The following is a 72,089-nucleotide window of genomic DNA, read 5'->3' on the forward strand; positions in this document are numbered from 1 at the left end:
TCAAAATCGAAGGACATGACCCAAAGACAACAAACAATGATCATGTCATGTTTAAAAATCCACTTCCATCACAAGATCAAATGGGTCCTTCCACTTCAGGGCGAAACACAAATACCACCAATTATATGCAAGCCGCATATAATTACACTGTGAATCACCTATATGTTGCAAGTGAATAGATTGCAACTATTACCATAAAAAAATCCTAGCTCCACTTGCAATGTTGTTACATGTCGGAACAAGATTACCATAAAAGCAGCTCCACAAGGCACCCCATCTATCCCGAAGCAGTATAACCTTGTGGAACAGTTAGACAAAACACCCACACTGATATCTATCTTAGAGCTATTGCGCCTATCTCCATCCCATAAAACAATTTTGGATTAAGCTCTCCAAGAGGCATCAGTCCCTACAAACCTAAATACAGATTAGTTCCAAGCCATGGTTGGAAACCTAAGGTCATCACCTTGTCTCACTTTCTCTGAAAGTGACAACTCATCCTTCCAGCAACCTCACAATGCCTCACTCCATATCGAAGGGTTTATCAACCAACATAGGATCAAGTGAGTCTTGATCGATAATGGAGCAGGCCTAAATGTCTGTACGCTACAATTACTCACAGCTTTGGGATATGCAATTGAATTAGTGGATCCCCGCAAGAAGATCACAATCAAAGCCTATGATGATGCAGAGCGTTCATCCAAAGGAGCTATGGTGCTACCAATCCGAGTGGGCCCTGTGGTGAAAAACATCATCTGTCAAGTTCTGGACCTTCCTCTGCCATACAATTTATTATTAGGAAGACCTTGGATACACGCCATGCAAGTCGTTCCATCCACCTACCATCAGTGTATCAAGTTCCCGCATAGTGGTGTAGAAATTACAATCCTGGGCAATGCAAACCCCTTTGCATATTGTCATACTATAAGTCATCAACCAAAGATTACCATTCCCAACAATAGAGAAGCCATCTCATCCACATCATATGTAAGTCCAACCTCTCTTTCCAATTCAAACACCACTATACCCAAGCAAGACAAGCTCAAGATGAAAATAGTAGAGGAAGGTCCCAAGGAATACAATCTCAGCCAACTCTTTTGTGTTGGACAAATACCCAATTCTCTTAGAGCACACGACAAACCTCAATGGTTACTTCAAATGCCACTGGACAGGCCATCATGTACTTTGACACCATTCATCCTTGGAAAGAGTCAAGAAGAAGAGACTAGAGATGAGGACTTAGCAGAATGGATCTATAAAGATTCCATCACCACCGATATTCTGCAAGCTAAGCTTCCCACAGATCAGTATGGCAAAGGCCTTCTCATTATGCAAAGAGTGGGTTATGATGGTCAGAGTGCTTTGGGACCTTGCAAACAAGGATGACATGAACCGCTGCAGCCAGAATTAAAGCCCAAAGATAACACAGGACTATGCTTTCAAAAGGAGATCTTTCCTAAACTCAGATTCAAAGGGAAACCCAGCAAACCACTATATCAACCTATTATAAAGAGGTCACCTTTGGTTATATCAGCAACACCACGCACCACACCAACTACTCCATTAAGGCTAAAAATCCCAGCAAAACCATCTACAACACCCTTCATCCCACCAATCAAACCAACGATCCCATCAGCAGCAGCAATAACATCAATAGCACCATTAGCAACAACAACTGTATCAAAAACCACAACAGTATCTATAACACCAGTAGTTCCAGTAGAAGCAACAGAGTCAATACTACCAATACTCCCCATATCAAATTCATTGATCCCCATAATCCTTCCTGCAACACCAATCATTTCATCTACAAAACCAATCACCCCTGCATTGTTTACCTCAAAGAACATCCCAGTATGGTATAGTAATCGGATACTGGAAAGCAACTCAGAGACTGACTCACATGAATGGGAATTTGATTCCTTCAGATGAGGAAGACACATCACTACCTCCACCCCGCAAAGACATCCCTATTTATGAAGAAGCACATCTAAAGACCTCTTGGGTTCCTGAGCTGGAAACATCTTCCACAGAACCTATGTCACATCCTACGCTTGATTCTGATAGGGAGAGTACCATCAACGACCTTCACCATAACATCTTAACCCTCACTGACACATCTAATGAACTTAACCTAATCTATGAGGTAATACCCATTATCCATCCTGAACTTATCGAATGGAACCAACCTAATCCCCCATGTCTTGACCATTTCCAAAACGATGAGGCGATCATTGACTTTTTGGAACTACGAGATAACATACCAAGCGGGGATCACAAAGCTAGATTCACTATTGAACTTAATATCACAACATACTTTGGGGTGGATGCCAAATCTTTCAGCTACAAAAATATAACAATAAAACATGGATCTTCCAGTGAAAACCACACTATGGCACTGTTTGATCTCACAAAAGTAAAAAGAAAGAGCGTATCCAATGGTGAAAACCTCTTTGGGGCGTCGGAGGATGAAAGGTTTGACATTCTCCCTAGTACACAACAAGAATGATCAATAATTTTCATTGAAGAGACAAAAGAATACAACGTAGGGACTCTTGAAACTCCTCACCACATACATCTGGCCTCTCTTTTAACTCTAGAGGAACAACCTAAGTTTGTAGAGTTCTTCCAGAAGTGTCAGATCAACTTCGCATGGTCATATGTAGACATGCCTAGTCTTGATCCTGATTTAGTCATGCATCACCTCACTGTCGCAGAAGGAGCCAAACCTGTCAAGCAGAAGCTTTGCAAGATGCATCCTCAGATTGCAGTGCTAGTCAAAGCAGAACTTAAGAAACTCCTAGATGTTGGTTTTATTCAACCAATTGATTATGCGGATTGGATATCCAATATTGTGCCTATCGGCAAACCAAATGGGGGCATCCGTATCTGCACTGACTTCAAAGACCTGAACAAAGCATGTCCTAAAGATGACTTCCCCCTACCAAACATCAACATAATAGTGGACCTAACAGCAGGACATGTCATGCTTTCAGTCATGGATGGTTTTTCTGGGTACAATCAGATAAAGATCGCACCAAAGGATCAACATAAGACGGTCTTCACATGTCCATGGGGAACATACTGCTGGAATGTAATGCCTTTTGGTCTAAAGAATGCAGGATCGACCTATCAACGAGCAATAACCACCATCTTCCATGACATGATGCATACTATAATGGAAGATTATGTTGATGACTTATTGGCAAAATCACTAACAAGAGAGGGTCATCTAGAAATATTAGAGAAAATCTTTGACATACTGGAACAATATCATGTTCGACTCAACCCAAAGAAATGTGTCTTTGGAGTAACCTTAGGGAAACTTCTAGGATACATTGTCTCAATAAAAGGCATTGAGGTCGACCCAGCAAAGGTCAAAGCAATCATGGACATGTCACCATCAAAGAACATCAGTCAGCTAAGGACATTACAAGGATGGCTACAATCCATCCAAAGATTCATTACATAACTGGCAAACAAGTGTCACCCATTTACACACCTGTTACACAAGAACATTCACTTTCAATGGGATACCAGATGCCAGCAAACATTCCAGATGCTTAAAGACTATCTCATGAATACACCATTGTTGATCCCACCAGATCTGAGTAAGCCTCTACTACTCTATATATCAACAACAAATACAACATTGGGTGTACTATTGGCACAACACAATGCAGAAGGGAAAGAGTGTGTTGTTTACTACATCTCTCGCACACTGGTTGGCTATGAACTTAATTACACACCTATTGAGCGAGCTTGCCTAGCAGTAATCTTGGCAGCCACTAAACTGAGGCACTATTTGTTGACACTTAAAGTACAACTAATTGCAAAGATTGATCCACTCAAATACTTACTCACTAAAGCAGCATTGATAGGCCGCTTGGCCAAATGGGTGATGATTCTAAGTAAATTTGACATCAAGTATGTGGATCGTAAGGTTATTAAGGGTCAAGTTATTGCAGATTAGTTGGCCGATGCTCCCCTCATAGGAGATCATCCTCTCATTTCCAATTTTCCAGATGAAGAGATATTCATAATCACAGCAACACAACCATGGAAACTATACTTTGATGGTTCATACACTAGGCATGGCTCGGGGGCAGGCATTTTGTTTATCACACCTCAAGGTGATAGCATCCCAAAGTCTTATAGGCTCACATTTCCATGTACAAACAACATAGCTAAATATGAGGCCTTGATCATAGGACTCAGGCTAGCCATACAATGGAAGTTACAAGAACTACAAGTATATGGTGACTCCCAACTGGTCATTCGACAAGCAACAGATGAATATCAGACCAAGGATGACAAACTCATGCAATACAAGCAAATGGTGGACAAATAAAAAACATCATTCACTACTATCACCTTTGATCAGATACCCAGAGATTAGAATCGAGTTGCTGATGCTATGGCTATCATTGCATCTCTCCTAGATCTTCCACAAAATTCAACACACTACGAGTTCTTGGTCGAACAACTTTGGATTCCAGCTTATGATATCCCCGAATCTAAGATGATATGTCGCCTTATCAGTTCTGAATCCCCATGGTACGGTGAGTTTTACACCTACCTCCGCAATCACACTCTTCCTCCTGACCAATCGAATAATCAACGTAAAACCTTCATTCGCCAAACCGCTCAATATATCATTATTGTTGAAACCCTATATCAACGCAGTCTTGATGGTACTCTCCTTCGATGTCTGGAACATGATGAGATAACAAAGGCCTTGGAAGAGGTACATGAAGGAATTTGTGGAACTCACGCAAGCGGTCCTTCCCTATCAAAGAAGATCATACACACTAGATACTATTGGTCGTCTATGGAAAAAGACTCCTATTACTTTTTCAGAAAATGCAAAAAATGCCAAGTTCATGGAGACCTGATACATGCACCAGCACAGGAATTGCATCCAATCACAACACCATGGGATTTTTGTCAATGGGGACGTGACCTTGTGGGTAAAATCTACCCATCTTCATCCAACGGCCACAAATTCATTATTACTGCCACCGAGTACTTCACAAAGTGGATCAAAGCTGTTCTACTTACCCAAGTCACCGACAAGAAGATCACCTCATTCATCCTTAATTACATCATCTACTGGTATGGTGTACCCATGTCCATCATCACAGATAACGGGCTTCCTTTCAAAAATCAGGATGTCCATGAGCTATGTGAGAAGTTTCACATCCAACACCGCTTTTTCACTCCCTATTACCCACAAGGCAATGGTCAGGCTGAAGAATCAAACAAGAACATATTAAGAATCCTCAAGAAGACAATCAATGATGTCAGTCATGATTGGCATGTTCAATTGAATCCAGCGCTATGGGCATATCGAACTAGCATTCGAACCCCTACAGGCGCAACTCCCTACTAAATAGTCTATGGTGTTGAAGCTATCTTACCTATTGAGGTTGAGATACCATCTCTATGGGTTTCCTTGCATAATTTTATAGATGATGAAGCATACAGAGTAGCACATCTTCAGGACTTAGAGCTACTTGATGAGAAACGACAAGCTGCATACAACCACCTCAAAGCCTATCAACAACGCATGAGCAGGAGCTATAATCACTGAGTTAGACCTCATACATTTGAGGTAGGTGATCTTGTTCTTCGAGAGAATCCTCATAACCAACCAAACAGAGAACATCAAGGAAAGTTTGAATCAAACTGGTTGGGTTCATATGTTATAACTACTGTATTTGGGTCTGGGGCATATCAATTGGCTACTTCAAAAGGAGAACCACTAGCAGATCCGATCAACAACATGCACCTCAAATGGTTTTATACATGAGCTGCACAGAACATCAGGCTCCCATGCATATCGAGAAAAATACCAAAAACATTCAGATAAGTGTCTTGAAGAAAATACAAAAACATCAAAATAGTAAAGAAAAATCATGCATCCAAACGGTGAACAACCACTCTGGTGGCACCTTGGGTAAGTGCGATGGTAAAAACCTGGCAAACATGCACCACTCATAAAGGCTATGGCTCCATTATCTTTCAAACCTGTTGTGATCACATTCATTTCATCCACTTATCCATCCATCCAAACCATGGCTTGTTATTGATCTGCAATCCAAGATAGTACTTTATGGATCTCGCATCCCGCTTTTTCACAGTCATGTCTAAAACTGGGGGCAATGCCCTTAATCTAGTTGATGGAAAAGGATTCTACATTATTTTGTGATTCATTGAAATTCTTCATTCAAACTATCTCACAAAATCCAAAAACATTCAGAAAATTGTCTTCCAAAAAACTCCAAAAACATTCAAAACAATCATCAAAATACCCAAAACATTGACAAACTATCTCACAAAATCCAAAAACATCAAAAAACATCAAACAAACAAAAACATGGCAACGCTGTGTACATACATTTTTCAAAGCAGATACCAAACAAACATTGTGAAATACTCAAACAATGACCACTTATCTGATCAACTAAACAATCAACATCTACACACAAACTGTCTTAACAAGGATGCATCCTTCCTTACCAAAACAAAGACAAGATGACATTTTCTTTGACAAGAAAATTTTGTTTAAGTTATCAAGTACTTGGTTGGTTTGTAGGTTATTTATTCATTTATATCAGGTTCCTACACTACTCTGGGATATCCACAGGTGATTAGAGTAGCCGAGATGGTTCCTACAACATTGTTTGTATGTCTTCTATGAATTATTTTGATGAAGTACTGGGGCATGTCCTAATGGTGTCTGCGTGGGAAGTTCACTAAGTTACGTGATCATATGAGAAATATAGTCATGGATCACTACGGCTTGCTGACTACAACGTATACCTCGACCATATGAGCATGAACCATTATCGAGCTTATATATGATGTTTGCTTGTAGGTACCATGCTCCATCTTTGGATCCTACTACCTCATCCAAACTCGATAATAGTTTATCTCTTACTACAATATGGACTTGTCTTGAGATATGATCGACAAAAGATCAAGGAGGACGCTCCAAGTCATGTATGAAAGGAGATAATTCTTGTCTGTTCCGCAAGCAATACTCAGGTCAACTTGATCCATTATATCAAGTTGCTTGTATTAACTTGCTATATCAAAATTCATGTAAGGAATACTCAGCTCATCTTGAATCATTATGTCAAGTTGTTTGTATTTTCTTACAACATTTTAAATCTCAATGATGAAAATAAAGCACTATGGATCGTCATTTCATCTCATCTATTTATATTGCATTCCATTGCATATTGCCCATCCATTTACTCATTCATTATTCATTTGCATGGTTTTGTATGTAAGGCTGAACAAAGTTAATATGAGCAGTTATGTGAAAATTGAGTTGGTCTTGGATACAATCACAATAGAGTACTCTGATACATCATTAGTGCATAATGCAAAATTTTTACAACCTTTCATTCATCTATCATGATCATCACTTCATCATTACATTTAGTTGCATTTGCATAGAGTGCATTTCATATCATTTAGTTGCATTTAACTATGTATAGTTCATTATCATTTATTGGTATTAGTCTTATTATATAATTTAATCATTGCATAATCATGACATTTTAGATTCATTTATACATTCCTCATCATTGCATTTACCATCATTATTATCCATTACTATGCATTCATTTAGTATCAGTTACCAATCATCATTTATCATCATTTAAACACATGTGTACCATACATTTGTTTAGATTTATCTAGTTGCATACATTTACTTATCTATCCATTAGTTAAGTGCATTCATTTAGTATATTCTTATACTCATTCATTGCATTTTTATTTAAGGATTCATTACAATGCGTTAAGGTGCAGTTATTCGTTACCCATTAGTTGCATTATCATTTCACTTCATCATATTTTTTGCCATTTAGAATCATAATAAAACCATTAGTTTCCACATAAGTTCATATATTATCCATATGCATTTATTTAGAAATCATCATTTAAACATTTGTTTTTTACACTTGTTTATCCATATTGCACTCATCTAACAGACATCTAGATGCATTTACATATATAAAATCATTCATTTTAGCACATTATATCGTAAACATCATTACATATCATTATCTCATTATCTCATCAAAACATAAAATCCAAAGTACCATCATAATCATCATTTCATTATGCACATATAATCATCATCACATTTACATACATAAATCATTCATGCATATCAACCTACATCCACATGTTAGCATCACATCATAAAATATGCATATAGACATCATATAAAAATAAATCATCATAAAACATACATATAGGAATCATCTCATAAACACATACATATAGCAAGTACAACTATCCATCTAAGCATAAAATCATAAAATCATCATCCTGCATAAGCATCCACACATGTCATCAAAATGCATATCATCACAAAATATGGGATCTCCTCATATATCATATCATATCGCCAAAAATATACATGTATCAGAGTACAATGATGCCCAAAATATCGGCTACCAAGAGCCATCCAAGACATGGTCCAAAATGACAATGTAAAATCATGCATGCAAAATGCTCTCTCAGATGCCACTTTGACCGGATGCTACACCACCATCACCGCATGCTCCCCCACTAGCCCCCGCACCACCTGATCTATCTCTCCGTGGAGGACCCATCACACCACCATTGCTCTGCATCCTCTGAGACCGCTTTGATCTTGCCTGCCGCATCTAGGAATAACTCAATGCTTGTTGACTAGCTAGTACCACCTACTCATATAACCCCCGCCAATACTCTATCTCTACCTGTGCTCATCGAATCTCCCTCATCACCTCCCCGTAGGACCCTGTGCTCCTACTCCAACCCAGACTCTCTCCTGTAGCTCTGCTAATATCTTCACTACATCATCCCTCTCCCACAACACTACAGTCAGCTCTAACTCTCGTGCAAAAAACTGCACGTCTCTCGCTGCTACCTCTGCCTCCAAATCCTCTACGTGAGTTTGCAAATATCCTATCATATGATCCCATAGATCCCCACCAGTAGCTCCCTCCCCTATATCCATAGGTGCCTCTCCAGTGGCTCCCTCCCCTGTCTCCATAGGTGTTTGTCCCTCACCTGCATCCCTACCACCTAATCTCATACCTCCCTATATCAAAGGTCCCTACGATAGTTACAATGGTTGGCCACCTCTCCCTCTTCACTATAAGCGTCCACCACCCCCACCTCCACCTCCGAATCCACCCCCTCCTCCTCCTCCTCCATCACCACCTCCTCCATCCCCACCACCACCATCTCCTCTCCCTCGTCCACCTCCGTGACCTCCTCTCCTCCTCCATCTCCGTCCCCTATCCTCCTCAAAATTTGGAATCGACTCTGTCGGATCTAATATCCGAGGAATCGGATGTGCTGCAATATACTGCGTGTACTCCTCTGACACCCCAACATCTACTACCCCCGGCCTCATCTGCCATGGTCTCGCCTATAAGGTGCGGAACTCTGACAATGTTTGATCATATGGTAGCATTGGCCCCCATAGGTACCTCTCTTGGACTACCTGTGCATACTCTCCTGAACCACTAGGCAATCCCTACCTCCGCCCAAACTATCTCAACACCCTACCAGGCAACTGTCTCTCCACATTGTAGGTTGTCCTACCAATGAGGTATCATGTCATGAACACATACGACAATGCCTTGGCATCATCCTCCCATGGCTCACACTCAATATACAGCCTCCAGATCACTGTATCCAAGTCATCCAGTGCCCGTCGCCACCACTCTAACTTCCCCACGTGGGGTTGACTCATCATACCACCATACATGTATACATATGGTTGATCCACTACTTGGATCTCAGACTGACTGGTCGGGTAACAAATAAGTTCTCCCATGCCCAAATATGCAGCAGCGTGATACCCACTCCCAATGAGCCCCTCCCTCGGTATTCTACCTCATGTAGATCCCAATATAAGTGCGATAGCACACAGGGTCCCCATGCAAACCGAGTCCCCTATGTAATCATCTGCTCGATCACCTGACCCCAACCAACGACAAGTCCATGCGATCGTCGATCTGGACACAATAGTCCCCCAACAATCCCTGATAACACTACTGGTAATGGCTCATATAAGGCTGCTATGTCCTCCCAGGCTATCAACCCATCATCAATGAAGACATCCTCCTCAAAAAATCTTTGCACTGCTAATGTCCCCCACGCTCGGTCATAACTCACCAGCTCTCCTCAAATAGGAATGTGCAGGATGCACCATACATCCTCCAGTGTCACTGTCATCTCTCCCTGCACCAAGTGAAATGTACATGTCTCACTATGCCATCGCTCGACCAATGTTGTGATCAACCTGTGATTCATCTTAATCACGCGCATATACATAACATTGTACAAGCCTGTCGCTACAATACAATCCACCTATACCTCTATCAAACGATTTCGCAACACCTATGTCGAGGGATGTCTCTCGCACATCTGTAAGACGCGTAGATCCTCCTACACACGTGCGTCAACCATCATCATCATTTGTTTTGTTTCAAACTTTCTTAAGTTTAAACCTAAACTATCAACAAATACTTTGATCAATTATCTTCGGGTCTCAACAGGTAAGCAATCATGGCACACCTAGACTTTATCAGACATTTATCCTAATGACCTAAGTCTCATCAGGGTTGCTATGGTTCAAAACAACTCTCACCTCACATCTCCATCCATCCATCATTGGCATCGGGAGATCCTTTTTCAAACACACTGGGGCATTTATCTTCCTACACATCAGTGCTATTTTGAATACAACAACGCTAATACTATCACAAAAGTGCTAAATCAACTATGCAATAGTGTTAAACCAACAATAGCCCTACATTGACTATACCATAGCGCTACTTCACAATAATAGCGCTTAATCAACTACTCAATAGCGCTACAAAAACAAACACTCTAAAACAACTATACCATAGCGCAACTTTTGCCAAAAGTGCTAAAACCACTATGCAATAGCGCTATAGCGGCACAATAGCACTAATTTAATTAACAACAATGCCAAAACACAGTTTTAGTGCTATTGTATTGACTCAACTTGGACTAAGCAAAAAATATATAAAAAATGCACAAAAATAAAAAATTCAAATTCACATACTGCTGGTTCATAGTCATCTGGCCGCTGGAATCATCAGACTCTCTCTAACCGGTGTTCTGCTATGGGAACTAGCATCCTAACTGTTATTTGCTCTTCCAAAAGGTCACTAGTAGAGCTAAAATTTCACTATGGATGTGAATGCAAATAAGCTTGTTTTCACCCCTTCCTCCCCATATATACCCTTCGTCGTAACCCTAATTTTCCCCCGTTGACCGCCATGGTCCCCGTGAACTTCCCGAGCCTCCCATTAGAGCAGGGAGATAGCAGTATCTTATCGTACGTAATATGAGTTGCTTTGAAAGTATTAATTAATTAATTATTTTACGAGTGGTATGGATCAAGAACCCGATCCCGTTTCTCATAGTCGAGTGCTTGGGTCAACCCCAGCTGATGGAATGATAGCCGAGCTATCTCCTCCCACCCACCAACTAGAATTCCCTTCATTTTATCTCCGATTTCTTCTATTTTTTCCCCAACGTTGCTAAAATCTTATCTTCTACCACCCTGCCAATTTTCATTCTTTTTCAAGAGATTGCCCGATTTTTCGAAATTTTTCGGCCCATCTCTCAAGGGGGCATACCACCCATTAAATTAATATTTTATGGGGCATTTATTCACACCTATTTTTCTTTCTTTGAAACAACGCGATAAACCGCACCGTCTCAAAGAGGGGCAAATGTAGTCACACAAATCTATTCATTTTAATTAAATGAATATTTTCTATTTATTTGATTAAAAACACACTAACCATCAGTTAATTAAATTAATATTTAATTAAATCATCTTCAAACATTCTCCTATTAATTAAATAAATTATTCAAATTATTTTAATTAATTCATTAAACCAAATTCACAATTAATTAAATGAATAAATTCTATTTATTCAAATTAATCCTCTTTCCTCTTTTAAATAAATTAAATAAAACATTTATTTAAAATCATAAATCCCCCCACTTGCATTTTCCTACAAATGCAAGTTGCAACCAAAAATTGAAATAAATTAATTTTATTTTAAGTAAAATCCCATTTTCCCTCACCCACCAAATCCACTTGCACTCCTAAACCCCCTTCTAGATTCTTCTAAACCCTTCCTAATTAGCCTAATCCATCCCCTAATTATTGTCACATTCCTAAGCAACTTGGAGTCACTTCTCAAAGACTTAAAAAGTCTTTGAAAAACATTAAATGCTTTTTGTGTTCAACAAATTAACCTCCAAAGTCTTCCAAACCACTTATGGCTCTTACATGACCATTTATGGTTAACCCCTAACTCAACCCTCATATGACTCATGTGTCTCCTCGAGCATTTATTGCTTTGACCATGGTTATCCTTTTTACCTTGGCACAAGAGTTTATCCATTGGATAAAAGCTTTATTCTTTGAATAAAGAATTTATTCACTCAACCCAACCTTGACCTTAACTCCCAAGTTAACCTTCAGGTCATGTCAAACATTTAATGCTTATTCCCTCTCCTCTCAACCTATCTCATATTGACACTTGTCATCCTAGGATTGGATTGAAAGCCATCACATGGATTGAATATCATTCAATCCCGACCCTTGTTGAGATTACTCAATCTCAACCATCCATTGCTCCATTTTTCTTATAAATAGAGCCCATTTCTTCATAATCCAAATCCTGAAAACTTGTATGTATCTAAGTTATAGAGAATTTTAGAGAGCATTTAGCATATCTTACTCATATTCACTCTTTTGGTTAAAATTAACAAATAGCATTTAGATAACTCATCCTTATTTGGTTATTAAGCTTGCATTTGCATACTTTTCATAATCATCTACAATCTTGAACCTCCATAAGCACCCATAGTGCAAAAAGCTGCTGAGAGCTACACTAATTTGGAGCTTGGAGAGGAGAGGAACAAGGGAGAAGGAGCTAAGAGCATGGTAGAAGGCATTTGGAGATGTCTTTTTGCATTTATATTCATATTTAAATGTTTTACTTTGTTTTTAGTGTCTCTTTTGTTATCCCTGCTTAGACTAGTTTTTGGTTGATTAACACTAATGTTTGCCTTTGTTTCTTTGCTTTTGTGTGTTATATGACCACATGTTATAGTCTAACCTTGCACCATTTTGTAGAGCATCATTTGTCAATGGCCATTTCGACCTCGCTTTCATCCACATTTCTTATGAGATCATTTCTTACAAATGGAATGTGAACATATTTTCCAAGTTTTTGTTTCCTTATTTTGAAGTTTATATAACCTTCGGGGTCAAACCTTTTCCTTGGTGCACCTAATTTCAAATCATAATGGGCTAATTTATCCCATGTGATTTCTTGTCCTTCTTTTCCAGTGATAGTAAACTGGATATAACTGGATATGAAATGATACAATAACTAGGTAGAATGCTAGAAAAATGACAAGATTCAACATAAATAGAAATATAATAAACAAAAAATCAACTCAAAAGCACAAATATGGAAATGAGAAACAAAGAGGAACTTGCCATTGAAATTTGGAGTTGAAAGTATTAGTCAAGTATGCTAGGCACCCTACATTTGAAGGTGTTCTAGTCAACTAAACTTTTGGATTATGGATTAGGATGTCCTATAGATCAATCCCTCTAAAATTCAACCAAAAAGTGTTTATAGGAGTTGAGGAAAAATCAACTCTACAGCTCCCAAGGATCACCTGCATGCAAACCTGTCACAGAAGGAGAGAAGCAAAAAAGCTATGGAGGCCATAATTCAAAGATCCAAAAAAGAGGAGTCATATTGATTGTGCAAAAAGAATGCAATTCCACAATTACAATTGATATGAAATTGCAAAGAGAGAATCCTTATAAAAGGATACTCGAAACCCTAAAGGTGAAAGCCCTAAAGAATTATAAGATTCCTAAGTTTAGCTTAAGCGTAGAGTATAATAGACTAATAATTAAATAAATAATTATTAGCTAATGAAAGATAACTCTAACACCCCCTTTAAGATGAACTTAGGGAGTAGCTAAAAAACAACTAAGGACTAAAAAAACATGTAAACAAAAATGCATGAAAGTAACAATGCGTTCCGACAACTAGGCTTGATGAGGTACCCAAGTACAAAAGAGTCTCTGTAAGGCGAAGAAATAGAGAAAAAAAAACTCTACTCCAAAAAGAGATGAAGACTAGTGAAGGTCTAAAGAAGCCTCCAATAAGAGAATGTCCTAGAAAATAGGAACAAAGGAAGATCATGAAGAACACCACTGAAGCATGAAGAAGTTGCAAACATTGTCGAAGAATAACTGCTGATTTGAAGAACCTCCAGTGAAATAGAACATGACCAGGTAGAGAAGACTGTAATCTACACGAGTGCCCTCAAATGACACTACTCGAATAAGATGGCAAACAAAGGAAAACAACTGAAGAAATTTCCAATCGAACCAAGGAAGCATTAGAACCAACAAGAGAAACCCCCCCATAATGAGGACAAGAGTGAGGGACAAGTTTACTGAAAAGGATGGCCAACAAGAACTACATGATGAAGAACCCAGGAACATCGAAGGTGCGGAGAAAGTACATAGTGTCGTGGAAGGAACACTCACTTGACAAACATCATGAGGTGAATATCATGGAAGGAACACTCATGTGACAAAGGTAGATGGAAAACAAAGGAAAACTGTAACGTCATAAATTGTACGCACTTGCCAAAAGCGGTACAATTTAACACCTAGTTTAGCACCCGCCTTGGCGCAGTTGCATTTTGCATTGCATTTCCCCTTTAGCACTTAATTAATCAAATTAATTAGGTCTAAAGGTTCTATTTCACCATTTTCCACATCACAAAGTTGGGCCCTTTCATTAAAGCGTGCCCCTTTCATTTTATTCCTCCAATACATCACTTAATCAAAAAACCTAATTAGGCCCTATTCTGAGCTTGGGGGCTTGATTTCGGGGGTCAAAACATCTCGAAATCACCTGTAACTTCGGGATTCTCTCTAAAATCATCATATCTGACGGCCCTGAAAATTTGGTGAAAAGTTGTCGGGACCGTGGCGCCCGGAGTGCACACAGTCCCGGACATTTTTCCCAAAATTTTAGGAGCGCGATCCAATCATAAAATAAAGCTTAACCCCAAGAAATTGGCGGGATATTCAATCTCTAGGTCGGCCAAAAGACGAAATTGCGACCTAGGGTTTCATACATAAGAGCTCTCTTTCTTCATTTGAAAGGATCCGATTTTTGTTTTCAGGAACTTCATATGCAGCGAAAGAGCAGATCTTTGAAGACTTCAACATCTTACAACATCCCTCTATCAAGCATTTATCAATTCCATTCATCCATTTAGGGCTTGGAAGACATTGAAGAACAATAGGAGATTACCGACTGAAGATTGGCTTGTACTCCTCCCTTGAGGGTTGGGTATGATTTCATGTTGTTTTCATGTCTTTACATAAGCTTCAATACATCATTTATTCATGCTTTAGATCACTTTGCATCTTGATTTAGAGCATTTACGTTATCATTTACAAGCAATTAGGGTTTACTTTCTAGGTGGCTCTAGTTTGCTTTCTTGCATTTTAGGACCTTGCACACACACTAGGTCTGCACACACAATACATTTTACAAAACAACTTGGCTATTCGTGGAGGTGGAAATCACCGAAGCGGGGGTTTGACTAAGGCAAAACCCTATATAGCTGCCCATACACCCTTTTTCAGATATCATTGCAGGTTTCGGGATTCGGACGACGCCGCGGGATACAGATTCGGAGAGAGAAGGTCGAGACAACACTCTGTATCAAATTGCAGAGCAGAAGACTGGGATAGGGGCGCTGGGCGCCCTGGTCCTGCCAGGACAGGGGCGCTGGGTGCCCTGGTCCCTGGGACAGAGGCGCTGGGCGCCCTGGTCCTCCGGACAGACAACTTTCAGATAGCTTCCCGACAGTGTTTCAGAGTGCAGAACAGCAGTTTTCGGTGCATTTTTCAGGACAGTGGCGCCTGCGCCCCCGTCCCGAACATTTTCAGTCCGATTTTGACTCCGGGTACACATCTGTATTCTTATTTCATCCTTGTATTTACAGTTGTTCATTGTTTAATCTCAATTCTGCAATCTTGTTATTAGTTCATACTTGCATTTTGGGATTAGGGTTTGAACTTGCATTACTTGATCTTACAATTTCAACAAGGGAATAGAAATCCTAATAGATATCCCGTGGCTCTCTCTTTCACCAAAAGAAGTAGCCAATTGTGCGATATCTCTAGGCTCTTTCGTATTCCGTAATGTGTGTCAAAAGGTAGGATTAGGGCATGTTAACCTAGTCTCACTTTTGCCCCCACACACAAACATCAACCCCCCTATGACACTTTATAATGGAGTGCATGTACAATAAGGCACAAGATGTGCAATATCCCAAGTATACAATGCATATTGACACTTTATCTCAGTGCGTTTGCATAAAGAAGATGCTTACAAAAAAATATATACAATGATCATAAGAGATAGAAGGCTGGAAAGATAGAAAGAACAACCAAATACAAGACATCCTACTCAAAGAAAGAGATCCCAGGACTTGAAACATCCAAGATATTCACCAGAGTGTTGAAAAGCAAAAAACTGAATAAAATGTACTTGGAGCAAAATCTGGAAAGAAAAATCATATGAATGGAAATTAAATAGAACAAGATTTCCAATGATATAATTTTTTTTAAAAATAGAGTTCATATGCTCAAGTTATGTCTCCCGAAGTGCAAAAATGAACCTCTGGCTTTGATAGCAAAAAAAAACATCAAAAAAGAAAAATATAAAATTCAAACCTCCATATCTAGATAGAAATTGGAAAGAGATTTCCGACAATATAAGGTTTTTTTAAAAATGACTCTGTTTGCCCAAGTTATGGCAAAAAAACCAATATCCTGTCAAAAAACCCTTCAAGTAAAAAAAGCCCCCCCTACTAGTGCTAGGGAGGTGGTGTTTGGGTGGCAGTCAGGCGACGACCAGGCGGAGCAGGTGACGAGCGGCGACAGCCAGGCGAAGTTCCAGGCAATAGCAACAGGCGGGTTTTCGGGCGGCGGCGAGCGGGTTCTGGGTGGTGGCCTGGCAGTGGACAAGAGACGGGCGATGTGTTGACCACCTGTGGTGGGAGCCGGCAGTTTAAAAACTGTCAGGCGGTGACCGCTTGGGAGATCGGTGGTAACCGCCAACACAGCCTCGATGGTTAATTGACCACTGACGGTCCGCGTTAACCCTATCAGCCTAAGCAAGCCATTAAACTGCCCCCAAAAAAATATTTTTTTCTGATCTGCGTGCCCTGAGGTCGTACGGCCCGGGGCCTAATTTTTTTTTGCCTCACGAACACCTAACACCAAAATATATTGAATTCTATATCAAAATTTGTGGAATCGGCCTCCTGAATCCAACTGTGAGGTCCTTTTGGCACCAAAATGTACCAAAAATCAGATACCCCCAGAAAAATCAACTACACAAACCCCCGAATATACAGATCTGAAGAATAAGACTCAAAATCTCTCATGAAGAGAATAGGGGCATGTAGATCTGGAGCTCTGATACCATATAAGAGTTGAGGAAAAATCAACTCTACAACTCCCAAGGATCACTTGCATGCAAACCTATCACAGAAGGAGAGAAGCAAAAAAGCTATGGAGGCCAAAATTCAAAGATCCAGAAAAGAGGAGTCATATTGATTGTGCAACAAGAATGCAATTCAATAATTATAATTGTTATGAAATTACAAAGAGAGAATCCTTATATAAGGATACTCGAAACCCTAAAGAATTATAAGATTCCTAAGTTTAGCTTAAACATAGAGTATAATAGACTAATAATTAAATAAATAATTATTAGCTAATAAAAGATAACTCTAACAATGTTAGTCACATGTGCAAATTGACATAGACTAAGGTTTTTCACTTGTTCAAAGTCTGGAACAGTATGTCTTAATCTACTTTATACAACTATAATATTTGGTTTTAGATTTGTAACATGCACATAGGAAAGAGGGGGAAAATATTGTTTTGTATAGGGGCTTGTCTAATTCAAATCCCGATTAGGAATTAACCTCCACTATAACAATGATGATCAGAAGAGATCTTACCTAGTAGGAAAGAGGTTGAAAACCTTAAGGAAATGTTGAATTGAAATGGTTTTACCTCAAGCTTAATAATGATGGTGATGAAATGCTCTTTGGATAAGGCCTTCAAGGGTCGATGCAATAACATGACATGACAAGTAAAGATCAATCATGAAAATGCACTTGCATATAGGTTGATGTAGCTTGCTACTCTAGAATACTCAAATACGAATACATTTACTCAAGGAAGTGCTAGAAATGTGTGGGTATTGTGATGGATGAAAACAAACTAGAGAGGATGCCTTTATATAACGACCACAAGGTATTTCATATTTTAGGCTGACTTCCAACAATCATATTAAAATATCAAGATCAATAACAAATGGCAGGAATTGACACTCCAACATGTTTGATTTTGGGCCACTTTTGGAGTGACTATGGTACTAGGAACCCTAGTACACCCAAAATGAGAGAAGAGAATGATGGATGTAGAGTGCACAGGCCTAGGACATAGGGTTTGGTCATCAAATGGGCATATGCCAATAGTTTGATAGTGCCAAGGCCAAAAATAGGTTGAAAATGAGCTATGAGAGGAAAAACTAACGAAAGGGCTTAGAAAGGAGTGTGAAATTGTAAAGGGTTACAATTTTATGACACTATAATAAAACTTCCATTCAAGATAATTAATATATCTCAAGCATATGAGATTATTCAAAATACCTCAATGGATGAATTACAAAGCATATCCATCTAAAGCCTTTACTACAATATAATGAAATAGTTAGTACTAAGGGCTTCTAATATTGTAATGTAAATTTTCTAATTATCTTCGCACAATCAAATAGATCATTCATTAGAGGTGGTGGGTAAAGATATGAAGGGTAGGAGCATTCATTTGTTATTATGCAGTTATGCACTACACTCCTTGTTTCACACTTCTCACATAAAATAAAAAAATTATAACACTTCCTTGCTTGCCCATAACTCTATCAAATTTTGATTGGGATTATATTATAGTGTAAATAGTATTGATGATCCCTCATTTCCCATATCCCCATTGTAAAGTGACCATTTAAGGGATGAATAGGGTTTGAATAAGTGTGTCATTTAAAGGTAGTAAAGTGTTCCCTTCTTCTTTGTGGATGGGGTTTTCTATTTCAAATAATATTTCAATATATGTGATTTGAATAAGGCACATTGGTTTTCCATTTTAGATCATGTCTTCAAAAATAGAATTTGATCTTCTTGTTCAATAGAATGAGTAGAGTCTTCTAACAACAAGAAGAGGGGAAAATATTGTAAAGCACAAGAAACTCAAAGTCTAAAGGAGGTCCATCTAGGTAAATCAAAATGGTAATATATACTTTTCTTGAAAATATTTAGTAGTTTACATGTTATATAAAATGGTAATAAAAATCCTTATATCATTAAGCCTTTATGCTTCTTTCTTCTTTCTCCTTTATAGCTTTCTATTGCCCTTCATTTTCATTCATTTCACAAAAGCCAAGATTTGAGGCCTATTGATTGTGACTGAGAGATTTATATGTCTACTTACAAATACTTTGATGAATCATTTGAATGCCAATGATATTTTCCATATTTTCCCTTTCAACAACCCCTCTTAATCTTGTTCAAATCTACCTTACATTGCTTCATTAGGATCATTAAATGTACTATTTTTTTTTTTCTTGTAAATGGATCAAATACCTTACCCAAAATAATTGTTTAGAATTTATTTTTATTCTATACAATTTGAGTGCTTTGGTGATTCATAAAATTATTTGATCACAAACTAAAGTAATATAAGAGATCAAAGTATTGCTTTTTATGAGAACCATTTTTTAAGAAGATGTTCATTATCTCAATTAGATATATTCTCAAAACACAATAATATGAATAAATAAAATATATTTCTCTTTAAAATACTATAACTTAAATATGCTAGGACTTTTCAAAAAAGATGTAACATTAACTTTGATGCAATGCTAAAGTTCATTAGGTTTTTGAACTATAACATAAAGCTAAAATATCTTGTTAAAACAATAGTTCCCATTTCGCTTTAGACATGAACACATTTAAACATAAATTTTGAAGGTCCAATATGTAGAATGCAAACTTTATTTTTATCCTTGTAAAAAAAATTACTTTAGTTTGAGTTAAAACATGATAAATCTTTCCTTAATGGTGGAGTTATTTCATTTGCAAAAGATGAATATTGACTCACCATGTTCCCCTTGATACACTTCTTTGGTTACATTTAGATTGTTGCATAATGTATTACGCTTCTATGCTCTAAGATGTCATTTTCTTAATTATTAAGACATATATATAATATAATAGTATTGGTATGTAAGACAAAAAGCTTTGGAAGGTTGTTCAACTTCAAGGTGATCAAATGAAGACTGCCACTAAAGAAATTTTAATTTATGAGTTATGGAACTTATTATATAATTTTCTTTACTATTAGTTGATAAGTTTTCGCCATGAAATGGGCTACCATCAAATATTCTTCATGAAGTTTTTGAAATTTTCAATATAATTTTGAATGAAGAGAATATTTTAACTTTTTGTTTTGACTTTGTGAATTCTTCAAAGTTTTAAGTTTCAAGTGAAACTACCAATTAAAATTGATCCATTTAAATTTGGTGTCTAAACAAGATCAAAATGATCTAGTAAATTTGATATTTAAACATAATCAAATTAGTTATCTTTTTATTCAAAGATCAAATAAATCTGGTCCATAGCTTTATTATTTAAACAAGTTCAAAATGTTCAAGCAAAGATGATATATGAACAAGCTCAAAATGTTCAAGTAAACTTGATATTTTGTCTTTGTTTTAATTACATTATTTTTGTTCTTTATTTCTTATTTTAATTTATTTTACATATATTGTTCTATACACATTATTTTCTTTATACTATATATTTCAAATTTTGTTTATAGTTTCACGTAAATTGTTCTTTGTTTATCTTATGTTTTATTTATTACTTGGTTTTATTGATATGTGTCATATACATTATAATTTTACATCTTTATATTTTATTTTATTTTGTGCTTGTTTTCTTGAGCTTAATCTCGAGCCCTCCCCTAGGCCTTTTCTTTCCTTTCACTCTAGTTTTTGTCCTTTCTCATCCTTCTCATCTCACTCTTGTGGCCCCTTTCCCTTCATCTATTTAGTCATCTTGATTTGCTATTATCCTTGTTATCTCTTCTCTTGTGATCTTACTTTAATGATGGATCATAGAATTTGATCCAAAACATTAATAATAAAAATACACATTGTCAAATCCATAAAATATTAGTTAACAATCAATATGAACTATGAAAATTTCATTATTTAATTGATATTTGAACATTTACTTATACCTTTCATCTCCTTCTACTTTACTATATCTATATTTTCCATCACCTTCTACAATGTTACTAAAGAAATTAATTTTTACAATTATTTAAATAAAATAAATGATTTTTTTCCAAGCTAGTGAATCAAATGAAATTATAAAATCATTTAACTCAATACATGGCTTGAAAGACTATATTACTATTGTTGAAACCTATGTCCAAATTCTATTAATTAAATTTTTTTTTTAAAACTTAATACATGTTAAGAACTTTTATTTATTTTTATAATACCGTACACGGATAACTTTGGCACTTAAAACGGTCACATGGCCTCCAGCTCATGGAGGTTTTCGCTTCCTAAATGCATTTGCAGATATTATAATCCAATTCGGGTATTTGAACAGAAAGAAACAGAATTGTCGGAAAAGTTCTCGATGATGTTGAAGATATTTTAGAGAATTGCTGGCGTAATCAAATGCAGCGGTGTCCTTTACATCCCTGATTGCAATCAAGATAAATCCAATATATGATTGAATATTTGTAAGTTACCTAGATAAATCCACGATAGGCATTACCTAGCATCCAACCGTTAAGATTGTTTAATAAAAGATTGTTTAAGTTCTTTACCTAAATCTTTGATTATACACAACAATCAATAAGGACCCGGACACCCAAAGGGATCTCAAGCCTTTACAAGCCAAGCAATCCTCGATACCCACAAGAATAAAAACCTCTGACAGGCTTCCCCCAAAAACATGGCAGAGCACAAATCCATGGGAAAGGGATTACGAATTGAAAAAGAAAAATCCCAAGTCAAGCAAAATGATGTATGTTTGTTTATAAAATCTGTCTGACAGGCATATTTCCCAACAGACAAGGTGGTTTGCCTTTCTCTGTTCTGTTTTCTCTGCAATGATTTTCTATGTGTAGGACGCAGGCGTTTAGTAGTGTCAATTCCGAGGTTTTACGGAACAATTGATCGATTGCAGACATTTCAGGAGGAGGCGATATCTGTAACGGGTGAAGAAATGACTGGCGTTAAAGCTGAATTGGGTGGTTGGATTCGTCTGAAGATCGTCGATCCACTTGTTGTTATACTCAAAAGGTACAGATTCGGACACCCTTTTGGTTCTATTGAATTTGGGCTTGTTTTCAAATCGGGATAGCAATGCAATGTTTAAAGATTGGGATGGGTTACAATTGGTGATAGAAAAATGTAGCTAATTTGGATGCCCTTTGAGTTTTCTATGGTCTCCAAATCATGGGCAGTTATGCACGATAAGGGTGGATTTCAATTGATGATTGTATAGAGAAAGTTACAAAATTTGGATAGCCTTCATGGTTCTTGTTTGTGTTTTTATTAAAATCAAGGATTTTACTGGGTTGGGTGGATTTCAGTTTTCAATTAGTAATTTTATTAAAAAAGCCTCCAATTTTGGATATACTTTACAGCTCCTGCATTTGTGCATTTATTCAATTTGTGGATTGAAATGTATGATTTTAAAATTGGGAAGTTTTTCAATTGGGGCGATTCCACTGAAAAATGCCAACTTTGGATGTCCTTCGTAGTTTTTGTATTTAGGTGGTTGTATGGATGATTGATTGTAATACAAAGCTTGAGATTATCGTGGATTGTAGTTGGTAATTATTTTGAAGATGCTATCAAGTTCGGATACCATTTATTTCTCTCGTATTTGGATTTTTGTTCAGATCGTGGATTGTAATGCAAGGCTTGGGATTAGGGTAGATTTTGTTGGTGATTGTATGATAAAGTTAACAAAATAAGAAACCTTTGGTGGTGTTTGTATTTGGTTTTTAATTCAAGGCCTTGATGGTAAAGAAGGTTTGGGGATTAGGATGACTTTCAATTGATGATTATGTTGAAAACGACACCTAATTTGGATATATATTGTGGCTTTTGTATTTGGATTTATATAAATCATAAATTGTAATGAAGGGTTTGAGGATTAGGGTGGATTTTGATTAGTGATTGTATTTAAAGGAATTCGAATACCATTTTTGGTTCTTCTATTTTTGAGTATTTATTCAAATCATGGACAGGAAGGCAAGGTTTGAGAGTTATTATGGATTTCCATTGGAAATTATAGTGAAATAGATACCGAATTTGAGTATCCTTTATAGTTTTTGGCTTTGTTCTTCTATTCAAATTATGGATATTAATGCAAGATTTGAGGATTAGGGTGGTTTTCAGTTGCTGATTATATCATTATATTGAAAAGGTGCCGATTTTGCATATCCTTTGTTGTTTTTTGTATTTGGACTTTTTTTTTAAACAATAAATTGAAATGCAATTTTTTGAGGATGAGTGTGGATTCCAAATGGATTTAGGTAGATTTCTGTCTACAGCTCCCTAGTTTCTCATGGGGTTGGTAATTATGTGTGCTGGAGAAGTATCGGCAAACAAATTGAATGCTAACCAAGTTTGGTTTTGTTTGAAACGTGATCATGATTTTTTCAAATTTCAAGGTCTTTCTGGACAGAAAAATATATATTAAGTTTGATACTGATTCATACAAGCCAGCAGAACTATAAGAAGATAAATATGGTTAGACAGGAGAATAGAGATAAGATTAGATGGATTGATTTTTACTAATCTCAAGGCTAAATTGGTCTACAGGATTATCAGTGTACTGACTTTTGCTTAAATTATGGGTCCTATTAGTGTCCAAATTTAAAATAAATTCTCTTTCAATTTGTCTCGATTTAGGACTTCATGTATTAGCTGGTGCCTAAATGTCATAGTACTTTATAACAGGTAAGGGAACTGTGATTCATACTTAATTTAAACTATAATCCTTACAGATCTTTGTTACCAAGGTTTATGTACTAGCTGGTGCCTAATATCATAATACTTTATAACAGGTAAGGGAACTGTGTTTCATACTTAAACTATCCCTTACAGATCTTTGTTACTAAGGTTTTATCAGATTCCTCTGTAGTTCATAAGTTGGTAATTTAGTCGTGCAATGTTATTTTGTTATTGAGGCTATGGGTTCAATTTAAATCAACACAGTTGTGGGTCAGTCCTTTTTGGTTGGTTCTGACCCGATATAAAGAACGACAAGTCCTTTCCTTTGCCAATGCCTATGCTAGATTAGGAATCGGGTGTCTGTTATTTAAGTTTTGTTTTCCTATCATCTATCAACATTGATTTTTACAGTCATCCAAAATTACTTAATTATACTGCACAGATGATCTGATTGTAGTTTTATGTTATACTGGATTGCACTGATGTAAGTGTCATTATGTGGCAGGGGTGTAGAGCCAAAGCAGTTAGCTCTGTCAGCAGCACTTGGCCTTACCTTGGGCATATTTCCCATTTGTGGTAAGTGACACAATCAGATTCAGAGTATTTGTACAATTGAGCGCATTGAAATGTTTTCTTGACAATTCAAGTTTATTTAAATGCAAAGCATACTGTTGAAATTTGTGCACCTTAAGTCAATTAAACCTGCCTATTCTATGAGATTGGTGGAATTTCGTACTACCCCCATAGGCTTCTATTCTAGTGATGTCTGCCCTCTTTAAAATAACATACCAAGCAAAGACATGAGACTGGTTTCATACTCAGTTCCAGCCACCAGGGTTCTCTAGTTGATGTCTGCACCATTCCAGTGGCATGCCTAGAAAAGAGATGAGACTGGGTGCTAGTCCTGGGTGATTTTGGCAGAAAGGATACCGCACTGACCTGGGTCTAAGCTAAAACAAATCCATGTTTTTCCATGCAGCTTCTTCCACTATCAAAGAACATGTTTCAATAAATGGGAGGAACCATTTATTCTGTCCTGTGCATGACGTTTGAAGAGGGTTTGAGCCAAACTTCCAACAATATCACCAAGGAAGACGTTTCTGTCTTTAAAACTCCTAGACAATTTTAACTTGCAGTCTCATTGAATACACTATCCATTTTCCAAAAGAAAGAAGATAAAATCATAAAAAGAGCTGTGGAACCTTCGTAATCTTGAGCACTCTGCAGTCTGCAGGGCACTGAATGCCCTTTCCTTTCATGTATCTGGCCACTTTTAGACAATGTTAATATGTTCAGCCTTAATGAGATTTGGTAACTTTTTAAATTATCATGATTAGTTTGCTATTGCCATCCTAGCCCCTAGGTCTGTTTATCCTTTGAGGGGAGTACACGGGGGCTGATTATCTTACATGGAGATGACAATGCTAGTTTTCAACATGGTGGCAACCAATGAGGTTTTGGAACATGTTTAAATGTGTTTATAAGATGAAAGTTTTGAGCAAAAAACATATTTGACCAGAGGCAGAATTAAAATCTTCATGTCACTGACATTGCTTTTTCAGTGGCCAGGTATCTTAAAAATTCAATGCCCTGCATTTCTTGTTGTAGCTATTATCAAAGAATGAAAAAACCTGAATTTCTTGTGAATTTGGATTACCTGCACATTATTCACGTTTAGTTAGGGATTTAGCATTGAATTTTTCTACTAGTATAATGTAGGCTATATGAAATGTCTATGTCAATCCCATCAGTTTTTTCATTATCCATATATGACTGCTATTGTTTTATAGCAGCTTATGCCATTCATGTTGAATCATTGAAAGAGTAGAGGAATTAAGCTCTGAAGGTCTTATATTGTACCTATATTAAATGATAAACTTCTTTTTCTAAATCAGGAGTAACTGTGCTACTATGCGGGATCGCTGCAACGTTGCTTGGGTCCGCTATTCAGGCACCTACCCTGATGCTTGCCAACCTTATTGCCACGCCCATAGAATTAAGGTGAGGCATATTTTCTTTTGTAGCTAGCTATATTCCCATGCTAACTGGGGCATATATTTCTTCCATTTTTTGTTGTTTACCTTTTCTGGTTAGTGCAAAACTGGATAATATCTGAACTCAAACAATTTACTTGATGACATTAATCTATGGCTTGCCATCTAGTTTGGTCATACCCTTCTTGCGTGTTGGTGAAGTTATTACTGGCGGAGCCCATTTGCCCTTGACTTCAGATGCCCTCAAAAAGCTCATCACTGGTCAGGCTTCCCACGAAGTTCTTCTTGGAGTCATGCATGCGGTAATGTGTTTGTCTGGCTTGTCAAGTTACAGAAGCTTCATCTTAAGTTATAGTGTTGTAACAAGATGCTGACAAACTCTTATGTTTTTATTGGCAGCTGATTGGCTGGCTAGTGACAGCACCCTTCATTCTCATGGTGCTCTATATTCTTTTCATTCCTATCTTTAAATTCTCTGTTCATAAATTCTCTCATCATCCAGCAAGTCCAAAGAAGACGCATCAACCTCACCCAGAGGCCAAGATCAAGGTCAGAAATGTCTAGTTTCAAGTTGTGAGTAAGAAGTAGTAGGAATGAACATATCCTAGCTGATCTGAGTTCTTGGTCAAATGTTGTGCATGGATCATGGTAGTTCTAGTTCTCTTGTACAAAGCTTCTTAACATAAAATAACAAGCTTCCGTCCCTGACAAACTTGATAGCATCTCTCTTGGCTCCAGAAAACCTAATTGATAATTCCATATAAGTGTACTTAACTTACTCAAAACCGTAGCATGTTGTATTGGTATTTATTTGAGAGGAACGATGTTGAAACTTGAGCACTTCTCATAAGTCACCCAATTGAATTGCATTATAGCCATGATTGGTTCTTGGAAAGATTTGGTCCTCCATTTGTGTGTGGATTGTGGAAAACTCATTTATTTACAGGTTGGGTGCTTCTAGGGAACATACATATTTGCATCGAAAGTAGAGGATTATGCTCATTATATGTAATGCAATCTTGTCATCACTGCAAGAATCATGTAAAAGGATTGGGGATATTTCGTATTATATTGAACTTCTACAATGGTTATATGCCTTCAAGCAAATCGCATGCATCCGTTCTTATGTCTCGTCGAAAGTCACATTTTTTCTGTTTTTCTAAAAAGCGTAGATAGATGCAGTGACCTCTCAAGTGCAAGAAATCACATTGAAAAATCATATAACGTCACCTTAAAGAAATATGTATACCTATTTAAAAGCTAAATTGATGTTTTGGATTTCATGGAGGAATACTACGCCTTTAGTTGGCATATCAAGCATTCAAATTAATGGAGAAATATTTTCTGACTATCAGACAGATTATATATGCGGTGGATATAAGCCAATGAGACACCAAATTTGAAATGAAGAAATAATCTCACACAAGTTCTGCTAAGAAACTACAAGCAAGAATAATAGTGAACGATGTTTTTATTTGAAAAGATGCTTAGAAGGGCATTTTCTCCAACTCTACATTGTTAACGAACTTGATTTTTGGGACAGGTAATTGAATGTGCATATATTTGTGGGTAAATGAATTCTCTGATTGGAGTCTCTTAAAATGTTTTTGATTCATAAGGGCACAAATTGACTGTCACTAAAGGCCCGTTGTTTTTACCTCAATTTACCTGTCAAGAGTGTTTTCCCTACATGTTTGCTTGGTCCAACCAGAAGGAGGTGCATTTGTGATCCAAGCTCTACCGGCATGCATTGTTACAACCTTAAATCTGACTTGCTGAAAGGAATTCCCACATGACTTGCAGGAGGGGTAGTACTTGAAAAATAGTTAAAAAAAAAAATGTATAAGAATTACAGTTTTGAATTTTCAAATGAAATTTTGGCAAATTAGTAAAATAGTAAATAGTTCTAGACACCTAAATTTGATCATTAACATTTGATCAAATTAATCATCATAATCCCTTTCCTTTATAGTCATATTATTAATCAAATTATTTAATTAATGCCTATTTCCTCTATAGTCTTAGATGAATTAATTTTATTTATTTATCTCTAGTCCTTAGTCACATTTAATTATATAAACCTCCATATTTATTTAATTAAATGCTTTAGCATTTTCTTCCATACTTAAATTATTATTTAATTCAAAATTCCTCTTTTTTCCCACTTGAAATTAAAAATAATTTTTAATTCTTCCACTCATTCTCTCATCAAATGTCGACTCCTCCTACATCCTCCACTTTCTTGCACTCCACCCATCGTTTCTCCCAACTCCTCATGTCCTCTCATGGCTTCCAAGGTTGTCACTTGTCAACCTCTCATAAAAGGTGAGAATCCTAACCATTCTTCACCCTTCATCCTCATATCTTTCAATCCTAGCCCTCCATTCCATTTTTTCTTACACTTAGTCAAACTCCTCATTCTCTCATTATGCAACAAGCAATATGTGATTTTGGGATTGGAGAGCCCATGCAACTTTGATTGTGCAAACTTCATGTCATTTTGGAGACTTCATGTTACTACCTTCATACCATCAACATTACTATCTTGAGCACTTGGAGCACCATTATCATCACAAAGCTAAAATCGTGAGCACATCCAATATCTCCACAAAGGACAAATTGTTGCATCAAGAAGACTACCTTGGTGTTACTTTTGTTTGCATCTTTTATGTTTATTGTAGTTTTCTTTCAGCGAATCTTGATGTTGTATTGATTTGTGATTTTGAGTGTTTAACATGTTTTAGGCATTCCTTTAAAATCACTTTTCCTTGCATACAATAGTAAATACTAAAATACTTGAATACTACTAAAATTTGAAGTGAACATTCAACATTAACAATTTAACATCAATGAATATGTCAAGTTTGAAACTTATATATATTCAAGATTTCATTAAGATGATTACAATGGGTACAATGATGTCAAAATAACTAAATGTGGTGAAGGGAGACCTCTAATCATCCCCAAATTCCTCATACTAGAACAATTGGACTCTCCATGGTCAAACTTCACCAAACTAATACCAACCAACCTTGCCTTTGTAATTGTAGCATCCTCGTCAATTTGTGTTGGCTCCTCTGGCTCTACATCCCATTGTATTGATGGACTCTCTTTCTACACAAGTGTCTTGTGATCAATGAAATGCATAGCACTATGTACAACCACAAGCTTCTATGATCTCCCAGAGGTATGCTTGTTCCTCTTGAGAGAGGGGATGAAGCTATAAGAAGACCAGTTCATCTCAACAATTCAAGAACTAGAAACTTGAGATAGAAATCAAATGGCTAGAGAGGTAATCGAAGGAATCAGTCCATGACAATTCCACTACAAAATTGGGTCCTTGTGTGCCATAGTTGCCATACCCATCTTGGCTACCTTAGAATAACCCCAAAGAGTGGTAAATTTGGTCCACTTAGTATGAATGATGTTGACCTCTATAAGATCATACATCTTCTCAATTGCCCTAAAGAACCTTGCCTTCACCTCAATATCTTGTACCGATGTAACTCTACCAAGCCTATGCTTGTACCACTTAGGGTTCAATGCATAGAGAACCATGTGCAAGGGAGTGTTGAGCTTCTCCCATCTCTAATAAATGATTGGTTGAATGTGCTCATTGTAGAATGCTAGTGTGGGATCTCTCTCTCACATGACGACCCTCATTTGGTCAAGCATAGAATCGATGTACTCACACACCTCTCTGAGACTAGGTACATATAAGCATCCCCATATCTTATGACCTAGAAAATTGGAGAAATGATGGCAACTAAATATTTTGCATCACCTAAAAAGAATCACTCTTCACTATATCCTTTACCATCCTCCCCTATAATATCCTTGACTCGGCCCACCAATTTCATTTTGCTATTATAACCATTAGTTGCAATGCCTCTTGCAACTCAATCATTTTCTCCAAGATAATGAAATAGGATGCATATCTAGTCTCAATAGGTTTCAAGAACTCCTCTTTAGACAAGCTCTTGAAGAGTGCATCTAAAGTGTAGTGGTTGCAAATAAACATTTGCACATCTCTAGCATCTTTGACCATTGCTTTGACCTACTCAATCTTTTTCATGTCCTTGAATGCATTATTCATGGTATGAACACAACAAGAAGTCCACCAAATATGTCTATAACCTACCTCAACTAATTTCCCTACACACAAAGGTTGCATCTATCACTACTTGGACCACATTTTGTGGCCCAACCTCCTCAATAGCATCCTTGAAGATCTGAAATTGAAAATCTACATCTTTGTGATGCCCTGAACAATCAACTACCTTAAGAAAATATGGGCTCTTTGTACATGTAACCATGATATTAATGAGTGGACAATGTTTAATATCAGTCCACACATTCATGAATATATCGCATCCACTTTTCACCCAACATTATTTTGCCTCAATTAACACATTTATCTTGGAATAGTTCTTATCCAAGATCATGGTCCTCAATTTTGTCTCCCATGGTGGCACATGCAGTGTTCCTCCCCTTACTACCATCGCCATCATCTCTTTATAATAAGGAGATCCAACCACATGAAATGGAATACTATTGGAAAAGAAGAATATTTCAATAGCATCATCTATACCATCCTTCAGTTGTACACTGAATAAATCAGCTATGGGGTTACAAGCATCACTTGTCAATTTGCATTTTCCGCTAGCCTCTCCTACATGGGCCCCTGAAGAAGAAATTGGCAACTCTTCCACTCTCCTCTGCAAAGTATGCATAGAACCATGTGGTTGGTTTTGATGAGCTTGCAACCTGTAAGACAAAGAAGACATAGGTGTAGTTGCATAATCATCAATGGTGCCCCATAGCTTGCATATCTCAACTTTATATTTTGAGTTTGCCGGTCTCCCCCAAAAGCACATGTTTCCACACATTTTCCTTGAATATGAAGGTGGACATTAACTCTAGTAATGCTGCCATAAAATTCAAGTGCACAAAATTTGCATTTCCACAACCTTGTGCTCCAGATGTCCTAGTCGTGCTAAAATTTTTTTGACGTAAATTGTTTCAAAGGATACTTATGATCAAAAGGACCTCTAGCATAATTTATACATGTAGTTGCACTTGCCATGGAATTAGTGGTTTTGGTTTCAGGTTCATTCTCATGGTCACCCCTCTCAGCCTTAGGCACATAGTCAGATTCAATACTTTCATTGTGAACCTCAACTTCATACTCACTCTTACCATGAGAACTCATTGTGACATTGCAATAAACAATATAAATTTAAAACTTATTTTATATTTCTAGAACTTTTAGCACAGTTTTAGAATAGTTTAGCAAATTTGAAAATAAAATTTAAATTTCAATGTTGAATCTTGATGACAATAGATGAACAATGAACAATAAACATTGCAATGAATCTATTATAGAAGTTGTAAACTTCAGGATCACAAACAAAAATAAAGAAGTCGTCCACAAGAGAGTATGCAATAATGAGTTTGTTTGAATATTGTGATATGAGATATGCTACAATGTACAAGAGCCTTGCTTATAAAGGCAATATGATAGGTGAGATTACACAAGATGTTGACATGTGTCATACTCATATACAATGAGACAACTAAAGTGTTGATTAAGGTAACTAAAAGTAGTTGTCATATGATAAGATAGTATCATGTGACAACTAACCAATCTTCTAGAATGCCACCTAGGACATAAGTAAACTTAAGTCATGTAAGTCCCCATCTAGGAACTAGTGAAAATCACTAAGTACAAGACCTTACTAGGTCCAAAATTGTATTCACATCAACACCCCTCCTTAAGTGAAACTTAGGGAGTAAATTGTTTTGAAAATGACACAAGATTAGTCCTAGCTATTAGACCATGTTAGGTATCCATGTACAAATGATCTCATAAATGGAGAAAAGGAGAAAAACTACTTAGGGAAAAAACCCTCCCCAAAAGAGAGAATCCAAAGAAGATCATATACAAGTGATAGAATGAGTGATGTATGGAGGTCTCATCAATACCCCCCAAGCACTATATCTATCATGAAGATACAATGGATATCCCCCCCCCAAAAGAGAGAAAGTGAGAGATTAAGAAGCCCTCTACAATGAATAATCTCCTACAAAAATGGTAAGTGTCTAAAGGAAAAATGTGATCCAATTCTTATAAACAACTTGTCTCCCCTTGAGAAGAAACAAAAACAAGTACAAATGCAAGAATGCTTCCCATTTAGGATAGGAAATGAAAGATGGAAGCATGAGGAATGATGATGGTTTCTTTGAAAATAGCTCATGTGTCTCATTGTCCATGAAAGATTATGATGCTACAATCCAATAAGGTACAAATCCAATCAAAGAAGGTGACAAATTGGAACTCTATGGAAACCGATGTTCAATAAGCTCCAAAGATGAATATGGTTTGACAATAGGAGTGTGATGGCTATCATCAAAGAGGAGAGTTAACCCTCAAATGTGCCATCCAAATTTGAAAAAGAATTAGGGTCCTAATGAAAAGGAATGATGGAAGTCTCAATCAATAATTGCACAAGGAATTAATGAAAGTGAAGGTACATCAACTATCTCTAAAAAAGAATTAGGAACCTTTGAAGCAATCTTGTCCTCAACTTTTGAAGTTTCAAAGTATTTCAAGGAATCAAACTCTCGAATAGTCTCATAATCATAGGGTATACTTTATGAAAAGTGAAGAGACATATTGCAGTCTAAAATAGGATCATCAAGGAATGGATGAGTATCAAAATCTCTATATAACTTTGAAATTTTAATACAAAGAGTATGAGGACACTCAAAATCAACAATGGACTTCAATATATCATCATTTACATACATAGAAATAACTCCTAAGGCACAATTCCTTTTACAATTCCAAGAAAATTTCTTACTAGGTGTGCCAGGTAGAGGAACAAAATTAAACAAATGTGGCAATAATTTAAGCCATCTAAGATGTTTTATGATACCATCTCTCCATTGTTTATAGTTTCCCTTTTTTAGAATTAGCAGAGAAGGAATAAATAAAAACCCTATTACAAAATATTATATTTCTGCAAAATTACAAAAATGGAAACCATCACGTGAATACAAAAAATCGCAAATATGATTAATGTTGCAAATGAGTCCTTTTCAAAAACCTCTCATGGGGTCAAGATGTCTAAGTAATTAGTTGCAATGTCATAGGGTAAAAAAATTGAATAAATACTACCTAGGGTTGAAACTAAAAAAAAATACATGAGCACAATGATAGAGCTCTTCAATACCTTGCCAACACTATAAAAATTGTGAAAATTGAAAATTATGGCAGAAATTTATGAACTTAGAGGTCTAGTGTAGAAAATATAACTTTAGAGAGCAAAAACAATTCTCAAACAAGTTTTTGTTTTAAAAACACCTACACCAATGGAAAATTGGCGAAATCAGCTTTCTAGCAAATCTCGTTTAAAATTTTTGCTTTTGTTTACCGAAGTTATGAGAAAAAGAAAAAAATCTCTCCTTTAGAGCACATAGGGGGTCTAGTATAAGCACATGGGGGTTATACAGGGGTCGGCCTTGGTCGTCCATACGATCGTAGGTGCATCTAGGCAAATAAGAAGATTGTGCCACCTACTTGGGTGAGGTGGCAGATCGTTGGAGCAGAGATGTGTAGTGAGAGGTGGTGGATGCTTGTGGGAGATGAGCACTTAGGAAGAGTGCTTGGTTGGGTGCTAAGCGCCTAAACTAACACACGGGCCCTGCAAATAATAGTAAAGCATTGATTAGAAATAATAAAATGCACTCAAAGACCATGCAAAAAAGGTACTCTAACCCTACACAATAATCAATGCGTTGTGTAGTGAGAGGCGGTGGATACTTGTGGGAGATGAGCACTTAGGAAGAGCGCTTGGTTGGGTGCTAACTGCCTAAACTAACACACCGGCCCTACAAATAATAGTAAAGCATTGATTATAAATAATAAAATGCACTCAAAGACCATGCAAAAAAGGTACTCTAACCCTACACAATAATCAATGCGTTGTGTAGTGAGAGGCGGTGGATGCTTGTGGGAGATGAGCACATAGGAAGAGCGCTTGGTTGGGTGCTAAGTGCCTAAACTAACACACGGGCCCTGCAAATAATAGTAAAGCATTGATTAGAAATAATAAAATGCACTCAAAGACCATGCAAAAAAGGTACTCTAACCCTACACAATAATCAATGCGTTGTGTAGTGAGAGGCAGTGGATGCTTGTGGGAGATGAGCACTTAGGAAGAGCGCTTGGTTCGGTGCTAAGCGCCTAAACTAACACACGGGCCCTGCAAATAATAGTAAAACATTGATTAGAAATAATAAAATGCACTCAAAGACCATGCAAAAAAGGTACTCTAACCCTACACAATAATCAATGCGTTGTGTAGTGAGAGGCAGTGGGTGCTTGTGGGAGATGAGCACTTAGGAAGAGCGCTTGGTTGGGTGCTAAGTGCCTAAAATAACACACGGGCCCTGCAAATAATAGTAAAGCATTGATTAGAAATAATAAAATGCACTCAAAGACCATGCAAAAAAGGTACTCTAACCTTACACAATAATCAATGCGTTGTGTAGTGAGAGGCGGTGAATGCTTGTGGGAGATGAGCACTTAGGAAGAGCGCTTGGTTGGGTGCTAAGTGCTTAAACTAACACAGGGGCCCTGCAAATAATAGTAAAACATTGATTAGAAATAATAAAATGCACTCAAAGACCATGCAAAAAAGGTACTATAACCCTACACAATAATCAATGTGTTGTGTGTGTCAACCAATGGTTTTGATCAACAACCATGCAAGGTTGATGTGCCACCACACCATGAATGAATCTAGTGAAGAGGTAAATTGGAAGGACATTGTGGGCTAATATGATTGAGTTGACCACTTCCAATATACAATGCACAAACCAAAATATATATGTTCACATCGATAATTAATTTCCAACAATAAGTATACAATACTAAGGACAAAGGTCGTGTTGAACAACCTGCAAGTCAATAATGCCGACCAATGATTTGTAGTCATTGACCAATGAATGTCACTTGAATGAATGAATTTTTTTAATAACGTCCACGATGCCAAACAACCTATGGGACCCATAGATGGCTAGCAAAGAAAGCATGCAAAGCCCAAACAAAATACTATGACTGCTAAACCTCCATTTCCTTCTACATCTTGGATCTTCCAATGTGTATCTTGATTAGGAAATCTACAACTCTCGTTATCTTTTCTTTGTCAAATAGGTTGCTCAAGGTGTTCACATTTAGTATCTCAACATAGTTGATCTGAATATCATTGTAGACTGGACACTCCATGATGTAATGCCATTCTATCTCCACCACCCCTTGAGTGCAATATCTACATCTTCTTTCTTCTCATTCCTCTTTAGATTCCATCCATCTTCCTATTTCACATCTAAGGTAATGTGAGCTAGTCCTTATCTGAGCAATTAACATTTTTGCCTTCCATTTTATGTCCATTTCTATGTAGTTCTTTTGTGTATGGTCATGTGTGGGATTAAAATGTTTGATATAGTATTCCTTTTTCCTCCATATTTGACCTACCCACATGTTTTCTTTGAATTTTTCTTGCATATACTTTATTAGTTCTCCATTGTTATTTGGGCAATCTTTTATGATAATATCCCACTTATTCATCCATTACATGTTTTGTTTCATCCATGTGCTCTTCTTTCTATTTAGTTTCTCTCTCACTACCATTTTTTGCCAATGATGCATCTCCATGTTTTCTAACATTCTTAAATAAAATAGCAGTCGAAACATAGTTGATGCCTCAATAGGAAAAGCTACTGCTCCCACTAAGACAATCTCATATGGGATAGATTATTTAACCTTGAGGGTAGTCATAATTAAATGTTTTTGTAATCTATCTATTTGTCTCCATTTCTTAGTTGAAGTGTTGCTGCCCCATACCTCACAACCTTATACTACCATTGAAACAACAAGAAGCCCAAAAAGAGTTTTCTTAGTTTTCCAATCACATAGTTTGACTCTTCTACAACTTGCAAATAATAAACCATGCCAAGAAACAAGTAAGCAAATCAAACCAATATGAAGTTGACCTACATAGAATGTACAAAGTCATCGATCACAGGCTATCAAGGGCCAACCAAGGTAAGGATGCCAACTGGTAATAATAATTGTCTTGCAAAAGTTACAAGTGGGTTGATAGGAAGCAAATTATGCCAGTTATGTAGTCTCTTTGATTTGATATTTTTTACTACAATTTTTTTTAATGAAAAAACATTTGCCAACCATCATAATTGTGCTTAATCATATAATTCAAAATGATTGATACAATAATAAAAAGCACAAAAAATAATATTTTAGTTTTTGACGAAAAAAAAGATGATGTTGTACCTACACTCAATGGATCGTATGGTCTGCTCAAGCAAAAAAAATTGCCCCAAAAAGAATTTTACCCAAAATTAAATTTATAGTCAAAATTCATTTAATCGGCCTTCTGAACACATTGGTCATGGCGATTTAGGCCCAAAGTGCTCTAAAAAATGAGTGACCTCTTAGAACAACAAATCTTCACACTTCTTCAAACCCTTCTTCAAATCTTAGACTCAATGGTGAGCTCAAATCTCCTTCAACATGCACAAAAATTACCTCCAATAAAATGATCTCATTTCACAATATCTTTACCCTTAGATTTGAGAAGGGTTTTGCATGGTCAAATTCAAACAAAATAGAAGTCAATCTTGACTTTCTCAATCATCCTAGACTTAATGGTGAGCTCAATCTCCTTCAACATGCACAAAAGTTACCTACAATAAAATGATCTCATTTCACAATAGCTTTACCCTTATATTTGAGAAGGGTTTTGCATGGTCATGGCTCTAATACCATGTTGAAGTTGTAGAATTCAAAATTATTAGCAATAACAAAAAAGCTTTCTATAAGAGAGTATGCAATAATGAGCTTGCTTAAATATTGAGATATGTTATAATGCAGAAGAGCCTCTCTTACAAAGGCAACATGAGATGTAGGATTACACAAGATGTTGAAATGTGTCATAATCCTATCCAATGAGACAACTAAAGCATTGACTAAGGTAACGAAAAAAATTCGGCATGTGATAATATAAGTGTAGCAAGAAAATTACACAAAACAATGCAAAATCAAGCACATTCACAACAAGGTCATCAAATGAAATAAAATAAATTAGAGAAAATCAAACCAAGTTTACTCCATTCAATGAAGGCCTCGCTGCTCCTTTTTTTTCTAATCAAATGGTATGTGGCTCTCAAACTCCAAATTGCAAATGTGTTGAAAGCAAGGGTGAGAAGATTCATAGATTTGAAGTTAATTTTGACAACATATAATTATTCAAAAATGTCCCCTGATTATGGAAAAGATAGATAAATTTATAGAAGATTGAAGACAAGATTAGAGAATCAAGATGGATGGCATAAAGCAGCTTTTGACTAGGCATATCTCCTTTTTCGAATTTTAAATTGAGATTAAAGAGATATTTTCCAAGAAGATAAAACAAGAAAATCAAAAGTTGACTAGTTACTTCCATTTTCAATTTTTAGGAAGATATCATAATGATTTTTGAAAATCATATAAATCAGATGACGACATACTTTCCATTTTCAAAAATTGGGAGAATATAAGAAAATAATTTATTTAAATTGGATAATGATTTATTTTAAATTTTTAAATCATTTTCTTGATTTATTGCCATTTTTTAATTTGGATGAGGATAATTAGAAATTAAATTAATTAAATAAAAACAAATAAAGATTTGTTTCCATTCTTGATTTTTGGAAGAAGATAATTAGCTAATTAAATAATTTAAAGAAATTATTCAATTATGAGGAAAATGAAATTGAATTTAATTAAATAATAAAGATTATTTAATTAAAGTAGGATTGAACTCAATCAAATAATAAAGATTACTTAATTAATGTTAGGAAATTATTGATTAATAATGAAATGATTTAAATGATTAGGAAAATAGAAAATTTGAATTAGAAGAATGACACAATGTCAACATGTGATGAAAATCAAATGTGACATAGAAGACATGTTAAAAATTAGGTTAGCGACACGAGTGATGACCAATTTTGAGTGTCTACATTTTGCCCCTCTTTGAGACAATGTGATTATGAGCGTTGTTTCAAAGAAAATTGAAAAATAAAGTCATGACCCAGCAAACTAAGGGATGGAGGTAGGATGCCCCCTCGAGAGATTGTTGATGGATGAAAGAAATGAATGATCTCTTGAAAGAAGAGAAGAAATGTTAGAAGGAGAAAATATGATGAAAGAGAAAAATGTTAATAAGAAGGGAAGAATGTTAATGGAGTGTAGAAAGAGGGTTGATTGATATCAAATGAAGAAATTCTTGATTGATCAGGTAGAATAGAGAGCATGAGAATGATTGATTTGATGAATAGATCGAAGGATTGATGGGATAGAAGCAATGTTAGCTACAAGAAATGCAAATAAGAAGTAAAGAATGATTAGTGCGACGAAATATTGCTTTCACAAATGCAAATAGTAGGTGAGAACCTTTATTTTGATATGGCAAAATGGATGCAGCGCACCATGGCAATGAAGGCCAAGTCGATGATGCAATCCCTTTGCGTAAAATAGACACATAGCAGACAGGGAATGGTTCAACCATCCTAAGACATACTTGCCCCAAAATAATATGAAACACCCCACAAATAGAAGACAAAAGAAAAAGACCATGAGCCATCCTAACCACTCTAAATCACTCGGTGACATCATCGAGTAGCATAGGAACATGATCGAAGATAAATTAATGAAAAAAAATGCACAAATCCAAGCAAGTCAAACAAACATTTTGATCTTAATGCCAAATTTGATAATGTTGTGATAAAAGGACGATCATGCTGTCTAGATTCAAGGAATGCAGTACCTCGTCTAAGACAGGACAAAGTCTGGTTTCGAGTATACCACATCATGTATAAGACCCATGATAATATTGACAAGGACAAATAATATTGATGTTGATTGATTGAAATGACAATTTTGATTAGTTTGAATGTCTGGTTTGATTGAAAAGTTCATCTGTTAATGCATGATTTGTTAAGCATAGTGTTGTAACATGTTAACTGTTTGTTGTCTACACAAATGTTTTTACTATGTACAAAAGGGACAGTTTATAGCTGAAATGAAACAAAAGTGATTGTTTTTGGATTTTTAATGTTTTCCAATTTGTAGGGTTTTTGAATATATTTGATTTTTAGGGATTTTTCCAGGACATTTTATGAATGTTTTTGAATTATTTCAAAACATTTTATGATTTTTTTTTGTAATTATTTCAGGACAATATTTTATATTTAGTGATTTTTTGAGGACTTTATTTGATTTTTATGGATTTTGCCTCCAATGTCTAGCAAGGCAAGGAATATGACAGATGGACAAATAAGCTTGATAAAATGATGGTGGATAAAGAGAAGACAAAGGTCATTTATTATGAAGACAAAGTGGATGCAATTTCCAAGGGCTATCATGTGATGGGATAATGGATTGGATATGACAATGTAAAGAAAATAAAATGACACTAGGGACATGTCAAAAGGTTTTTGAAACCAAGTTTTGCATTTTATATCCATATGTTGAATCAAGATCAAGGGATAGAAAAGAGTGTATGGACAGTGATCGGATATGGATAAGATAAGCAAGATCAAAAATGGATAAGGGATATGAATTGAATGTTCTGATAGGTTATGAGATAGTGACAAAAGGGTGTAATAAGCCAAGAAATATGGATGAAAGGTTGTAATAAGATAATGGATAAAGACCAAAAGCTATGATAGACTGAAAGTTGTGAATTGGATATATGGCGTTCAAGAAAATCCTCAGCCTTGTCAAGATCAAAGGTGGAAAAGGGAATATGGACATGAGGGACGGTAGGATAATGGAGGGTGATAAGATATGATAGATGATAGGATGGATGAAAACTGCCCTGAAATATGGTTACACAAGAAGTTCATGAATTACACATGATGCCTATTTGCCAAGTTTTCATCATGGTACTTGCCCAAGGCGTCTATTTGCCAGGTTTTCACCAAAGGATGAATGATTTTTCTTTATTCTTTTTTCTTTTCTTCTTTTTGTCTTTTCTTTTTTTTTTTGGATTTTGACATTTAAGCCGAAAATGGACACATGATAGGGGATGGAAGAATGACTCAAGCATCTTATTGTTTAGATATTAGCCTTGACAAAATGGACCATGACCTTTAAAAGTATGCTCAAAGACGTTGGTAGGATAAGGACATCGAAAATGAGATGAAACTAAGGCAAGGATTTATGCAAAGGATTGGACCAAAGGGATAGAAGGATGGAAAATATGCTTTGGATAATGGATAGGGTATTGGAAGAATTGGGCTTGAGTGGATGAAAATAAAGGCAAGATCAACATTGGCACACACCTTGAGGGGTGATGAACTGATGGAGGAAGAGTGGATTTTGGATATGGAGATTTTGATGAAGGAATAGCTAGGGATTTTGGGAGATAAGGACCCAAAATGGATGAAGGAGGTGATCAAGGAACATATTTGAAAGATTTGGATGGATGAATAGCAATTGTGGATGCCAAGTTGGATTTTTCTTTTTGTGATTCAAGGAGCCACTTAGGAACCCACATTGTTTTGTATTTTTCATGCTTTTGTTGTTCTTTGGAACACATAGATTGCACAAGGGATTTAGGAACCCATATATATTTTGAATTTGATTTATTTTTCTCAATGGGCCTTTGTGGCCTTTTGGACATTTATTTTTCTTTTTGGATCATATTTTTATTTGTTTTGACATGTCGATTAGACTGGACATGTTGATCCTTGAATACACGTGGATTGCTAGACATATGACTTTTATGATTGGCATCCAAATTGCTTGGAGGGGGAAAGGAATGCATGGATGGATAGGAATGATATGGAGGTCTTTTTGATGGATGGAAGGTGCTCGAAGATGTATGCCTGTGTTGACCTTGACTAGGAGACGAAGGAATATAAGGACCTAAGATGGATGGAAGGGATGAAGGGGAAGGGATATGTTTGAATTTTGGAGGGATGTTTGATTTAGAAGGGGTACCAATGTCTTGAGGAATGTCACTAAGGCCATGACAATTAATATTTTCTTTAACATGAAGGGGTTCTTTCTTGTGGTGGTCTACTCCTTTGCCTTTAGAAATATTTTGACCTATAGAAGACTCTTTTCTTTGGGAAGAAGATGCGAGTCCATTATGAGGTGGATATGATATGAGAGAAATAATGAGATCATGAAGTGGATCGGATTAGACCAAAGTGGAAGAACCCATTGTGAATGTTGAGGGTTCATGAACATCTTGCACCGACATGTTAGAATCATGAGGGGGATTAGGATTATGAGGGGGACTAGGATTGTGTAGAATGCGGGGAATAATGGGATCATCAAAATAAATAAGATCTTGGAGTGGATGTGTAGGATTAAGACATGAAGATGGAGGAACAAAGGGATCTTGTGAAGGATTTAAAGTAATGACGGGGTCTTGTGGTGGACATGAATTTGGAAGGATACTTTGATCTTGACAAGGAGGAAGATCATTAGATTCCTCTTTAAAGGTACTAAGCTCTTGGATTTCAATGGGATCATCAGAAAGGATGGAGGGGATATCTTGACCTTTCTCAGGATGTGGAATGTCAATGAGATTTGAAAGGGTGTTGTGTTCTTGGATAGAATGGACATGAATAACGGAATCATCGCGAGTGTCTGGGGAAATGGGATCATGATCAACAATTGGATGGGATGATAAGGTTTCAGGATCTTGATCTTTATTTTCTTTAGGACTCATTTCTTGTGCTCTAAATTATCCTCTTGACATGGGGTTGGACTTTGTATATTCATGGGCGATTTTGGCAAGGGATCAATGCTTTGACATGAGGGAGATGGACTTTGAATGAAACTCTCTAAAAGAGAAGAATCTAATGGCATAAAATCTTGCATTTCCAAATAGTACAAGGGATTTGTATAAAGACATTGATTATCATGTATTTCTATTGCAGGCAACCCTTGGGAGGATGCATTATTTGATGTATCATTTGAAGGAAATGGTGAAAATTTCTCTTATGAAGCTTTAGGAGATGGTATGGGAGGTTCTTGCAAAGCTTAAAAAAGTGTAGGTATAAATTCCATTGGAGAATCAATTAATTGTTTATGCAGGAGTGATCCATTACTAGACATAAGTGCATGCTTTTTATCTTTCTCAGAAAAATCACTTAGGACTCTCTTTAAGAGCTTTGTAATAGAGATACCTATCTTTGGAGAAGCATTTGAATCCTTGCAAGGTTTTGACATGGTTAGGTTTGGATTTTGGACTTCTTTGAAGGTGAATTGGTTTTGGTTTGATGTTACATATTGATTTTGAATTGAGTTTTGGTTGAATTGATTTGACCTGTTTGAAATTTGGTCTGGTGCGAGTTACAACTTTTGTTTTTGAATTGCTGGTTGTAAGTGTTGATATTGATTTGTTGACTGAACTTGGTGTTGATACGTAATAATTGGTTGAACCATTTGTTGATATTGTGTGTTTGGTTGAGCATATTGTTGAATTTGCACCATTGATTTTGTTGGTTGGACATGTTGGACCATTGGTTGTTGTTGGATGATTGGTTGTTGATCCAAAGTTTGATTGAATTGAGTTTGATCAAATGAGGTTTGACTTGGGATTTGGTTGAATGAAACTTGATTCGGAACATGGTTAAAATTTGTGATCTTTGCTTGAAATTGTTTCATCATTTCTATTTGTGTGAGGAGAGTTGGTATATCTGATTGTTCAATGAGAGATTTTACATCAATTGGCTCAAAGTTTGAGTTTGGGCCTTGAAATTTTTGAAGTGTTTTGGACATTTTGGATCTAATATTTTCACTATTTTTCACTTTTTGTTCCAAGATCTCTTTTTATCGAGCTAGTTTCTCCTCTAGTTTTTCGTATTGAGACACACGTTTCACCATAAAATGTTTGATTGATATTGCCTTGTTGTTGGGTTTGATATGATTGTGATTGCATTGGATTAAAATTGGATTGCATTGTGTTAGTCATTGGATCAATCATCGGTTGATATGTCAAACTTTTTTGCATCATTGGAGCTCGGAACCTTGTTTCAATAGACATGTCACTATGCAATGTTTTGGAGATTTTTTTTTGCATTTAAGAATGACGTATGAAGCGAATGCAACATAGGTGATTGAAAATGCAACTAAATGTTTTTGGTCTTTTTGAAGATTGGGACAAACTTTAAAATGCAACCCTTAAGATGTGGCCCTTAAGAAATTGAAATGATGTCAAGACCTTAAGAGGACAAAGGACAAAATGACAATAGGACAAATTGACAATGTCTCACCTATATGCTTGGATACTAAGCTAGGTTTGACAAAATGTTAATGATAAAAGGACAAATGTTGGACAAGGTCAAGACTCCCTAACAATAAGTTAGGGTTTAATCTAAAGTTTTGATTTTGCAAGTTTGACAAACCTAATTTTGAGACTAAATGCAAGAGGACAATGATAATGACAATGACCTAAGGATATGATATGAATATGATATGGTCTCAAGATATAATATGATATGAGAAAATGATATGTGTATACAGTGAAAATGGATAAGAACAATATTGAAAGACTAAATGAATTCAACCACAAAACCCTAGCCTAACAACAACAAAGATCCACCATAACATATGAAGATTACCTAAGACAATGCAAATCAAATGAAATCACAAAGATTATACCATCACATGTCCAATAGGGTTTGAATCTTCATTCTTCCTATCTCCATTGATCTTGCTTGATATATTTGCTCTCAGATTTTATATGTGCACAAGAGCTCAACAAAGAACAGAAATGTGGTTGCAAGTAGGATCGCATATGCAAGTTCAAAAGCGTAGTGCAGTCGATTGATCAGTTAGGATGCATCGGGTTGATAATGAAGGAAGCATCTACTTATATAGAAGACACTATATGAAATGCATGGATAAGATTGAGAGGTGTAATAGATAAATGGTCGACTAAGATTATAGGGTAGGTAGAGAAAATAAGAAAATAATCAGAGGGTAGGTAGTGTATGAATTAATAGATGAATGACATGTGTCATGGGTAGAAAAGGTTAATGAATTAATTAAATAAATAAAGATTTATTTAATTAATAGAAGAAGTGGGATCAATTAAATAAATAAGATGTTTATTTAATTTGGGAAAAGGGTAATTTAAAAAAATAAATATATTTATTTAAATGGGAAATAAGGCTAGAAGAGGATAAATGAATTAATTAAATAAATAAAGATTTATTTAATTAATAGAAGAATTAGGCTAAGATAATTAAATAAATAAAGATATTTTTTTAATTAGACTGGAAAATTTTAGGTGTTTACATTTTGCCCCTCTTTGAGACAATGCAGCTTGTCGCGTTGTTTCAAAGAAGATAGGATGAACTGATGCAAGTTTGCTCCAAGATGGGAATGATATGCCCCCTCGAGAGATTGGATGAAAATGTTTGGAAAGATCACAGACAATCTCTCGATAAGAAAGAAAGGCTAGAATGAACTGACAAGATAGAGTGACAGAGTCACGGGATAAAGAAGACTGAATAGGGCTAAGGCTAGGGCTAGGGCAGTCTATAAAATAGACCACGAGGGGAATACATCCTCATTGTCATCCACACATCCTAGAGATCAGAGTGCAGAGAGAGAATAGAGCAGCAATAGTTAGCAGCGATGGCATTGGTTCACAGATTCAATCGCGTTCGCCGATTTCAGAGGCCAGCAGATGCAGGAGAGCCAGTGAGTACCACAAAACCTCCTTGTACTTTGTCGCAATAAATGTTGTCATTAATACATACTAGGTAGCACAATAAATTCATTTTAGGTATGTCAAACAAGGTCAAAAAATGTTGAGGTGCGTCTATGCTGGTGCCAGACGTGTCTAGGTTAGCTAGGCGCATCTGTGCAAGAAAAGGCATCTATGTCAAATGCGAGCGCGTCTGCGTTGTGCAGGCGCGTTGTGCAGGTGCGTTTGTACTATGTGGGCATGTCTGTGCAGAGAAGGCGCGTTTGTGCAGAGCATAGGAACGTCTGTGTAATATGTAAGCGTGTTTATGTCTTCAAGGTCGAATCGACAGTTCTGTAATGAACATACGTTGTGGATTGGATAAGCTGCTGAGAGGATACACTCAAGAAGGTCCTCTAGGGAAGACTAGAATAGCAGATAGGGCTAGGATTGACAATTCTGTGATAGAACATACGTTGCCAATTAGAAAACTACTCAAGAGGATACACTCAAGCAGAGGCCCTAGGATAGGATAGATCAAGGCACTTTGTGATGAACAGTGAGTACCAAGACATAGTACTTTGTGATGAACAGGGAGTACTAAAAAGAGCAACACTTTGTGATGAACAGGGAGTGCAAAACACGTAGTACTTTGTAATGAATAGTGAGTACCACTAGGATAAAAAGCAGCATTTGGTGATGAACAGGGAATGCCACTAGGATAGAAGCAACACTTTGTGATCAACAGTGAGTGTCACTAGGATAGAGTATCATAAGCGCTTAGGATAAAGAGTAGCATTTTATGATGAACAGGGAATGCCACTTTGACTGACACAGTTGATTTGCTTGACTGTAGGAGTACCTACCTATGCTAGAGTTATAGGAAAGATTCCCATCGACTCAGAGTTTACAACCGGAGCTGACTATTGAGGATAGAGCAACTATTGAGGTTATGGGTTTGCAATTCATTCTGTATGTGCCTGAGTTTCGGGCAAACATGGGATTGCTGACTGCACTTGCTGAGAGATGGCACTCTGAGACATGCACGTTCCATTTGCCAATGGGTGAGATGACAGTCACCTTAGAGGATGTTTACAGGATACTGCAGATACCGATCGATGGGGAGTTGATACCCTACGATCGAGAGGGAGACAGGGATGCCCTGAGGTGAGTGTTTCTGGATCCCAGATTGGAGATGAGGGCAGGACACGTGGCATGGGATACCATGACACAGACGGGATTGGCACTACCAGCAATACTGGTAGGAGTGATTAGTGCGTTCCTGTGTCTGGACAGGGCAACACGAGGGTTGGCTGTGGCCTGGGGGAGCACATTGGAGACACTGGTGACACATCATACTAGATATGTCTGGGGACCGTGCGTGCTGGCACACTTGTACTATGAGCTTCATCAGTTTGTATACCATGGTCCATAGGATTGGGTTGCGGAGTGACATTATTGCAGGTATGGTCTTATGAGAATCTACCAGTGACCCGATCGATTCATTTTAGAGGCAGGCGCCATGGGCGTAGTTTTGTGCATTTATATGATATGATTACATCTCAACCACAGATCGAGAGGTTGGAGTACTGGCACCGGGTCATTGATGAGATTGACACTGTAGTATGGAGACCATACCGAGAGTGCGAGGAGTGGGAGGATGATGCAGTGGAGCTGCCATACACATTCAGGAGCATGTATCTGATTGGGCGGATGCCCTATGTACTGGAGAGGCAGTTGGTGGATAGAGTATGCAGGCAGTTCAGTAGGATTTAGCGGATGCCTTAGGGTTCTGGGATGTATGCTCGGACAGTGAGAGATCAGGCACACTTCGGGCCATTATTATCATATGATCAAGCAGTGATGCAGCTGGTAGAGATGGTGCCCATGCCTTGGGATATGTGGCCAGAGATAGAGGATGCAAGGATGGATGCAGAGTATACTGCATATTGGGTTGAGCATCGATTTCCTCGCCTGACACATCCAGGTGAGCAGATACATGGAGATGGCGGGGGGGATGAGGATGATGATGGAGATGGTGGGGGTAGCAGCAGACAGAGGAGGCGGGGTGCGATAGGAGAGAGGAGAGTGGCTCCGTGGAGAGAGGGTGGGGAGGAGAGACAGGCTCGCGTGGCGAGAGGCAGAGGTGGATTGCCTTTACAGATGCCAAAAGCACAAGGTCCCATACAGGTACAGGGGGGAGAGGAGGATGAGCTATTGGAGTTGAGGGAGATCTGCTAGGGACAGGCAGATGAGATCCAGGATCTCGAGTGGGAGAGGGATGGACTCAGGAGACAGCTGAGGGACACTAAGCGGGAGCAAGATCAGGCTATCCAGCGTTATACAGAGGCTGAGACAACACTGAGGGCAGGGAGGCAGGCGGTAGAGGACATGGGAGTTGGTTATGCTTATGTTTTGCGAGCCGGGGAGGAGATAGGCTACTGGAGAGACCTATACTATGGGGTTGTGCCACCAGAGCAGTGAGCCAAGAGCTTCTGTAGACTATCACGAACAGCGACGACCACTGGAGGGAGGGACAGGAGACAGGCATCTAGCGGTGGGGTTATGGGTCCTCCACCACCACCAGATAGAAGGGACATGAGAGATGATCCTGGGGCAGGTCCTTCCACGGCTCAAAATCCATCGAGGCCACGCGGCTCTGAGGGAGGGATTTCATCATAGCCTTAGAGGCTCCCTATGTATTAGTTTTGTACCATTCTTGTATGATGATGTAGACACATTCTGGTGATTGTAGCCATATGATTTTGACATCATTGTATCATGACACTTATTATTTTGATATATATATGAGATGATTCATCCTTGCGGCAGCTATATGCACGTGTACCTATGTGATGTATGTTTCTATGTGATGCTTATGATATGGATACAAATATGTATATGATGCAATGCAATATTTTTGTTCTTTTATGTTTTTTAATATGTTATGCCAATGGAAATGTGAATATATAAAATGTAGATGAATATGATGAGAATGTAGAATGTGCTAACATGTGTTGTGTGCAGGATGTGATGTAATTGTGATGTCTATATGTATGTATGAAATGCTTAATATGTGGTAATGCAGGTGCAACTACATGAAATGCAAATATTTTGGCGTGTCATTATACTCAGTCATGTGATAGCAGGCAACATGGACTCAAGAAGGATGATGGAAGTCAATCAAGAAAGGGGGATGGAAGATAGAAGATATGAAAGTGAAAGAGCTTCTTGTGCATTATCATCATTGAGCTTTATTATGGCAAGTAGGTTATGACAATCGAGGTATATGTTTGACCCCAGAAGTCATTGTACCTGTTTGCATGGAGATTAGACAGTCACAAACAAGGAATGCCCCAGTTCACACTAGACTCTCAGTGTCCTCATATCCTTGGACAAGTCATAGCATTACTAAGAGACAATCCACAAACAGCAAAAAAAAAAAAGGTGATGATACCCCATCCTTGTTTTTCTAGTCAAAGACATCCTGGAGATAGAATCTCTAGTCAGAGACATCTTGGAAAAGCTAAAAGACATGTCACCAAAAAGATAAAATCAAAAAAAAACCAAGACTCAACACCAACATCCACTGTAGTCCTCAAGTTTAGTGTCTCTTGTCACTTGTATAAGTCTATTTGATTGTGGTCACAATGTTTACTTTCACAAAAGGATAGATAGCATTGAACCATAATGTTGTCTGAGTCTGTTGAAAGATTTGATTTGTTGAAAGTCCATTGTTGTTGTTGTGTCTCATCTGAAACTGACTGAATCCATGAAATTGATACTTTATTGCGGAGAAGACAGAACTTTATTGCGGATTGGCGATGCAAGTGCTGCTTATTACGAATTGTGCGCGAATAGACTGAAGAAAGTTGGAAGAAGTTGTACTCCTTGAAACATGTGATGTTCTTAGTTCCACACCCATCACTGAACTTAGGATTAGCCTTAGCCACAGACAGGAGCTGATTTATTATGGATGGAAAGGGGTGAAAAGGAAGGATTATGATGGATAACCAATCTTGGATAGATCAATAACAAGCCATGATGGGAATGGGTAATTTTGTTATGAATGAATAGGTTGTGAGTGTGTGCAAAGTGAAAGGATGAAATGGAATCCTGAAGGAGGGAGAAGCAATGTCCCTACACATGGCGCCGATGACCCGGTTTTCACCATGGTACTTGCCTAGGGCACCATCGAAGTGGTTTTCACCGTTGGACAAAATGTTTCTTTACTTTTTATTTTATTTTATTTTATTTTGTGTCACAAGGCGCCTGTTTGCCAGGTTTTCACCAAGTAACGATTTTTGTATGTTCATGATTTTTTTTTAAAAAAAAAATTTTAATTTTTTTTTTGTATTTTTTAATTAGGATACTTTGAAGAGCTATGTGTAAAACCTACGAAGGTGCATGTTGTTGATAGAATCCTCCAAAGGTTCACCCTCTGTGGTTGAGAGCTGATATGCACCAGATCCATAGGCCGTTGTGATGATGTAAGGACCAAGCCAATTTGGTTCGAATTTGCCCTTCTCTCTGTCTTACTGATTTTTAGGATTTTCTCTGAGAACTAAGTCACCTACCTCAAATGTGTGAGGCTTCACCTTATGATTATAACTGTATTGTTCCTTGACTAAATGATGTGTAGCTCAAGTGACTGTCTTTCTTGATAAAGGAACTGGGATAGAATTACTAGTGTGGGAACTGCATAGTCCCATATGTGTGTCACTTAAAGAAGTTTGGACATCCTTGACAACAAAGTCCTGCGAGGAAGCTCCTTTAAAGGTCCATGATGTATCGCCAGAAGGGAAAGGATGTGTGGAACAAGTGGATGAGTTATGAAGGCTTATGATTGTGAAAAGAAGTGAAAGTAGGATAGCATGATGGAGACTTAGGATCAACAAGTATGTTTTTTGACTTAAAATTGTAGAACTTTTGCCCCCAGTTATTTTGATATTAGGGGAGATCAACTCTTGTTCTTTTTGCTTTATAGGAGTTTTATCCTTGACCTTGATTTTTGCAGAGTCTAATAGCTTTTGATTTTGATTTGGACTAAAGTACTTTTCTTTATTTTTGACTTTTAGATTTTTCTTTTCAAAGCTTGATTTTTGATCCCCAATGCATAAGGGCTTTTTTAATTCTTGTTGATCCAAGTCTGGAAGTGGAGTGGAAATGGAATGAGCGGATGAAATGGTAAAGCTATGTGAGTTCTCAAGAGGGTTGGCGATACACTCAATAGATTCTTTGTTGGAACCACTCTTAGGACTATTGATACCAAGAGATGCTTGCACCACTAGAGGAGATTTGCATTCAGACTTAGTAGCCACAACACTAGGTTCTTCGTATCTAATTCCTTGGCATTAAAAATTGTTTGTAGGTTGTTCATGTTGACTGAATACCTTAGGAGACAGTGGGAGTTGATCAACATGAAAGATATATTCACCACATCCCAGGTCTCTAGCCTTGAATTTTTCTTTGATCTCTGCTTGTGTAGATGTAGAAGCTTTTAATGATTCTGGATCAACATACACTGAAGATGGAATAGCCTCTCGATTGACTGGGATTATTATTTCTGATCTAGGTTGCATATTGTTGCAATATATGAATGGATCTAGATCAGCTTTGACGGTCACTTAAACTCCATTGTGTGGAAACTTGATACATCGGTGATATGTAGATGGTACTGCGCTCATCTCATGGATCCATGGACGTCATAGCAATATGTTGTATGTGAGATCCAGGTCTAGGACTTGACAAACCACATCCTTTGTGACTGGCCCAACTCTGAGAGGCAAGGTGACTGTACCTTTGGATGAACATTCTTCATCATCATATGCTTTGATGGTAATTTTGTTTGTAGAATTCACGGCTTTATCTAAATATCCCAATTTCTTAATAGTGCTCAATGTACAAATGTTTAGACCTGCTCCTTCATCTATTAGGACTCTCTTTATTCAATGTTTGTGTAGGAAGGCTTCGATGTGTAAAGGTGCATTATGTGGTTGGCTCACGGAGGCATTGTCAGCTTTTGTGAATGTAATGGAGTGTTGAACAGAAAGGTATCCCACCATGGCTTGAAATTGGTCCACATTCAAATCAGTAGGGACATAAGTGTCTCTCAAGATTTTGTCAAGAATGGCTTCATGTGTGGGGGATATGCATAAGAGCTCAAGGATTGAGATAAGCGTGGGTGTCTTCCCTAACTGTTCTACAAGGTCATACTCAGGTTTGGTTGATGAGGAAGCATTGTTTTTAGCTAGAGCACCTTGCAAAGTGAATTTACCTCAATGAGTTGTAACATTACATTCAAAGGTAGGTTCGGAAGAAGATCCAATTCCTTTCAGGATGATCTTGGGTCTCTGGGTAGAAATTTCTGGCGTTTTGTCCTTGATGATAATGGTAGAGACATAATTGTCCATCAAAATGTGATTGATAGTTGAATCATAGTTATAGGATGCTCTAGTATAGTTGGTTTGGTCATCTGCAGCTTTAGCTTTTCCCTTGTCATGTTTTGGGAATGGTTCCTTAAACATTTCATGTTCTTGGTTGGATGAGTGTCCTTCAATCTCAATGTCACCTCTATCAATGAGATCTTGTATGATATTCTTCAGTCGATGACAATTTCCTGTTTTATGACCTTTGCTCTTATGAAATTCACAATATTCATCATCATTCCACCAATTTGGTTTGACCTTTGGCTCATATGGAGGTAAATCTGGAATTGTGATTATCTTGTTTGCCACTAGCTTTTTGAAAGCTGACTCAAGTGGTTCTCCCAATGGAGTGTACTTCCTTCGTGACTTTGAAGTTGTTTGAGTATTCACCCAATTGTTTGTAGAGCTTGATTAAAAAAAAATGATTTTGAGTCGTACCGTATTGGCATCCACAAAACCATCATTGGTTGTGTTCTTGTTTTTATTCCAAAATCTTGGCTTATCTTTTCCTTTAAAGTCATCTTTGTTTTCCTTGAATATCTTAATGACTCCTTGTTCAATTAGGACCTTCTCTGTCACTAAGCCTTTTTCAATGACGTCCTTGAAGGTGGACAAACAAGCTTTTCTTATGTCATAACCAATGTCTTTGTTAACATTCTGGGTGAACATTTCTACCATTTGTTTTTGTGGGATTTCACAAGAGCATCTGCTAGCTAGATTCCTCCATCTTTGTAAAAATGATGAAAAAGATTCTCCACCCTTTTGTTTGGTGTTGCAAAAAGTAGTGACTGATATGTCTGTCTCTATGTTGTATGAGAAATGATGGATAAATGCCTCTACTAAGTCACCCCATGACTTAATTCCAGGTGGAAGTTGGGAGAACCATTCCATAGCTTGATCACCTAAGCTTTGTGGGAATAATCTCATCAAATATGTCTCTTCTGTGCTACCTCAATGCAAGCTATGAAAAATTGTCTTATATGTGCCTTAGGGTCCCCTTTTCCTCTGTAATTATCAAACTTAGGCGTCACAAAGTGTGTAGGAAATGGAGGCATTGGAATGCTTTTGTCAAATGGATAGGGACATATGTCTCTCATTGTGTAAGTTGGCTTCGGTGTATTTATGTCCTCCATTTTCTTTTGTAAGTCCTTGATTTGTTGTTCCAAATTGTTCTTAGGTAGAGATCAACTTCTTGGACCATACCCCATGCCTAAACCATCGGGTGGAGGAGGAGCATGTTGCATATATGGAGGGTATTGATCATACACATGTTCATATGGAGGAGGTCTATAATGATGTTGCGTATATGGACCACTTGGTATAGAGTCATAATGAGGAACGAAATATCTGCTTTGTCCATGTATACCATACTCTACAGGAATGTTATGAGTTTGTTCTAGTGTGTTGCCCCCAAATTTGACACGGGGTTTCCTTGTGTCCAAATTTTGAGCATGCCTTTGAATATCCAATTGCTTTGGTGGTTGATCCTTAGCACTAGTATGTGATTGAGTATATTTTTCTGCATAAGACTTCCATAATGGTCTGCAAAGGTGAGTATCATATGCTTGACCATGTGTGTATGGGACCTCTGGTTTTTAAAACAAAGATGATGGTGATTCAGGCACAAGATGTGGTCCTCTATTGCCTCCACTATTGGGCCTCCTTTCATCCATGTTGAGGTGAGGTTGTTGCAAAGGTCATTTTTTCATTATTTGAGACATGTCAAAATCATGAGGGATCTTGGCTCCACTTTGTGCCATTACTTGTAAGAAGTATTGTCTATCTCTCCTCATTATTTCCTCAACCAATTGATTGAAACGGGGATCCATAATGGTGTCTTCCACTTCTGCTGAATGTACAGAAAATTTATCCATATTGTCATTGTGTGTATCATTGTTGTTTGTAGTGTCCATGTTCTCAACATTTTGAGTGTTTATATAGGCATCCATGTCAGGTAATGTAGTATGATCAGAATTGAAAAAGAAATCATTGTCATACTCATAGGAACTCATATTTGCAAACTCTTGAGCCTCTTTAGCTTCTCTCCTAGATTTTTGGGAATGGGTTTCAGCCATGAACTAGGTATTGACTAAGATTTGTGAGACTAGATGAAAATGGAAAGAGTATGGAAGACCAAGAGTTGGATGGAATGTAAATGAATCTGAGGTGTACTTGCAATGTCCAAAGTGTAAGACCAAGTATGTATGTAGTAGAGTAGGTGTGACTTCCAAAGAGATGATAGTTTCTCTTGATGAGGTAAGTTGACCTTGACTCTAAGTAAGACCAAATGAGACCCAAAGGTGATAGACCTTGATGAGGGACCACTTAGCAAAATGTTGTTGTATGTAATGTGTGGACAAAGTATGATGAGGACAAGCAAGTGACCTTTTGACTCAAGTTTAGAAAAATGTGAATGTAATGCAAGGTGTAAAGCAATGATGGACTTTGTGAGACCCAAAGACAGGTTGAATGCTAGATGAAAACCCAGAGAGATAACCTAGGAAGCTCAATAAGTCTGAAACTGACTGTTCTTGTTTGCTGGACTGTAAAAGTTTTTCAATTCTAAACACAGACGTGCCTGTATACTTCACAGACGCGCTCAAATGACACAGACATGCTTAAATGACACAGACGTGGTTCTGTTAGACACAGACACGTTTCTGAGATGTTGTAAGTGTAATGTTGCTCAAAAGACACAGACGTGTTTTTGCCCTTCACAGACACATTTAAATGACACAGACGTGGTTCTGTCAGACACAGACGCGTTTTTGGAAACTTTGTGCAACTTTTTCAATCTGTGAAGTGACTTTTTGTGACCAAATCTGAATGTTTGACTGTTTTGCGTGATAAGAGGACACAATGTTGATGAGGACTCAATGTTTGCGAGTGTTTAGACCCAAAATGACTCAAAGAAAAGTGTTTTGTTTGATGTAAAATTGTTTTGCATACACTTGAAGACACAAAAGACACAATGTTTTGATGTTTGGTCTTGAATGTTTGAATGTTTAAAATAAGTCAAGCACAATTCTTATGGCTGACCAAGATAATAGTTGTTGATTCCCACATGAGGCTACGCAATTCAGAGCGGATACTTAGATGCTTGACCCCACTGGCTCTGCCCTCGACACTCACTTCTCAGGGCAGCCAAGCATTAGTCCCCACGAAAACTCCCCGTGGCGAACTTTGTATCTCTACTAAGAACCATATGTGTGTGGGCTGCTCCAGAGGTCCGACCTCCTGCCCCAACAACTAGAAGGATTTTGGCTTCTAAAACAAAAAGGTACTAGTAAGGGCATCCGCTCGTGTGGCCATACATGCAGCACTTTCAGCTCTGTAAATATAGAAGGCTCCCAATTGGTAGGGTTTACGCCCTATAACTGATCAAATAAATTTGATCAAACGGGTTTATGGGGAGACATAGTGTCGGTATAAACTAATCAGCACACGTTATCCATAGTTTTCACCATGGATATAGTTGTTTATAGTGGTTCGGAAGAGGTGGGTTTTCCTCGCTGAAGAGGGAAAAACAAATTTGAAAGGTAAACTGATCAAAACATAACGAAATAAACATGCAAAATGCTAAAATATCATTAAAAGACCATTTCACCTTGCTATTTTACCTTCTCCTTCGGATTGAGCTTGATGAAGTGAAGGCGCCCTTTGATAATGCTCCACTTGATGTGCTTCTTTGATTGTTGGATGTGGATGGCTCTCCAATATTATGCACAAATGATAAGGATGAGATGATCAAGTTGCCAAGATGATTTCCTGGGCTCAAAAGGGCAACATAAGCTTATTGGATTTCAAAATGTTTTGAATGAAGGGATAGAACCCTATTTTATAGGAAGAGGAGAGGAAAATGAATGGCTAGGATGAATTCGAGATGAAGGGCTACGATTTACTTGTGAGCTCACACAAGCTCCAAGAGCGGGTGTGGAGACCAAGAAATATGCCCTAAAGGCATTTCGTATCTCCACACTCTACAAGATGCATTGGAGGAATTAAAAATTCTCCAAAAATGAATATTATGGGGATTAGAAGAATAAAAAGGAATTAAAAATTCCTTGGGAGAGGGAAATGCCTAGAGGAATGTGAGATTTCAAAAATCTTACATTCATCTAGAAAAAGAGCATTTAAAGCTAGTGGCTGGATGAAAGGACAAAGAGTTGACTTTGTGGCTAATCATGATGATTAGCCATTAACGACTCATTAGGAGGGGGATTAGAGAAAATTTTAGGTGGGATTTATATTTGTAGGAGAATTTGACTAGGAGAGAGAATGAGTGGAGGGAATAAAAAATTAGAAGAATAATGTTAAGTGAGTTTAGGGAGTTTCTAGAAGAAGTTATTAGGTTAATGATGAATTAAGAAGATGATTTGTAGGAATCATGTAGGTTAACTAATTAATTGAAATTAATTAGCTAAGAAGAAGATTTGTGAGGATTTGATTTTTTTAGAAGAATAAAGAAAGGGATTGATTTATTAAATAAATCATATGCTATAGTGACAATATTAATTATATTTAATTAATATTGAGAAGAATTTTAATTAACATAATTAGTTAATTAATTATGTGAGGAATTAAAAATAATTAAAATAAATATTTTTAAGTGTCTACATTTTGCCCCTCTTTGAAGCGAGGTGTGATGACGCATTGATTCAAAGAATAATCTTGTTTTGATGCTGATATTGGTTTGATAGGATGCCCTAGCTCTTGATTTATAGATTACGGTATGGTGATGCCCCCTCGGGAGATCAATTGAGGTATTTGATCTTTGGAGTTTTGTGAAATTGATATCCTGATAGATATGATTTGATTCGATTGATAAGATCTAGATTCAGTCTGGTTTCAAGAAGAATTCATCCTGTATAAGATAAAGATGATCAAAGTGTCTGGTTTTAGGAAGGATTCATCCTGTATAAGACATGATTGATCACAACGTCTGGTTTCAGAAAGGATTCATCCTATATAAGACATGATAAGAGCATCTGGTTTCAGGAAGGATTCATCCTGTATAAGACATGATCAATCACAACGTCTGGTTTCAGGAAGGATTCATCCTGTATAAGACAAAGATGATCAAAGTGTCTAGTTTCAGGAAGGATTCATCCTATATAAGACATGATTGATCACAACGTCTGGTTTCAGGAAGGATTCATCTTGTATAAGACATGATAAGAGCATCTGGTTTCAAGAAGGATTCATCCTGTATAAGACATGATCGATCACAATGTCTGGTTTCAGGAAGGATTCAACCTGTATAAGACATGATCAATCACAACGAACGTCTGGTTTCAGGAAGGATTCATCTTGTATAAGACATGATCGATCACAACGTCTGGTTTCAGGAAGGATTCATCCTGTATAAGACATGATCAGATCATAATGTCTAGTTTCAGGAAGGATTCATCCTGTATAAGACATGATCAGATCACAACATCTAGTTTCAGGAAGGATTCATCCTGTATAAGACATGATCAGATCACAACGTCTGGTTTTAGGAGGGATACATCCTGTATAAGACATGAATCAGAATCAGAATTGATTATGTGATGGAAAAGAAAAAGGAAAATAGAGGAAGAAAAATTAGGGTGGAAGGGATAAATGAGGAAGATATATGAAGTAGTCGTGAGGTATTTGGAAAGAAGAATAAGAGATGCGAGACCGCGGAGGAAAATGGGGGCAATTGAGAACTCCATGGGATTATTGAGTTTAGGATTTGATGGAATGATGGTGAGATTTTGTGCACAATAAATGTGGAGAGCCAACCTAGTTTGATGTTGCCCTGAGTGACTTGCACCACTAATTATAGAAATCAGGATGCCATGAGAAACCCAGGGCGTGGACTGACTCTACAGACAAACAGGAATTTCTTGCACACAACAATGCAAGTGTTAAGAAACACTAATACAAAGTTGTGGGTTCGTGCAAGGAAACCCTCAAACACACCGATACCTCTTGTACACGAGAAGGTAAGTGTTAATAAACACTAGTACCAGGTCGTCGGTTTATACAAGAAGGATCCAAAACATGCCATACTATGAAATATGCCCCAGTATGCACCTATCATAACATACCTAGATATGGAAGAACCCAGGCAGTCGTAAATAGTGGCAGTCGTAGAGCAAAAGATGCAAGCCTATATGAAAAGATCTAACAAAATCTAACAAGTCTCTTCTTTGCGACCAAATGATATCTCTTGCCAAGAGTAGAACTAGGATGGACTTGGGATTGTTTCTCAAGACTTCTTGAAGCTTATACAGAGGCATAAAAACTCAGTTTCACTGGGACATTTCTTGTTCATGACTTAGGCGAAGACTCATCATCATACGCATGTTTTATTGGGAGGCAGAAAAGAAGGAATGTTGTGCATGGGTGGGCTGGATGGCAGATGATTTGTAGTATCGACATGATAGACAGTGGATCCGGTTATTTACCTTGGCGCCTGCACAGAGGTTTTCACCAAGATACTTGCCCATAGCGCCACGAATTATTTTTCTTTCTTTTTCTGCTTTTTTCTTTTTTTCTTAATTTCTTTTGTATCATAAGGTGCCTGTTTGCCAGGTTTGCACCAAAGTGACAATTATTTCCGGATCTTTTTTTTTTTTTTTTCATTTTTTTTTTTCGACAATTTAAGACTTTCTGAGGACTAAGCATAAAACCTTTTGAGGTGCATGACATTCATCGGATCATCCAAAGGATCGCCATCAAAAGTAGCCAACTGATAAGCTCCTGATCCATATTTCACTGTGATTACATATGGTCCAAGCCAATTAGGCTCAAACTTGCCTTTCTTTTCTCTTTCTTGTAGATTTTTCTGATTCTCCATGAGGACAAGATCACCAATTTGGAATTCTCGGGTTTTGACTTTTTTATGATAACTCATGCGCAGACGGTTTTGATATACCCGGAGATGATTCAAGGCCTTGAGGCACCTTTCATCTAACAATTCTAGCTCTTGTAAGTGGGCAATTCTGTATTCTTCCTCTGGTAGGATGTTTTGCAGTGATACCCTTAGAGAGGGGATCTCGATCTCAAGGGGAAGGGTAGCTTCGGAACCAAATACTAGGGAATAAGGAGTGGCAACTGTGGGGGTGCGTATGGAGGTGCGGTAGGCCCACAATGCAGGATGGATTTGGAGGTGCCAATCACGGCCCGCTTCATCGACTGTCTTTTTGAGGATTTTTATTAGGGTTTTATTAGAAGCCTCAACTTGGCCATTGCCTTGGGGATAATATGGAGTGGAGAAGCAGTGTTGGATGTTGAATTTTTGGCAGAGTTCTTTGACATCCTGGTTTTTAAATTGTTTACCATTATCTGTGATGATAACTTTTGGGATGCCATATTGGCAGATTAGGTAGTTCAGGATGAATTTGGATATTTGCTTGCCGGTGGTAAAAGAAAGAGGGATAGCCTCTACCCACTTGGTGAAGTATTCAGTGGCGGTGATAATGAATTTATGTCCGTTGGAAGATGAAGGGTGGATTTTCCCAATGAGATCAAGCCCCCACTACGAGAAGGGCCATGGTGTAATGAATGGCTGCAATTCTTGTGACGGTGCATGAATCTTGTCGCCATGCTACTGGCAAGGGATGCATTTCTTCACATAGTTGTATGCATCTTTTCCATTTTAGGCCAATAATATCCCATTCTCAAAAAAAAATTAGCCAATGTGAGTCCACTTGAGTGTGCCCCACAGATGCCCTCATGTACTTCGCGTAATGCCCATTCGGCTTCTTGTTTATCTAAACACCTTAGAAGGGAACCATCAAAATGCCTTCTGAATAAGGTGTCTGCAAGGATGGTGTAACGGGCACATCGGCGGATGAAAGTTTTTTGTTGGGTTTTGATGAGACGTGGGGGAATGGTGTTGTCTTTGAGGAAAGCGAAGGTTTCTTGGTACCAAGGGGACTCTGGACCAATGAGAACACACACCATTTTAGATTCTGATAGGTCGTATGCCAGTATAAACAATTGCTCAACCAAGAACTCACACTTCTGACTGTGTGCTAGCATTTGAAGGAGGGAGCCAATGGTGGCCATTGCATATGCAGCCCTGTTGTTTGTTCGTGGGATTTGATCAAACTTGATTGCCGTGAAATGTTGTTTAAGATCTTCAACCATGGTACGGTAAGGAAGGAGTTTATCATCTTTTGTCTGGTATTCATCATTGACTTGTTTTAGAATGAGCTGAGAATCACCATAAACTTGTAACTCCTTTATTTTCTAGTGGATAGCCAAGCGTAAACCTGTGATGAGGGCCTCGTATTCTGCTATGTTGTTGGTACATGCAAAGGCTATCTTGTATGATTTGGGGTGCCATCTCCTTGAGGTGTGACTAATAATATTCCTGCCCCCGATCCATTTTGAATGTAGAAGCCATCAAAATACAATTGCCATGTGGAGGATGTGGTAACAACCATAATGAACTCATTTGGTAATTCTGTGAGAAGAGGGTGACCACTTGGAAGTGGAGCTTCAGCCAACTGATCTGCAATAACTTGTCCCTTGATTGCCTTTCTGTCCACATATTCGATGTCAAACTCACTTAGGAGCATGACCCATTTAGTCGTTCTGCCAGTGAGAGCAGCTTTTGATAGGAGATATTTAAGTGGATCAATTTTAGCAATTAATTTTGTCTTGTTGTTTAGCATATAGTGTCGTAGTTTCTGTGTGCTGAATACTAATGTCAAACATGCTCTTTCAATGGGGGTGTAGTTGAGTTCATATCCTACCAACGTCCGACTGATGTAGTAAATGGCGTGTTCCTTCCCTTGATCATCTATTTGCGCCAGTAATGCCCCCAATGCCACTGTAGTAGCACATATGTACAAAATGAGGGGTTTTCCAGGGGTAGGTGGCATCAAAACTGGAGGTGATGCTAGATATTCTTTTAATTTTTCAAAGGCTTTTTGACAAAGACAATCCCATTTGAATTTTGTGTCTTTACATAACAGGTGTGCAAATGGATGGCACTTGTCGGCTAGCTGTGAAATGAAACGCCTGACAGACTGGAGTTTTCCCTGGAGACTGTGTAGTTGTCTGAGAGTTTTTGGTGGAGGCATTTCCATAATAGCTTTTACCTTTGCGGGATCAACCTCGATGCCTCTGCGGGAAACAACGAATCCTAATAGTTTTCCCGATGTGACTCCAAACACACACTTTTTTGGATTCAACCGTAGTTTGTATTTTTCCAATCTTTCGAAGATCTATTTTAGAATAGGGATGTGCTCTTGTCTTGTCTTTGATTTTCCTAGCAGATCATCCACGTAGTTCTCCATAATTTTGTGCAAGAGGTCATGAAAAATTGTTGTCATTGCTCGTTGATATGTAGCTCCAGCATTTTTAAGGCCAAAAGGCATGACCCGGCAATAGAAAGTACCCCATGGTGTTGTGAATGCGGTTTTATGCTGATCCTCATCTGCTATCCCGATTTCGTTGTATCCAGAAAACCCATCCATTAGCGATAGCATTTCATGTCCTGTTGTAAGATCCACAATCATATCTATGTTTGGGAGCGGGAAATCATCTTTAGGACAAGCTATATTTAGATCTCAGAAATCTATGCAGATGCGGATGCCCCCAGTAGGTTTGCCGACAGGTACAATGTTGGAGACCCATTCGGCGTAGTTTATGGGTTTGATAAATTCTGCGTCTAACAACTTTTGAAGTTCTGCCTTGACCAAGAGAGCAATATGCAGGTGCATTTTGCAGAGTTTTTGTTTTACAGGTTTTGCATCTGGGCGGACGGCGAGATTGTGAAACACCAAGGCAGGATCCAACCCTGGCATATCGAAATAGGACCATACAAAATTGATTTTAACATTTATAAGGAAGTTGATGAAGTCTTGTTTCTCGATTTCGGTGAGGGATTTGGTAATGAGCACATTTTTTGGAATAACTTCGGTGCCCATGTTGATGCTGTCTGTTTCTTCTATCAACAAATTTGATTTGTCCTGTGGAAGGTAACCAATGGTAGGGAGGTCAAATCCCTCATCGTCAAGTGCCTTTTCCAGGTTTTCACTTTCAGATACGCCCTTTGTTTTTATTTCTTATTCATCCAAAGGCGCCTCAGGGAGGTTTTCACCTAGGAAATCATATCTTTTTCTTTTATTATCTTTTTTGTGGATAAGGGCATTGACTTGACTACCAAAGTATCCCTTTTCGTGTAGTTGAATACGCTCAATTCTATTACAGTCTTCCATATTTTGCGTTGTTAGGAGAGCAATGAGAGCATTATCGTCGACGCAGATATCTAAATTGGGTTTGTCTCGTTGGCCCCAGTCAAAGAGTTTAGGATGGACAAGATGTAGCTCATGTGAAGTGGGAGGGGTTACGAGGGTGATGGTATTCATGTAAGCATCGAAGAAGGTATCTTTCTAGTATTCATAAGGCATTTCGTGGAATTCCTCTTCATCAGCGCTTTCAATATCCGAAGAAGGACTAGAAGGGGCACCGACGATAGTAATCTTAGGCACCGGGGTGTACCCCAAGCCTCTGTTGTATTTGTAGGAGATAGGATTTATGGGTGCTTTTCTTCCTTTCTCCTCTGGTCCTAGATCGTGTCCTTTGTAACCCATTTTTTCAACTATGGCAAATGCTTTTGGGTACATTTCTTTGGATATTCTTGTTGGATCATCATCCTCTTCCAGGTACAGCCATGAAGAGATATCTGCTTCGAGGTTCTCATTATCAAGTGGGCCCCATTGCTGGAAGGTGATGTTTTGGCATTGCATGACTGGTTTCGGGTCCTTTTTTAGCTCTTTTGGTTTGCCAAATGACTTAGGAGAGAGAGGGAGGTTGCCTATTAATAAGACGTCCTCCAATTTGTATTCTCCACAGCCATTGTCCAAGATCTTGATTTGATTATTTGGTTGGGATGATGTGGAGGCAACCTTTGATGTGTCAGATGGAGGCGTTGGTGAAGGCCTATTTAGTGGGCAATGATACGGATGCTTCCCCTCTAATAGTTTGCAATATTGAAAAGGTTGGGGATCACCTTTGATAGTGATCACTTTTCCATTATAGGGGAATTTGATGCATTGGTGATAGGTGGAGGGTACGGCCTACAAGGAATGAATCCATGGCCTCCCGAGGAGAATGTTGTAGGGGAGATCAAGATCGAGTACTTGGCAAGGGGTTTCAATTGTAATGGGGCCCACTTGAAGAGGTAAGGTGATCACGCCCTTTGAAATTCTTTCCGCATCATCATATGCCTTTATTGTGATCCTTCCTGATGTGTCTATCAGATCCTCAGAAAGTCCCAATTGTTTTATTAATTTGTATGTACACAGATTAAGCCCGGATCCACTATCTATCAGGATACGTTTGACCTTATGCTTGTGGATGAGAGCTTCGATGTGCAAAGGTTTGTTATGGTCCTCATCTGCGGGAGCATCTTGGGAGTTAAATACAATATGTTGCTGGGCAGCAAGGTTTCCAATGAGGGTTTGAAATTGGGTGGCGTTGATGTTATCAGGAACGCGTGATTGGAGAAGGGCTTGTTCCAAAATTTCTTTATGGACCAGAGAAGTCTTGAGAAGTTCCAAAATGGAGATCTGCGCGGGTGTCTTCCCAAGTTGATCAGGGAGGTCATATCGACGGGTGGAAGACATGGGTGGGGGGTTTTGTGGGGGAGGAACTCCTTGGATGGTGACTCTTCCTCAGTGTGTAGTTGCATTGCAGTCATTCTGGAAATGGGAGGTGGAAGGCGTGGCACCTTGAATGACTATTCTAGCCGGATTTGGTCTGCTTTGGGAATAAGGAGGATTAACTCCTTGGATGGTTATGACATTGACATGATTGTTTGCAGGTTCAATGCAACTTACTAAAAAATAAAACCGGTTATGTGATTAGCGTAGTCATAACCCATTGCATTAGATGATGAGCTTTTCCCTTTATCATGCTTTGGGAAGGGTTCCTGGTACATTTTGAGTTTGTCATTGTTATTACCAGGTTTTGCATTTGCTACCTCAATCTCACCTCTATTAATGAGATCTTGTATGTAGATCTTCAGTTTCATACACTTTCATGTATCATGTCCCTTGATACGATGGTATTCACAATACTCATTTTCATTATACCATCTTGGTTTAGGTTGATTGGGATCAAACGGGTGAGTGATTGGAAAAACCACTATACCTGCTTGGACAAGTTTTTGAAACACCACTTCAATAGGCTCAGCAAGAAGAGTGAAATCTCTTGGAGTCTTGTTATTCAATCGGGGTGGTCGTCCCTAGATTGAGACATTGTTGTGAGTTTTTTGAGATTGATTTGAATTGTTTTGATTGTTGAATTGATGAATATTGGTGGTGGATTTTGGGGGAGCAGCCACGGTTTGGACCCGCTTTGCATCAGTTACACCATCATTGACCACGTTTTTTATTTTTAGCCCAGAATTTTGGCTTGTCGTTATGATAAGAGGAAGAACTTTGCGATGACTTCTGGTAATGTTTCAAGGTTCCTTCCTCCAACAAGACACGTTCGAGGGCAAGGCCCTTATCGGTCAATTTTTGGAAGGATTTGATACATTGAGATATTAAAGGTCTTGAAAGTTCAGGCACCACGTTCTTTTGAAATAATTCAATTTGATGTTGTTTTGGCATGTCCCACTGGAATTTTTTTGATAAGATGTTGCCATCTTTGTAGGAAATTGGCGAAGGTTTCTCCAGGCCTTTGTTTTGTATTACATAGGTCCATCATAGAAACATCATTACCCATGTTGTATGCATAGTGGGCCACAAATTTTTCTGCCAAGTCTGGAAAAGAGACAATAGAACCTCGTGGTAAAGATGAGAACCATGCCAAGGCGTCTCCCATGAGATTCTTGGGAAAGAGTCTGTGAAGATAATGGTCACTATAGGAGACTTCTTGGCATAAGATGTGGAATTCGCGGACATGGTCGCGGGGGTCTCCTTTGCCTTCATACTTGGTGAATTTAGGGATCTCAAATCCCGAGGGATGCGGTGCAACTGATATAGATGGGTCGTAAGGACAAGGGCAAAACTCTTCAAATGAGTAGGCTTTCCTTTTATTAGTCTTTTCTTTCATGTTTTTGATGATATTCTTCATGTCTTGAATTTCCTTGATGAGGTCTTGTTGTGGACTTTGATATTGATGGATTGTATTTGCCCCAAGAATTGGATGAACCAAAGAAGGTGCACCACCACCAATATATTGATATGATGAGGAGGTGGGAACGTGGGATGTGATGACTGATGTCGCTGGGGTTTGTGTGATAGTTGGTTGCGGTTTGCCAACTGTTGTGACTGGATTGAATGCAGTTTGGATAAAATTTGCGACATTGTTGGGAGAAAGGGAAGTTTGTGGAATAGAAATTTGTGGTTGAATAGAAGGAGGTGGTATAAAAGTTTGTTGGAGAATGGATGAGATTGGATTTGATAGTGGTATGGATGGTAAGGAGGAAGAAGGTGGGATGGAGATCGTGGTGGGAGGTGTCGCAGGTGGCATTGATTGGGCTTGGATGATTGATGGGGCTGCAATTGATTGAGTTTGAATAGTAGGTGCAGCACTTTGTGTGGGAGCAAGGTCTCCTTGTGGTTGTTGGACGAGAGCGGATCTATTAAATTCAGGTGGAAGTTGAGCTCCATGTTCAAGAAGAGTTTTCAGAAGTGCAGTAGGATTGTGTTTAATAAACTTTTCTATCATCTCTTGGTTACAAGAATCCGCTAGGAAAGTTTGCACTTCCGAACAAAGTTCATCTTGGTTAACCATGTCAAGATTTTGGCTTTGATCTTGATCGCTTGGTTGCCCACTTTGTGTATGATCTTGCGTGGGATCTTCATATAGGACACCAATGTCTGACATGCCATATTGTTGATCAGCCATCTTTTTCTTTTGGGATCGAGTTGCGACCATACATGATATTTGTGATGAAAAGACTTAGGAAAATTGTGATGAAATGACTTGGAAAATTTGTGATGGAAGGATTTTAGAAACTTGTGATGAAAGGACTTAAGAAATTTGAAGATGAAAGGACTTAAGAAATTTGTGATGAAAGGACTTAAGAAATTTGAGGATGAAAGGATTTAAGAAATTTGTGATGAAAGGACTTAAGAAATTTGAGGATGAAAGGACTTAAGAAATTTGTGATGAAAGGACTTAAGAAATTTGAGGATGAAAAGACTTAAGAAATTTGAGGATGAAAGGACTTAAGAAATTTGTGATGAAAGGACTTAAGAAATTTGAGGATGAAAGGACTTAAGAAATTTGTGGATGAAATCACTTAAGAAATTTGTGATGAAAGGACTTAAGAAATTTGAGGATGAAAGGACTTAAGAAATTTGTGGATTGAATCACTTAAGAAATTTGTGATGAAAGGACTTAAGAAATTTAAGGATGAAAGGACTTAAGAAATTTGAGGATGATTGATGAAGAAGGTATGGTAGTGATGGTTTAGAAGAAAACTTGATGACTAGGTTGTCTTTGGCATGAACATGAAGGATCTATTTAAATGGCAAGTTGTATGAAGGGATATGACCACCCTGATTTGGATGATAGTAGGTGTTTTAAAGGACAAACTTGAATGTTGACGTAGAGGATAAACTCTTAGCTTCTTTCTTAGGCTTATGAAAAATGGGACGGACGAAGTTTTGATGCAATTTTGGACTTGGTGTGGGTAATGACTTGGACAATTTGTTTGTGTCTTGACAAATATTTTTGCAAAGTTTTTGGGGATAGTGATGTGTTTTTAGTCTACTTTTGGCAAGTATGTATCAAACAAAGCAAACACAATGATTAAATGCATATTATCTCAAAGACACTCATGCTCATATACAACATTCTTAAGGCTAGCAAGGACAATAGTCATTGAATCCCAATTGGTTTCCCATCTACGCTTACCCAGAGCGGACACTTAGATGCTTGACCCCACTGGCTCCCCTCCACGACACTCACTTCTCGGGGCAGCCAAGCATCAATTCCCATGAAAACTCCTCATGGCGAACTTTGTGTCTCTACTAAGGGCCGTAAGAATATGGGCCGCTTTAGAGGTCCGACCTCCTGCACCAATGACTAGAGGGTTTTTGGCCACTATGAACAAGGTGTTTAGTAAGTCTTCCTGTTAGGAGCTACCCTTCAAAGTTGCGCAAACGCAATTGAGGCCTATAGCCCAACGAAGCACCAAGAACTTACTAGTCACGCAAGCATGATTGAGATCTCTAGGATCCTACTAAGCACCCAATGTGAGAGTGAACTCTCATATAGCCCCAACCATTAACCCTTTCGTAATCAATGACCTATTTATTATAGTGAGTTGGGAACCCCAGGTCCGGGTGTACTCACTTGGGTCATTCCCCTCTTACCTTCTCAAAGAGCAAGTTGGGAGGGTAGGCCCGCTAGAGGTAAACACACAATCAAACAAGAAAAGGTTGGAGGGTCTGGATTTCTGATCGTCTAGTAAGACGAGAGCATACTTTCCTACCTTTACGCTTTTCTTAAAGACACATAAGACAATGGTTCATTCCATTTTAATTAATATCTAGGTGCCTAATTTAAATAAATGCACAATATTTGGTTGAATTAGCTAGGCAACCTGCAAAACCACATGATTAGTAGTTTGAAAAATGGAGTTTTCAAAAAGCGTCCTGCAAAACAACTTGATTAGTAGTTTGGAAAAATAGTCTTCAACAAGCATCCTGCAAAAATCAACAAAATGACAAAAATATTTATTTTATTTTATTTTTTGGGAATGAATAGAACAACATGAATAAAAACTTTTTTACTAATGACAAATGTGGATTTGAAGAAAGCTTTGATGGGTAAATGGGGTTTGACTAAGTTTTTACCACTTTCCAAGGGATAGGCAAGCGAAAAATGGGGATTTTGGAGGAAAGATGAAGGAATGGGAAAATTTGTCCAAGAGGGACAAAGAAGCAAAAGTTGAAGATGGATAATATGGAAAAAATTTGGAGGTGATTGGATGAAAAGGGAAGAAATTATGGGAAACCCTAAAAATAGAGAAATATGGGATTTTGGGCTTCAAAAAGTGGATTTTTGAGATAAGGCCTCCAAGGAAGAAAATGTGGAAAATGGCAATGCAGAGAATTTGGTGAAATTTGGAGGAAAATGGAGTCAAGATAAAGAAGATATGGCGAAAAAACTAGATTTAACGGGACCCTAAATTTAATAGAACAGAAACCCTAAATTTAACAAAACAGAAACCCTAGATTTAACAGAGCAGACAAAAACCCTAGATTTAACAAAGCTAACAGAAACCCTAGATTTAACAAAGCAAATTGTCACACTAAACAGAATAAAATAAAAATGTCAAAGGTCCGGATTTCTGATTGTCTAGATAGATGAGCATACTCTCCTACTTTCACACTTTCCTATGGACGGATAGATTATATTTAAATAGAGCAGATAACAGGAAATAAATAAATTAAATGCAGACTACAGTTAGCGCCTAAAATTTTCAGACAGATTAACAGAGCGGACAGTAGCACTACATAGATAGAAAAGTGTCAAAGGTCCAAATTTCTGATTGTCTAGATAGACAAGAGCATACTCTCCTATTTTCACACTTTCCTATGGTTAGAGCATACATTTGTGCTAAACAGAATAGAAAAGTGAAAGGTTTGGATTTCTGATTGTCTATATAGACAAGAGCATACTCTCCTACTTTCACACAGATTATACTAAAACAGAGTAGACAACAAATCAAATAACAAATCAGATAACAGAGTTGTCGTGCTGCAACAGAAACAGAAATAGAACAGAATAAGGAGGAGCTGTCGCGCAGAAATGCAAAGCCGCGATTCTGGAACCTACGAAATATATATATATATATATATATATATATATATATATATATATATATATATATATATATATATATATATATATATATATATATATATATATATTTATTTATTTATTTATTTATTTATTTTTTTCTACAGTCGCGCTATTCTGGAACCTACGTCTCACAACTCACAAAAAAACCTAAAAAAAAAATATTAGTTCTCAGAGACGTGAGTCCCACTGGGCGTGCCAAAATGAAGAGGGAAAAACAGGTTTGAAAGGTAAACTAATCAAAACATAACGAAATAAACATGCAGAATGCTAAAATATCATTAAAAGACCATTTCACCTTGCTATTTTACCTTCTCCTTCGAATTGAGCTTGATGAAGTGAAGGCGCCCTTTGATAATGCTCCACTTGATGTGCTCCTTTGATTGCTGGATGTGGATGGCTCTCCAATATTGTGCACAAATGATAAGGATGAATGATAAGGATGAGATGATCATCAAGTTGCCAAGATGATTTCCTGGGCTCAAAAGGGCAGCATAAGCTTACTGGATTTCAAGATGTTTTGAATGAAGGGATGGAACCCTATTTTATAGGAAGAGGAGAGGAAAACAAATGGCCAAGATGAATTCGAGATGAAGGGCTACGATTTACTTGTGAGCTCACACAAGCTCCAAGAGTGGGTGTGGAGACCAAGAAATATGCCCTAAAGGCATTTCGTATCTCCACACTCTACAAGATGCATTGGAGGAATTAAAAATTCTCCAAAAATGAATATTATGAGGATTAGAAGAATAAAAAGGAATTAAAAATTCCTTGGGAGAGGGAAATGCCTAGAAGAATGTGAGATTTTGAAAATCTTACATTCATCTAGAAAAAGAACATTTAAAGCTAGTGGTTGGATGAAAGGACAAAGAGTTGACTTTGTGGCTAATCATGATGATTAGCCATTAACGACTCATTGGGAGGGGGATTAGAGGAAATGTTAGGTGGGATTTATATTTGTAGGAGAATTTGACTAGGAGGGAGAATGAGTGGAGGGAATAAAAAATTAGAAGAATAATGTTAAGTGAGTTTAGGGAGTTTCTAGAAGAATTTATTAGGTTAATGATGAATTAAGAAGATGATTTGTAGGAATCATGTAGGTTAACTAATTAATTGAAATTAATTAGCTAAGAGGAAGATTTGTGAGGATTTGATTTTTTTAGAAGAATAAAGAAAGGGATTGATTTATTAAATAAATCATATGCTATAGTGACAATATTAATTATATTTAATTAATATTGAAAAGAATTTTAATTAACATAATTAATTAATTAATTATGTGAGGAATTAAAAATAATTAAAATAATTATTTTTAAGTGTCTACACTCACTACCATTCGGGTCGTTCTCTCCTCACTAGTAGTCCTAATGACCACACGGGGAGACAGACCCTCTAGAGATCAAACAAAAAGAGCCTATTGCCCAAGACACAAAAGACACCGGTTCAATTTTAGTGCACCAATTGAAGTGTTTGCTAATCTATGAAAATAAGGCACACAATAAAGATCAAAAGAAAATCCTTGCCAAGATCCTGCAACACAAATTTGTTAGTAGTTTGGATTGTTTCAAATGATCACCCCTTTCTGCAAGCACACAAGTTAGGTAAATTTTAGATCCAAAAAACTTTGTGAAATAGGGGCCTTCAACAAAACAATTTTTTGCTTTCAAAACAAGTTGCACCAATTTCATTAGTTAGATATGAAGATGTTAGCTCAATATAAACCAAATCTGAAATCCGAATGACGAAAAACCAAATCAAAGAAACCAAAATGCAACAACTGCACACAGATGCAGTTATCAGAAACACAAACGCTATATAATTTCGCAAACACAGTTAGATTTGACACAGATGCGGTTCCTGACCACAGATGCAGTTCTCGAACACAGACGCGCCTAAAGACTTCACAGACGCGACTAGGGAACACAGGTGTGCTTCCTGGAATCATAAAAAAAAAAAAAAAATTGTCGAAGGCACAGATGCAACATAAAATCAAAATCGCGATCCAAAAGTACGCAGACGCAAAAATATCAAAATGTTGTCAGAAATGTCAGATCTGCAACTTCAAAAACAGAAAATCTGCAACAAAAGATGTTAAATGCAAAAGGGACAAGAGTCCCATCGGGCATGCCAAAATGTATACGATGAAAATGGATAAGAACAATATTGAAAGACTAAATGAATTCAACCACAAAACCCTAGCCTAACAACAACAAAGATCCACCATAACATATGAAGATTACCTAAGACAATGCAAATCAAATGAAATCACAAAGATTATACCATCACATGTCCAATAGGGTTTGAATCTTCATTCTTCCTATCTCCATTGGTCTTGCTTGATATATTTGCTCTCAGATTTTATATGTGCACAAGAGCTCAACAAAGAACGGAAATGTGATTACAAGTAGGATCACATATGCAAGTTCGAAAGCGTAGTGTAGTCGATTGATCAGTCATGATGCATCGGGTTGATAATGAATGAAGCATCTCCTTATATAGGAGACACTATATGAAATGGAGGGATAAGATTGAGAGGTGTAAAAGATAAATGATCGGCTAAGATTAAAGGGTAGGTAGAGAAAATAAGAAAATAATGAGAGGTTAGGTAGTGTATGAATTAATAGATGAATGACATGTGTCATGGGTAGAAAAGGTTAATGAATTAATTAAATAAATAAAGATTTATTTAATTAATAGAAGAAGTGGGATCAATTAAATAAATAAGATATTTATTTAATTTGGGAAAAGGGTAATTTAAATAAATAAATATATTTATTTAAATGAGAAATAAGGCTAGAAGAGGATAAATGAAATAATTAAATAAATAAAAATTTATTTAATTAATAGAAGAATTAGGCTAAGATAATTAAATAAATAAAGATATTTATTTAATTAGACTGGACAATTTTAGGTGTCTACAATATGAACCAAGGATATGAATGGAAATGTTTGACAATGTCAACCTAAGAAAAGACCTAGGGTTTGGACTATGCAATGACAAAGCTAATGTGATAGGGATATGTGAGGACCAAAGACTTGAAATATGAAAAATGCAACCCAAGCCAAGACCTAATTTTGGTATGATAATGATAATGCAATGGAGACTTAGGAAAAATGATTCCAAATCTAAGTGCAAAGGAATTACGATAATGCAATGGACTAAATATGAAAGGCAATGTGAATGTCCTAAGACCTAAGTTTGGACTATGCAAAGTCTAACCCTAAGTGACATGTATTTTGAGACCAGGATTTTCAATGTTTTAACAAGCTATGTTGATAAAAATTTTGCAAATTGTTGGATGAATATTTTGAAGCTCTTTGGACCAAGGTTGACTTTGTTTGAATCTTATTTGGACAATTGAAACTTGTTTTTGACTTGTTGAATGTTGTTTGAACTTTGAAAACAAAGTTGTTTAGGACCACTTGTGACAATTGTTTTTAATTCAACCTTTTACAAGCATAGAAGACAAGATGTTTGTTTGACTTTGACCCAAGATAATCATGCACCTTCAACAACAAATCCTATGGCTGGCAAGGACAGTAGTCATTGGATCTCACTTGGTTTCCTAGCTACACCTACTCAAAGAGGATACTTAGATGCTTGACCCCACTGGCTTCACTCCATGACACTCACTTCTCTGGGACAACCAAGCATCAGCTCCCATGCAAATTCCCCATGGCGAACTTTATATCTCTACTAAGAGCCGTAAAAGTGTGAGACGACGTCAGAGGTTTAACCTCTTGTACCAATGACTAGAAGGTTTTTGGTCTCTAAGCACAAAGGTTTTTAGTCAGGGCATCCATTCAAGTGGGTGTAGATCC

At 37.5% G+C, this 72,089-nt stretch overlaps 1 protein-coding gene across 5 annotated transcripts; it reads left to right on the top strand.

Moving 5' to 3' along the window:
* Window positions 1–21,899: 21,899 nt before the first annotated feature.
* On the top strand, window positions 21,900–27,137 carry LOC131067024 (uncharacterized). 5 transcript variants are annotated; one of them, XM_059217000.1, is made up of 6 exons: window positions 21,900–22,018; window positions 22,468–22,583; window positions 24,754–24,824; window positions 26,144–26,249; window positions 26,412–26,544; window positions 26,642–27,137. In XM_059217000.1, exons 2-6 carry the CDS (start codon window positions 22,507–22,509, stop codon window positions 26,804–26,806), a joined length of 552 nt encoding a protein of 183 aa, XP_059072983.1. In that variant the 5' UTR covers window positions 21,900–22,018; window positions 22,468–22,506; the 3' UTR covers window positions 26,807–27,137. The 5 variants fall into 5 exon arrangements, with proteins under 5 accessions (XP_059072983.1, XP_057857943.2, XP_057857942.2 ...); XM_058001960.2 differs by lacking the exon at window positions 21,900–22,018 and adding an exon at window positions 22,056–22,305 and having other exon boundaries at window positions 22,477–22,583; XM_058001959.2 differs by lacking the exon at window positions 21,900–22,018 and adding an exon at window positions 22,057–22,305.
* Window positions 27,138–72,089: the final 44,952 nt, after the last annotated feature.

This window comes from Cryptomeria japonica, chromosome 3, assembly GCF_030272615.1.
Source record: "Cryptomeria japonica chromosome 3, Sugi_1.0, whole genome shotgun sequence".
Classification (NCBI taxonomy): domain Eukaryota; kingdom Viridiplantae; phylum Streptophyta; class Pinopsida; order Cupressales; family Cupressaceae; genus Cryptomeria; species Cryptomeria japonica.

Excerpts from the sequence above, each read along its gene's own strand:
- LOC131067024 (XM_058001959.2), top strand. The coding sequence starts at position 22,234 with ATGGCAGAGCACAAATCCATGGGAAAGGGATTACGAATTGAAAAAGAA. Across the intron at positions 22,306-22,467 it reads CCCAAGTCAAGCAAAATGAT|ACATTTCAGGAGGAGGCGAT; the intron begins GTATGTTTGTTT and ends GATCGATTGCAG. Across the intron at positions 26,250-26,411 it reads GCCACGCCCATAGAATTAAG|TTTGGTCATACCCTTCTTGC; the intron begins GTGAGGCATATT and ends CTTGCCATCTAG.